This window comes from Sceloporus occidentalis, unplaced genomic scaffold, assembly GCF_023333645.1.
Source record: "Sceloporus occidentalis isolate IW3139 unplaced genomic scaffold, rSceOcc1.0.p SCAF_22, whole genome shotgun sequence".
Lineage (NCBI taxonomy): Eukaryota > Metazoa > Chordata > Lepidosauria > Squamata > Phrynosomatidae > Sceloporus > Sceloporus occidentalis.
In genome coordinates this window covers 12,063,854-12,135,038 of record NW_028317002.1, presented here as the reverse complement: position 1 = coordinate 12,135,038, position 71,185 = coordinate 12,063,854, and the positions used below count along the sequence as shown (strand labels likewise).

Below are 71,185 nucleotides of genomic sequence, written 5' to 3'. Positions count from 1 at the left end.
GATTTACAATGAGGCATAAAGCACACAGCAGAGGTAGGGTATAGCCTTGCTTGAAGTGTATTAAAGTCTTGTAGGTCTGTGTTAAAGTGCAACTAAGCAGAAACCTGTGTAATGAGCCAGCAATTCAAACCTAATATTTAACAGATGCATTGTAGGGCTGCAAAAAGGCAGTTAACATACTTAACTAATCAGACCCAGAACAAAAGACTAGTGTCAATAACATAGAAAACGCTGCGCTTAAAAAAATTACATTTTGTCACATTAGGATATTGTTACCACAAAAGGTATTTTTTTACAAAGCTTTAAAAATTTATATTATAGCTGTTAGATATAGACTTGATATTACAATGTAAATAAATATCATATTTTGCTTTCATACTGTGTTAATGTTTATCTTGCAGTCTTGCAGTACACTTGCCTGAATAAGTAGGTACTTTATAATTATAAAAAAAAAAATTGTTGCCTGTGCAAATAAGTTGAAGGCCTATTGGACTTTGCAGCCTGGCATTTATATTGGCTGAACTTGCCTCTGGATCACATGTCAGGAGCACAGTTGCCTTCTTTTAAATAACACAGAGTGTTTTCCTCTCATAATCATTCCTGTTGGAGAAAGTGTAGTTACAATAAAACATTAATCGGAAGGTGACCATTTGTGGACATAAAAACTCATTTCATTTTTTTGTGCTCTTTTTTTCTTGATTCATATTTTACTGGTTTTCCCAACAAAATCATAAAAACAAAACAATACCCAAATCACAAGGAAAACAAAACAAATGAAGATACGCAAACATAACTCAAGTCCCTCACCTATCTGGGTCAACACCGAACAGTCCCATGTTCCTTGGTGTTTTCAGTTTTTGCTTAAATACATTTGACCAACAGGAGACCTGTCAAAGCTTTATAATACAGTGTGGAAAGTTTACATTGGCAGATAAAATCAGATAGCCCAATTAAAGCTTTGTATGGCTTCCATGATAGTAGATCTGTATCTCCTCCACCCAACTCTCACTTATAATGTTCATATGATGGTCAAAATGGCTCTTCTCATACATCTTATCCCAATGTTTTGTATACGTCTCTGGTAACCAAAGGATGCTGCTTAGAAGAGCTATGTTCTTAACGGCAAGAAGCCCTTCATAGTAACGTCTGCTGCAGCACCAGTGGAACAAACAAGGAGGGTTATGGTGGAATGGCTTTTGTTGAAAAAATTTATGATCGCACAGACAGGAGGAAGCACCACGGACACGGTGCCACACTCCTAAATTGCTGCTCTTTGCACAGCCTCAACCCTTTTTCAGATTATTATTTTCGCTTGCATAGTCTTTCCCTGGTTACTGCGCACAAAAGGCCCAATCCCATCTGCACAGAGCTAAACGGTTTCCTCTGACATCTGTCCATACACGGCAGTCACTGAAAGCTGGTTAACAATGACCCTAGGTCAGCTCTGTACAAACACATGGAGTTGGTGGCCTGTCTACTATTGTCTCACAATTAACTCTAGGGCTTGTAGGGCCGGAAGGGACGTGTGCCATAGCAGAGCCAGACAATCCAGCAGGTAAGAGCAAAAGTTGGGCTCAAGTAATGTTCGGTGCTGTTCATTGTGCATTTATACTGAAGAAATATTCTTCTTCAGAGTGGAAAAATTCATTAGGGAAAATAATAACAGAACTATAGAATTGTACAAGGTTATCTACAGCGATGTGAAAACATATTTGCCCCTTCCCGATTTCTTCTATTTTTGCTTATTTGCCACGTTTAAACATTTCAGATAATCCAACTTATATTAATATAAGACAAAGACAACAAGAGTAAACACATAATACAGTTTTTAAATGATCATTTCATTTATTGAAGGTAAAGACTTAATCGAAAACTATATGACCTGTGTGAAAAAGTAATTGCCCCCTAAACCTTGGCGGCAACATTGAAAGGTTTGCGATAACTGGCAATGAGTCTTTTATACGGCTGTGGAGAAATGTTGTTTGAATTCAGCCCCACTGGAGGGTTTTTGAGCATGAGCTGCCTTTTTTAAGTTCACACCTCAGCATCATGACCAGATTCAAGTCTGGACAAGGTCACTCCAAAACCTTCATTTTGTGTACTTTGGATCATTGTCCTGCTGCATAACCTAACTGTATTTGAGCTTTAGGTCACAAACTGATGGCCATACATTCTTTCTGGTAGAGATGGTTCCATCAATCATTTCAAGTTGGCCACGTCGTGAAGCTGTGTTAGCTTTATGCCAGATATAACAGGACCTATGTTCTCCAAAAAGTTCGAAGTTTGACTCATCAGTCTACAGAATATCCTAAAAGTTTTGGGGGGTCATGAAGATGTGTTTTGGCAAATGTGAGACGAGCCATTGTGTTGTTTTTGGTCAGTAGTGGTTTTTGCCTTGCAATTCTCACATGGATTTTTGCACAGTCATTTTCCTATTGTGGAATTGACCTTAACTGAGCCAAGTGAGACCTGCAGTTCTTTACATGTTAGTCTGGGTTCTGTTGTAACTTCCTGGATAAGTCTTCGATTCCATCTTAAAGGAAATTTGGTTGGCCGGCCACTCCCTGGAAAAGTTCACCACTGTTACAAGTTTTCTCCATTTGTAGATATTGGCTCTTGCCATGGTCCACAGGGCCTTATAAATGGGATGGTAACCCTTTGCAGACTGATAGATGTCAATGACTGTCTCTTATTTATTCTTGAATATCTTTACATTGTGGCATTGTGTACTACTTTTTCTTTCTAATTCTTTTTGATACATGTTAGCCTACTTCACCTTGGTTCTATTTAATTGATGTTTAGTGCCTGGGTGTGTCTAGTGATATTGAACCCAGTTACCAAAACTGCATTTTGCGTTTGCGTGGCTTTTCCGTGTCTAATATTTAAATTAGTTTGATTATCGGAAACACTTAAGTGTGACAAATATGCAAAAATAGAAGAAACCATTGCACAGCGTTACGTAATATGATATATAAAACAATAAATAATAATCAGGAAGGGGGCAAATAATTTTTCCACAGCGCTGTATATATATGACTTAAGCTTCATGCCCAACCATGTGCAAAGCTTGAAAATTGGTCTCCCCAGCAACCAATTACATTTTCCTACATTAGAATTTAATGTAAATTAAAATTAGAGCGTTTAAAAAAATTCTACCCACCAAAAGTAAAAAAGAAAATTAAAAAAGTGCTTTGTATTTAAATGTTTAAAAATGTTTGAATTTCAAATCTATTCAGATCAAAGCAAAAAATACAGAACGCCATCAAACTATTGAGTCTAACATTTTAATTTATTTTTTTTTCCTTTGGGTTTCTTTGCAAATTTTATAAGATAAGTAAAAGGCAGGGATCTACCATAACTATTTAAGTTGTTTGAATTTCAGGCATCTTCTTAAAGATGGCATCAGGCATACAGATGGTAAAGTAATTGTTTTCAAGAGCTGTAAATGCAAACATAGGGGCATCATTGAATAAATGTCACCATAAGAAAGCTGTGGTATACTTTCCTTATGGACAAAATCTGGATTAGCTTTCTCTCTGAATTGAATAAGGGTTGCGTATATGAAAGCAGAGTAAACGCATTTGGTTGTAACAATGAGGAATGTGCAGTACAGAGAACAGAAGTTACAAGGAGATTATTTCCATTCTAGCTGAGAAACGCCTTGGCTAAGGGAAGTATCCGCAACAATGAGCTTCTTTCTTTTAACATGACACAAATGGACACCGAAAAAAACAAGATGCTGATGTTTTAGAGTCGCCATTCATTGCTGCACAACTAGGAGGAGAAGAGATTATTACTCTTTTTCATCCCATCTCCCAGCAATAACCCTTTGTTTTAAAAATGTAACTTGAATTAGAATAATAAAAAAAAGAGCTTTGCTCGCAGTATTGTCCATTACATTGCTGTGGTGTCTTAAAATCTAAGTGCAGATCCATAAAATTAGCATCTCTGTGACAGTCCTTCATGGGTTTTTTTGGGTGTTTTTTTTTGTAGAAACTCCCTACAATTTCTCCACCCTCTTTCCCTTAATGATACTTTATGGCTATGCAAATACTCTGAAGGATAAGAAGATAAAAGAGAACTTCTAAAAAGGCTACTTTTCTGTAGGAGAGAATTGATCTGTCTAACAGGGAGCCAAGCATTTGTATACCATCAGGAAACCAGCTATCTTGACTAACACTTGATCAATTGTGTGGAAGTTGCAGGGTCTGTTTTTTTTTTTTTTAAATTCTGGTGTCATTCGAACCAAATGTGACAATGTCACTTCCTGATTCTGTATAGATGGATGTGGAAGTGGTTGATCTAGGTGATGCTAATTTAGGTTACATGAATTTTAAAGGTGCTGCCATGAATTTTTTTAAACTATGCAGTAGCAATGGGTGCACAAATCCAGTAGCAATCTTTGTATCTCGTAACACAAGCATCTCTATTTACAATAAGCTACTTCTCTTCATGCAGGGATACACAGAATTCATCGTCTTCAAGGACAGTAGTTGCAGTAAGCTATTTCTCATTTGCTTATCCCTGGAAATCATTCATAATGCAAAATGAAGTCGGTGTGTTGAAATGTTGCTACTCACCTGTAAATTTACAGTTTAGTGAGGTCTTCTTGTAATTATCAAGGTTGCAATAAGGTTCCATAACATTTAATCCACCAGTGACCACTGTAACTTTTACACTCATCTGGCGTATCTGTCACAAACTGCAACTATTCTCCTCTTAGTATTGTGGCTATTTTGTGTTGACTGGATATCTATAATCTAACTCTATTCCCGGTCTTTCACTTCCTTTTGCTTATCTTTTTTTTCTTTTCTTATTCTACATCATTATTTTATTCCTTTTACTATTGCCTTAGCAAAAATCTTAATATCCTAATCCTCATGTGGTTCTTACCTGCCTGCATAGACTTACACTGCTGAGTTTAGATTGGTGCTATTTTGCTTCTTTGCCATGTTTATACCACAATTTGCTGCTGCGGGATAGGAAACTGATAATGGTAGGCCTCTTACGCAAGAGCCATTGGCTTGGTTTAAATTGTGATGTTTTACAGAAGGCTGACCAATATCCAATGCACGAATAACCCAAAAAAAAAGAAAATAAGTTGGAAGTTGCAGATTTGGCTAACAAACTGCAGAAACTACATAACATTTATACAGAGATGTCTACAGTGTAGTCAGGCATCTGTCAAGAAAGAAAGTGTAACAAAACATGAGTTTGATGATGTACAGTATTTTGCCTCCCACGCACAGCATAGAAATGAGATGTTTTTAGGTTCATTCAGAGGCAAAGTTAAGAGGTTACGAGGAAGTCACGAGAGGTTACAGACTTTTCACCCTGGAGTTTTCTTCTTGTTTCTCTTTGTAATTCTGAATTTCTTAAGTTAATATCAGACCACTGCCATGCTGACTTGTCCTGTAAGTTAATGCCTAACACATGGAAAGCGGCAGGAGGCCCCTGCATCTGAGGGGGCTACGAAAAAGACAAAGTAAGTGAAAGCAGGGCTGACAATAGCCAGTGCAAATTAACATGGGGAGCTTGGGGGTAGAGAAGGGTGTTTGTTTACTGATTTCAAAGGCATCTATTTCAGATGCACAGCACTGATGCAATGTTCAGTTTATTCTCCATGTAGTGCACCAGCATGGGGCTTGTCCACAAGTACAGAGGCTTCTGCAGCAGTATTTGGATAAACTGGAACAGTATATATGTAACGCCATTTGAAAGACAGCACAAATCTGGAACGACACGGATTTGTTACACAAAAAGGGTAGCTTCGCCTACGTTGCACAGAAATTCTTTCATCTCTAATTGCAAATTTGGTGTCAAATGATACCTGTGCTCTATGGTAGTCATACGTGGCTTTCCTGTGTTTGGCTGGACTTCAATTAATTATCCTCCTGTTCTATTGTATCATCGAAGATTCTTACATAGAGAGACAGATCTAAAGATTAGGCAAAAAAAGGCAAATCAAATTATAAGAGCTGCCAAAGCACACAAGAGAGAATTGCACAGTCAGTAAAAAAGGGAGATAAAACATTTTTTAGATATATAAATGAGGAAAGAAAATAAAAACAAAGAGTAGTTAGATTAAAAACGAAAGGAAGGTACGTATAAGAGGATAAATGTCTAGCTGACTGCCTCGATTAATATTTCTGTTCAGTTTTTACAGATGAAAATGAAGGAAAGGGACCTTAGGAAAAAAAGACTCATTTAAAACATGTGAGTTTATCGAGGCAGAGGTTCTACTTCAGTTGTCTAAGGTAAAGACAAATATGTCGACAGGGACTGATGGGATACACCCCAAGCTTTGGTAGTGTACTAGCAAAACGGTTAACAGATTTATTTAACAAATCATTGAACAGGAGTTAACTTATCAATAAACTGAAATCTGAGTTTAGATCCCAATATTGTTGAATGGATTAGGCAGTGGCTTAGTGACAGACAACAGAGGAGTATGTTCGGAGAAAGGTCTTGTTACCAGTGGGGTAACTCAGGGATCTGTACTTCGGCCAATTCTCTTTAATATTTTTGTTAGTGATATTGCAGATGGTCTTGATGGTAAGGTATGTATGTCTTTTTGCTGAGGACACAAAGATTTGCAATAGGATTGATGTTCCTGGAGGGATAAGCCAAATGGCAAATTGTTTAGGTAAACTGGAAAAAATGGGCAGAGCTGAGGCAACTGACATTTAACGTGGATAAAAGCACAGTAATGCATCTGGGGCATAGAAACCCAAGGACAGAGTATAGAATATTTGATACTGTCCTAACCTCAATGTGTGAGAAAAGGGAATTAGGGGTAATTATTTCTGAGGATTTAAACGTAGGTAGACAACGCAACAGAGCAGCATGAAAATGCGAGCAGAATGATTGGTTGTATAGGGGGCAGTATTAGCAGTAGAAAGAGGGAAGTGCCGTTGTACAGATCACTGGTGAGACCTCACTTGGAGTATTGTGTACAGTACTGGAGACCGTATCTCCAGAAAGATATAGATATGTTGGAGAAAGTTCAGAGGAGGGTTAAAACCTACCAGGAAAGGTTAAAGGATAGAAAGATGTGACAGAAACATTAAATACTTAAAGGGAGTCAATGTGATAAGCAAGAGAGTTTATTTAAAATAAGAAATACTACCACAACAAGAGGACATAGTCTTAAGCTAGAGGGGCAAAGGTTTAAAAGTAACATCAGGAAATATGACTTTACTGAAAGGGTAGTGGATGTCCCAGGATTAATTTAAGGGCACGTCATGGCTGTCCATTGGCCCCCTTCAACAGCAACTACAGTCCTGAGGTGGAGGTTTGTGCATCCGCTGGTGCAGACATCTTGCAACACTCCCTCCCTTGGGTCCTGAGTCAGGAAAGGACATCCTGGTGCCCAGCCAAAGGTAAAAAAAAATGGTATTAGGGGTAATGTGCTGTCAACAACAGAGAAAATTAACTTGGGCGTAATTATTTCTGAGGATTACGTAGGAAATGCAAGAAAGTATCATTAGTAGTAGAAATGAGATAGTTATTGCACTTCACAGATCTCAATATGTATAGCTTGGATGAGAGAAAGATAGGGGATGTGACAAACAATTAAATACTTAAACAGATTTAACAATGTATGATAAAGTATATTTCAAGCAGGGAGAGCAAGTGGTCGTAGTCTAGAACTGGAGAGTCAGAGGCTTGTATGTAAGGATGTTTTCACTTTACTGAGTGTGTGGTAGATGTGGTGGCAGAAATGTTAGGTGCTAATACAGCGAGGACATTTAAACACTCATGGTATAGGCATAGAGCGGTCCTAAATATTAGACAAGATCAAGGTCCAAATAAGGTTTGAGGTTTTTACAGAAAAAATAATGGACAAACTAGGTGAGCCAAAAAATCTGTTCTCCAATTACATGTTTCCTGTAACGCAACTTGCTTCTGCTCTGTGATGCCTTTCCCTTTGGTTCTATTTGTTGTGCTCTGCCCACAAACTCTGGAGACTTACGGCAATATGCCAAACCCTAATAATACGGCTTTATTTATTGTTTATCGGAGCAGCTTTGAGTGGAGATTATACCTGACTAAATGTTAGTACTACCAAACACAGATATTTAGGGAGTAGAGATGGGAGAGAGAGAGCGTATATGAACGGTGTTAGAGTGAGTGTGCATGTGTGTTAGCGTATGGTGATAGAGATAACGGGACATATTTCACTGCACCCCCTACCTGCTGCACAGTATACTGCAGAGACAAGGACACTTGGATGCTCCTGCAGGCTGTCAATGATACAAGTGGCAACACTTTCATATGACAAGGGAAGCCAAAAGTGTGCTAGTAAGTGGAAAAACAGCTGGATAAAGGTATATAAGGCTTAGGGAATATTTCTCCTGCTTTTATTTTAGCTAGTTTTATTTTTACATGCAATACATTAACAGAATGTTTATTCTATTACATGCAAGTTTGCAGAAAGCAATTGTAGAAAAGGTAAGTAAAAATGTTGTGCTGCTCAAAGCAGGGTGCACCCAACCAATGCCCCTTGTTGCTGGGAAGTCACAGTGGGGAAAATGTCAAACTCTTGCATTTTTTCTTATGGTAGTTATGGGCTTACCTGGGAACTTCTGGGCTCTGGGTACCCAGAGCATGCCCTTGCGGGACACAGCCAGAACTGCCCACTGATGTCAGTGGGCGGTCCTGCTGATGTTGGGGGAGTAACTGCTGACATCTCGGGAAGCACCCCCATGTAAGGGGGAAATTGGTGGTTCACAGGTATGGTTAGGGGATGTTACCACCCATGGGGCCCTGCTCCCCACAAGGGACAACCCAGGCTGCAAATAACTTTATAAGAATACTCATCCAGAGAGTGAGAACAGGAAGCTATTGTTTGCACATAAAGTAACTTTCTGTCTCACATACATGGGGTTCTTTCCTGATGGGTTTGTGAAAAAAGAGAAGGGTTTCCGCACATTACAATCTATCTGCATTACTGGTCACTTACAGAAAAGTGAACATGTGTGCTTTTTAGGGTTTGCTTTCTGTATGTTTTTATTTATATTTGTGTCACCTGGGCTAGAATCACAGCAAAAGCTTTTTTTTTGTAATGGCCACAAGAATGAAACTTGGCATACCTAAACTTACATCCCTGGAGAACAGACCACATCTGAAACAGTGATTTTTGGGGGAGGCACATGTGGTTAAGAGCTTCCATTTAAGGGTAAAGTACTGTGCCAAACTCTCAAAAAACACTGGAAGATCTACAGTGTACAACTGAGTGCCCAGTCTTCGACTTCTGGAATACCCCCTCATTGAGAGGAGGTACAGCCTCTCTTTTTTTCCTTCTTGGTCAAAAGGCCAGCACGGGGGCCACATCATCAACCCCCAGGAAGGGAGCAACTGATGCCGTCAAGGGGATATGTCAACCAAAAGGGCAGAAACCACTGCTGGCACCAAAAAAGCCTTTGGGGATTTTCAATATATCCACAAGGTGGTTTGATTAGAGTGACTTTTAATAAAAAGAATCAGAAGAAAAATCAGATGCGATTAGTGGAAACGAGGTAATGGCACATTTAATGCAATTACTCACCCCAGCTCTTGGCTGGCATTTTATAGATGTATCCTTTACTTGCCAGCCAAAAGGTCAGGGCCACTGGGAAATATATAAAATAAGTGAATGTAAGTGTCTGAAGTGCCAAGCAGTTCTATTTCCGGGTAAAGCCCCACCAAAGCATCAGAATAAAGTAGCCCCCGAATATAGGACCCTCTATGAGTGTCTGAAACACATTGAACTGATGACTTCACATTTTTTTTATGTTGGTCCAATAAATAGTATCAACTTCAACTAAATACACTATTTTCTCATGGACCGTTGCAGATTTAATCTGTAAAAATATAAATTTTTCTTATCAATATATTATATATGAAGACATAGAGGATCCTTAATTTGTGTCCTATTGTTTTATCCCTACATGTGCATAAGCACAGACAACATTCCAAAAAAGATATGTTCCCAACCCCTTTAGGATCTCACAGTATGCACTGTGCATGGTATATTTAGGACATTAAATGCAGTTGTGAAGAACTGAGAGAAAGCTGTATAACCACTCAACAATATGAACTAGGGAAGTAATAAAAAGTTAAAGTAACAGACAAGTTTACACTCTCAATGTTTCCATGTCGCTGACATTTCTCTTGATTTTCATTGTCAATGCATGTGTATTAGAAGCACACCATATGTGTCTAGTGTGATAGTTAGCCACCTTTTGCCACATCAGGTTCGTTGAGGTCAAATAGTTACAACTTACTTTCAGATTTTTGTGGCTAAGAAGGAAAGGTTTGAAAACTGCCTAAAATATACATATCTTTGTTTCTGTCTTACGGGAGACGGTAGTTTGCATCTTGATAATTTTAATTAAGAAGGTAATTCCTAATGCTCTTCTTAATTTAGTTACCGTTTGCATATTTATAGATATCTGTTGCTATTCCAGTGTGTCAAGGGTCTTCCTTACATCCAGTTTCCATACCTGGCCGAGAAGTGTATTTAGAGTGCATGAAGCAGGTATATAATGTGAGAATGGACCCACTTTGCCATAGGTAAACTGTTGAGCAGGCCCGCACCTTAACTATTGTTTCCGCAAATCAAATTGGTACATTATTTAGTACTTGCTTTCTCCTGTTTACCAATAAAACAACGCTGTTTAATCTATAATAATAATAATAGATTAGTGCTCTATAAATATATAAATAAGATGCAATGTTTACTTAAATCTAGCGCATAACGTTAAGTAGTCATTTGGTAAAATGCTTGTGATCTGTACATGTTGCCTGTGGTTTTTTTAAATTAACATTCTCAAAATGAGAGTCTTCAACTGGGATGAGTTGTAAGGTGTTAATTCAAACTGAATGTATAGAAAATGCTCAGTGGAAGGTGGGGCCTAGATATCCAAATGTCGTTAGGTGAGCGGTTTAACCATTGTCATTAGATGCTTAATCCAGAGAAAATGTCTTCTTAATTCACTAGTGATATACTTTATTGTCTTGGGATGTGAGGAGATGAAAAAAAACAGAGACATCATTCTTGCATTAGAATCAGCGATTTTCTTTGCTCTGGGTATATTTGTTGGTAAATTACAGCTAAGAATTGCTCATGGTTTTGAGCTGCCGTAAAAAGATTTGAAGGGGAACGTGCTTACTATTAGTATCACATTAAAAATATTTTTGTTGTTTTCTAATTTAACACATTGCTAGTTTTCACATAATATAATGTTCTGTCATGCGTAGAAATTTAAGTCATACCTGGGAATATGTTGTACTTTACACAGAGCAATAGGGTGAAGCACTGCTTCCCTCAATCTCCCATCCACCAAAGTCTAACTGGAGCAAACCTCTTAAGGATACATGGTGCCAGATCCAGCTTGCTATGGAAGCTGTACTGGCTAGGTACAGTCATCAATAGTTTAAGCCCTTCGAACCCGTTAGGACCTACCGGTACGGCCTTGGAAGCTGTGCTAAGACATTCATACCAGCATGTCCTGACTTTGTTGCAGCAACTCTATTGACAGCCTGGACTATCCCATTGGCAGAAGCCAGGATGACTGGCTTTCTGCTGACTGAGTGTGTATAACTGCACTCAGTGCAAGCACTGGTACACCGTTATACAAGGAATGCCTGGTCACGAGATCAGGCATTCCCTTCCGGTAGGGGTCACTGCGCCTCCTGCTGGCTAATCGGATGTAAACACAAAGACATGGCATGGATGGCCTTTAAGGGAGGTCTCCCCCAAGGACTTTTTTTGCATGCTGGGGGGGCTTTGCAGTTTCAGACACTGTCCACAGTGACATAGAAAGAGTGGCACCTAATGTGTTGTTTTAAGGACGATATGCAGTATGCCAGGAACTGCCTCATCCTGAGTAAGGAACATGCCATTGCCCGAGACTGTTGCAGGCTGAACCTCAGCTTGCTCGAAGACTACCATTATTTTATTGTATGAAGTGAATATTATCCATTGTGTATTTTGCATGGCTTTTGCTTTCGTGTGACGCTATCACTGAATTTATTTGGTTAGGCTGCTGGCGTTCGTGTTTTGTGCTGCATCGCAGTCTACTTTGTATGTAAAGTATGCTTGGTTCTTAAATAAACTCAATCAAGCACTGCTATGCGCACAGATCAAAGGAAGGAGAGGATCTCTCATGAAAATTCGACAAAAATGAAATAAAACAATAGTTTATTGGGAGTCCAGTTATATCACCATAACATGAACAATGAGCCATACGCATATATTTAAATGCCCCTTACCACCATAAGAAAAGCCACTACCCCCAAATCCAGGGCCGGCCCAAGGCAAAATGCCGCCTGGGGTGAATTTTAAAATGCGCCCCCCCCCCTTATCTACCCTTCCTCTCCCTCCATCCCTGCCGCCCCCCCCCCCCCCCTTGTACTTACCTTTCAGCAGTCCTGCGGCGAGCCTCCCTGTTCGGTCTTGGTGCCGGCTTGTAATGCTGAGCGCCGGAAATGAGGTAATCTTCCGGCACTCAGCATTACAAGCCAGCACCGAGACCGAACAGGGAGAGAGAGAGGGGCGCGGAGCGGGTACTGACAGCTTGGTAAGCGAAAACCTCTCGGCGCCCCTTTCTCTCTAAAAAAAAAAAACGTTTTGGGGCAGCAAAGTGCCACCTGGAGCAGTTGCCCCACTCGGCTCCATTGTCGGGCCGGCCCTGCCCAAACCCCTTAGTAAAAAAAAAAAAGTGATCCTCTCGATCACAAAAAAAATATATACGTTTGTGGAGTATGACTGTAATTGGGAGATGTTGCTGAACATAGAATTGGGTCATTGTTCAACTGCGTCACCTACACTATATTAGAAATTTGAAGGAAAATTTAAAAAAAAAAATTATTTTACTATAGGTGTACCATGAAAGGCCGTTTTTTTTTTGCTCCTAAAACAATTAAAAGTGCAAAAAAAATTAAAAAAAAATTATATATATTAATATATATATATATATTATACTATATTATATATATATAGTGTAGGTCGACTAAACATAAAAAGGGGAATTTAGTAAAAATGGCAATTACAGCAGATTTTCCCGGATCTATAAAATCCCCTGACCTTATGGTATCCTTCACACGGAAGTGCCTGCACTAATGAATAATGACAGAACACCATTGTTACTTTACACCGCTGGCATGCTCACCGAACGCCTTACTGCGGGAATTTCGCATTTCACCAGACTAACACGGGGTGAATGCTAAGCGATATTTATATAAACATTGTTTCTCCATCCCATTATAAAGCTTGCGTCCTATGTAATAGGACGCTCCTCCCTCTTGCATGCTGGTAGTTGTAGTTATCATGTTAACAAAAGAGTGGCCGAAACGCCACGGAAACTACAACTCCCGGCTTGCCCTGCTGACCCAGGCCATCTCATTGGCTCAATGCTGACCTAGCTTTGTGTTTGCAATCAAGTCTGGTTGCGTCGTGCGAGGGTTGGCTGAAAGGTGAGCAGAATTAAGGTTTATTTCTTTTTGTTAATATTTGGAGTGCAGTATAGAGGGATTGTCGGTCGTTCGCTTTCAATTTGTGATTTAAAACATACATCTGGGATCACGAATGCAAGCCTGTAACACGATGCACGATATAAACATCCTCCTCCTCCTCCTAAAATATGGTGCTCACTCCATACTGTATACTACTTACGCCTTGTAATGTCTCTCTAATAAGGTCCGGTGTAAACACCCAAATAGCGTACACTATCATTGGCCAGTAGTTTTCGTTGCAATGAAATATCACATAGGCTCCGCTAGCATTGTAAATATCCCCGGCCTGTGATAAGATACGTTCATGCACAGTGACAAATACGATTGTTTGTCCGAGTAAAGACCCTGTAAGTTAGATAAGCCTGGAATAAATACTAAAGATATAATTGAGAAATGTTGTGTATATTCCTGTGTTGAGCAGAATGCAAATATTCACGATAAGTCATAACAACACCTCTCCTAATGGAATGTGGGACTATGTCACTTTGGTTGCTATGTGTGTATCCAGACTATGGTGGGAGCTCCACCTTGGTTAATGAGCTAAAATGCGCTAAATGGTATTTAGAGGCGTTTAGGGAGCTATTTTGGCTGGGGAACTATAGGAAAGGCTGAACTTGATGGACGCATGTCTTTTTTCAGCCTATATAACTATGTAGCCATGTATGTGGTTCAGCAAAGATGCCTAATATCTTAAATAAAATCCCAGAATACACAGTCGCGTTGTATGTTTGATGGGGAAACTTCTCTTTGGGGAAGTAATGGGTGAGCAGGACATTATGGCTAACATCATTTTTTTGCGATTGCAAACTATTTCAATGTAAGAAACAATTTTTAAATATATTTTTTATTAAACAAGATATACATTTCAAGTATTTTATCATAACTTTCATGCCATGCCATCGTCATGTATTTTGTTAACCACATTAAGTGTTTGTCTTTCTTGTTTGTCAATATATGTCAATACTGTAGGGGGGAATTAACGTTGGTGATGGCCTGTCTTGAGTGATTTGCAACTGTTTTCTTACTGAAACCGTATTATTTGTTAACTCAATGCCCGAGGTGCAGTGGATACACTAGATTTCAATGCATTTAAATCATGGTTACTGACACTAGTGGTAACTTAATCAATATGGGAAGATACTTCTATTAATCTAGGGTTGAAAAGCATGTTTTCTGCAAATGTTTTGTTCTCCTCTTGTGGACTGTATCACATTTTACAACGTGTCTTTCCAGGAATACTTTTGTGGTAGGTGTTGCAGATTTGTCTTGGATTTGTTATCTGGAAACATGGAAATGCCATCATACTACACCAAACTCCTTGGGGAGTTGAATGAGCAGCGGAAGAGAGATTTCTTCTGCGACTGTAGCATCATTGTAGAAGGAAGAATCTTCAAGGCTCACAGGAATGTGTTGTTCGCAAACAGTGGTTATTTTCGAGCCATGCTTGTCCACTACATACAAGACAGTGGAAGGCACAGTACGGCTTCTTTGGATATTGTCACCTCTGAGGCATTCTCCACCATACTGGACTTCCTGTACTCTGGAAAACTCAACTTGTGTGGTGAGAATGTAATTGAGGTTATGAGTGCAGCCAGCTACCTGCAGATGACAGATGTGGTTAACTTCTGCAAGGCCTATATTCGCTCCTCCCTGGACATCTGTAGGAAGATAGAAAGGGAGTGTTCTTTTGGACAAGCAGACAGTGGGAGTGATGGCTTAGGCAATGGAAGAGCAACAGTTCATGGGGGCTTGCAAGAGAAAGGAGGAGATGGAGTCTGTCAGAAGGAACCACCTTGTGGGGATTGTAGTAGCTGTAACTCGGTAGAACTGATAGATAAGGATAACCCCAGTATAGGGTCTCCTGAGGAAAAGAGCTCCAGCAAGGTGATTGAACCCAAAGAAGAGTTTGACTCCGATGTGGTGGAGGTAACAGAAGGTTTTCAGCCTTATCAGATGTCAACAGGAATAGAGCAAGGAGAGGAAAGTTTGCATGGATCTTCTGGAATGGACATCGCATGTAATAACTACCACATGAAGCAGTTTCTAGAAGCTCTCCTGCGTAACAGTTCGGCACAGAAGAAGGATGAACAAATGCATCACTTCCCACGTGATTTTGAGTCTCGTCCAGAGGATTCAGGTGTTCCGATGAGTTCTATGATCGACATCCAGGGTGACTGGTATGGGGAGGATACAGGTATTATTACTCATAGAATTATACCGTAGTGTGGTAAACTGTTCAACTGAACTAAATTTCATGATGGCTAAATCAATTACATGACCAAACTGTTATGGAAAAGATGTTTTTGCTGTGATAATGTCCAATAAGATGAATAACCACTAGCTAGAAATGTCAATTTAAACCTGTATGAATAAGGTTGATGCCAACAGTGAAATGTTAGTAGCCGTTGCTACATGGCAGCCATGTGTGGCTAAATGAAATAAATGTATGTATAACTTAATAGCTGCTAAGGGACATAAATTAGTATAAAATTGCAAAATTTAGGCTCAAGCTAATTTAGGAACCATTGTGGTCAATATATTTTGTTTACATTCCAGGCGATGTTCTGGTTGTTCCCATTAAACTGCACAAGTGCCCGTTCTGTCCATACACAGCCAAGCAAAAGGGCATTCTGAAGCGCCACATCCGTTCACACACCGGAGAAAGACCATACCCGTGTGAAATTTGTGGCAAGAGGTTTACTCGACAAGAACACCTTCGCAGTCATGCACTAACTGTAAGTATATATACAGGTTCCTGATCTAATATGGCTACCAATATTTTGCTCCTAAAGACGCTCACCAACATTGTAAAGTGTGTTTCTGTCGTCACCCCCCCCTTTACCTCGCTGCACAGTAAGTAGGTCATAGGTGCATTATGCAGTACCTATACATATTGTCTGTAAGAAAAATAAAATTTTTCATAGGCCAATATTGCTAGTGCTAGCTTTAGTGTAGACTAGCCTGAGTTTTTTTGTTGTTCCTGTCAAGTTTGTTTCACTCCTTGCTTTTTGTAGGTTCATCGCTCCAACCGCCCAATTATCTGTAAGGGATGCCGTCGAACCTTCACCAGCAGTCTGTCTCCCGGTCTGAGACGTTTTGGCTTGTGTGACAGCTGCACCTGTGTCACTACAACGCATGATGAGTCCCATCACAGAGGTCCTAATGAATCTGCAAATGAGAGCTTGGACAAGGATGAAGTAGATGGTGACTGGCCCATCTACATTGAATCTGGAGATGAGAATGAGGCAGCTGAAGAAGAGGCAGAAGATAAGGAACAAATACATAGAGAGGTCCTGATGTGATCCAAGCAATGAACGTATCATCACTTCTCTATTCCAGATATTTAAGTAGGATTGCTCTTGAAAATTAACCTCCGTCCCTTGGTCGACCCATGTTCTTCTCAAAGGTATGCAGGTTTCTTGCCTGATAGACAATGTACATTGGCACTGGCTGGTAGTGGGCCTCTAACTTTTTAATCAAACCTTACTTTGCACTGAATACCATAGTCACAAATATGTGACTGGTTTTACCATCATTTTGAAAATCCTCCAGTGTTTTGAAGGGACTGCAGTGCTAAACAGCACCCTGGAACCAAAAAGTCGAGGACGAGTCTTCTGTACTCCACCACTCACACGGCAATGCATTGGTTCTGGATTGCTAGACATCGATAATGTTGTGTTTATGAAGACTCTGGTCTACACTGACATGATTTGGTAAAGTGGAAATATGATGTGTTTTGTAATCTTTTCTTTTATAGAGAGTTTTCCCCAGTCTATTTTATTGCATTGAAATAAGTCAAATCCTAAAGACAATTAAAAGTCACAGTAGGGTGTCAAAGATGTGTCTGTGTCCCAGAGTGACATATAATGATATATATGAACCTCTGTGTCGTATACTTTATCATAGTTAAAAACAAAACTATGTTCTTTAAGGGTGAACAAACAGAGGGTTACACCGATAGTCTGTTGTAAATATAACCCTGTTAATCTGCAAATAACTTTTGGCAATGCAAGTAAAATGGCACAATGTGTTAGCCTTAGGGCAGCTTCTTGCTGTGACTACCAATAGGTCGTGCGGTCCTATGTATTAAAGAAGATCCTAGCAGATTGCGCCTTCGATCTGGATCTTAGCGTCTTGCATTCTAATGTGCTAAGCTCTGACGAAGATGTGGTCTGGCTGATTTTGTTCCCGAGACACAAAACGAGAGGCACGCTCTTTCATAGTTACCATAGGACTTTGCGTCAGTATGAAAACAATTTGCGCAGGAAATGCCAAAGGCTGGACTCATATCGCATTTCTTCTGGAAGAAATCCCACGATGTCCTCCACATTTGTGGGTGTTACTTTTACTAGCTGTTCTAATAACTATCATCAAAAACTGGGTCGGACTACAACTTCGCCACCTTCAGTGCTGCACCCCGGTAAAAGTTGGCGCTCTAAGGAAGGTGCCTTATGGGGGATTTGTCTCTGGACATGGTACTACAGGGGCTCTCCTAATTTGATCATTCTCTTCCTCTTTTCAATGACTGGAGATATTCATGCACCATGTACTTGAGCTAAACGACACGCAGTTCAATTGTGTCATTTCCTCCTTTGTATTGGTATGTAAACAAAGTTGTCATACCTGTGACTTAATGTGTAATAATGGCCTTGGTGCTATGCTGTGGAATTTTAGGCTCATTTTAAGATCACTTTTTCCTATATTGATTAAGCTATACCCTGATTCAATACTGTAAAATAATTCACTTTTTAATCTTTCTTCTTTGTTTTAACCAGTAGAGTTGTTACATAGATATATATATATATTTTTTTTTTTTTAAATCTGATAGACGTTCCATTCCGGCATTTTTCAGAATAACTGTGCAATGTTTAATCTGTTTTCAATTTTAAAATTCCTGCAGTCATTTAAATTCCTATGTTTATGCTTTTGTGCTTGTTATTATTGTGCCTAGCCAGGGGGTAATATGGTTATTATTAAATGTAAATAGGGTGGTAGTAGCTGAGTGTTTGTTTTTTTTATTGGTATCGGCACTACAATGCATGTTTAAAATGGCACTACAATATTAATTAAAGATGGTGGCGTTTCCCTTAAGTAGGTGGACTAAATGCCAATGTTCTATTAAACACTAAATATTTTCCAACATTCACTTCTATTGGTTATTTTGATAACATTGGAGACACATGGGATAGACGTTTCACAGAATTTGTACATTTATGTATATTTAGATGCAAAGATATATGATCTATGCCTGTTTATTTAATGAAACTTTTTTTTTTGTGAACGAGCCAGACAAGCATCCAGCAACAATAGAGCCGCTACTGCTATATGAGAAAGGTAAATGACCCCTGGCTGTTTCAATCGGGTCGGGGGGGGGGGGATATAAGGAGGTCCATATAGAGTCACCAGATAACAAGACTTTAGGCATTATTTACAAGAGGTGTGAATTGTGTCTTCCAGATGTGTTTTGGGGAATCAGGCTGGACTTGTGTTCTGAAAGTTAAAAGCCCTCCTATGTTCAAGTATTCACAAAACATTTCAAGGCAGAGGTTCACGCTAACTACCACTAAAACAGAAGACATCTTCTCCACCCCCAGTGTTACTCTATCGGCCAAAGGAAGCCATCCTACAGTTTTCTGCCAACAACTCTTACAAGCTGAAGGCTATAGACGGGTTGATGCCCAATAAAGCAGACTAAGCAGTCGACAAAAGTCCCCCCCCCCCCCCCCCGCAAATGTCTTTTAGGAGTCTTGAACCCCTTAACATTATCTTGTGTTATTAAATTAGAAATAATTTAATGAAATTTAATTCTGTATGAAATTTTACAGAACACAAACTTTTTATTGTTAGGTGACTTTGGGTTGGTTAACATTATTTTATATATTATTCAAGCACCACTACAGAGGGTTATTTGGGTTTATTGAAATGTACGGTTTGAAAAAGGAGACAAATCCACTTTTACGCTACATGTGCTACAGCTCCTTATGTTTTGCCTGCATTGATTGTGAGGAACAGGACTCCATCAGAGGGGGGGGGGTGGGAGGTAAGTACTAAAACAGTGTTTCTTATAGAACATGCTATATCAAGGATCTCTAACTTTCAATGAGAAGTAATTATGACCGATGGAAAGAGGGACACTCTATTTTAATATTTAATTAAACACTTTCTGTTAAATAATGTAATACATTCTAATTAAATAGGAGAATTATTATGTTTTATTTATACAGTGACAAAAATGAAGGAGTTCTTACCATACATATAATTCAAAGGGTATGACAGCTAGAATTGGGGGCCCTGCTCGCAAGCTAAAATTTAGTCCCCTGCATACAATCCTCAAGGTATAATCAGTGAAATAATAAAAATTCTCTGATTTTATGGAGGACTTGGCTCAGAGCTATTCACTATTGAAGACCAATTAGGGACCTATAGCTCAGATCAATCATTTGTCTCTTGCAACACACTCTACAGAGGTTTCTTCTTTGATTCTGTAAAAGGAATTAATTAGCATTGTATATTTTTTATCACAATGCTAGTTCTAAAGAGTTATGTTGACACTTCCAGTGTGTCCCTTACATGGAGATGATTGTCTACATCTCTCTGCAGACTTGGATCATCACTGCATTGGCTGCACGGGGGACACGGAACTGAGCGGGGCCCAGTAGCGGCAAGCAGTGGTAATTGTGAGCGCATCTGTAAAGTTCTATCGCAGTGTTGCACGGATCTAGTACAAGCAGGGATCCACCAGCACCGCTTCACTTCCCGGGGTGGCTGTGGGAGGCAGGAACAGGCACTTACGGCGAATGCGCATGACATCTCCACTCCGTCTGGCATCTGCTGCTATGAAAGACGCGTACACCGTGTGCATTTACCAGGAACGCACCATTCCAAACACCCTACTAGGGTTACTATGTTTCCCAGATAAGCAAGGATGCATGTAGAAAATGTACATCGCGGCCCTGCACTGAAATCCGCGTTGCCCCCGGATAACGCATCCTAATATGTGTATCCGTATTTAAATAAACCCTTTGCTTACGCTGAAAAAAGAAGCCCATTCCAATAATCCCCGGGTGGCACAACCACCCTGCTAGTCTCCCGCTTAAGCGCTGTCTCTTTAAGACAGTGTCTGCCCTCGGGCGTCGCCACGTGACCGGTTCTTTGTCCGCCACTATCGGACGGCATAGAAAACAAGAGAGGAGGTGAGGATTTGCAGAACAGTGAAGGACACCCGGGAAAGGGCGTGTCTTCCGGTAAGCAAACTGGGAAGGTGGGAGGTTAACATTGAGCTCCTGTGCTAAAGTATTGTAATGAGTGGCATTTAGAGTCAGCCAATCAGACGACTCGGAAGACAGCTCATTCTCCGCAGCTATACAGCGTTTAAGTCGGCCGATCTCTTCCCCTGCATTAGACGCGGTTTTTGCCCAGCGTCATGTCCATCAATGAGCCTATGAGTATGTAAAGGCGATCGCGATTGTAGTGAGTGATGTAATGTAACGCCATTGGTAGAGGAATGAGAAAAGCTGAAACAAAGGAGATTCACTGTAAACCATCTGTAGCCCATGTTCTGCCTTGGACCTCTCACACGATACACATTCTAAGCTTTGAAATCATACATTGTGCAGCGCTGCGGAATATGACGGCGCTATATATAATAATAATATGGGTAGATACTGTGTTCCATGGATGTTTAATCCATTCTCCAAATGTAAAGAAGGGACATCATTTGGACTCTGGGTGAAATATGGCAATCTAACCATATATGCCATCGAACAAACAACAATGTGTCATAAAGTGTCTAGCTTTCTGTAACTTGCTTTGACTATTGGAAAGTAATTAGAAGCAAACAAGTTATATAGAAAATAAACCAGGTTTTGTACAATACAATCCACACTTTGACATATTCTTTCATATATCTTCATGTCCAGCATGTCACCTAATCAGTGATGTATTCAGATTATGGTGATGATGATGATTATCATTATCTATTATTTATATGGCACCAACATTTTACACAACACAATACATATAGTACAGGGATATGACAAGACTAGAACAGACAGACTAAGACAACCCGATCCATCAGGGATAGAGAGCTAGATGCAACTGATGCTCTTTTTCTGTGTCCCCTCCATAGGATGGATTTCTCCTCTCATCATACTCGTCTCCTGAAGCAGCTGGATGAGCAAAGGCGGAGGGACTTATTTTGTGACTGTCACATTCTGGTTGAGGGACAGATGTTTAAGGCTCATTGCAATGTACTGTTTGCCAGCAGTGGCTACTTCAAGATGCTTCTGTCACAGAGCTGCAGGGAGATGGGGCAGCCCATCACAGCCACATTTGATGCCTTCTCTGCTGATACATTCATTGCCATTCTGGATTTTGTCTACTCGGGCAAACTACCCCTCACAGGGCAGAATGTTATTGAGGTCATGGCTGCAGCCAGCTACCTGCAGATGACCGATGTGATCAGCGTATGCAAAGTGTTTATCAAATCCTCACTAGATATCAGTGAAAAAGATGGTGATGGCCTTGTTCATTTGTCAGGGCTCCAGCTTGGTCATTGTGGCCTTTATAATGCTGGTTGTGAAATGGACAAGTGTCCATCTAGTTATTCAGATAAGGATGATTCAGGGTGCCTAGAGGTTTCAAATAAATGGAACCAATTTGCCTTCTATCCTAGGAGCAATAACTTATCTTCTACATTAGATGACAAGTCAACATGCCAAAGAGCATCAGATAGACGTAATGATATGCCTCAGCTGCCCAGCTCAGCTTGCCCAGATGAGAGACCCAGGGGTTGCAGGGTTCCAGAACTCATTAACAGTGCATTCAGTGCTGATGTAGAAGTAAACAAGAGTGAATACCCAGCTACAGAGGAAGCTTTTGTGAACTGCTGGACAGTATCACAAAAGAGTGAGAGGAGAAGGTTAACTCAGAAAATCAGGGCTTCCAAAGCAGACCAGCTGTATGCCACAATGCCAACCATCATGGGCATCAGAGGAGGCTGGGGAGAAGGTGAGATTGGGCTCTGAATGCCTTACTAAATATTATGCATTTATGATGTCAAATATAATTGTTTCTGCCATACTGATTATTACAACTTTCTCCATTTGTTTTATACACAACTTTATATGCATACAAATGCTGTATCTACAGATATTTTGCCCAGCATGAGATTCAAGTGTCCATTTTGCACATACATGGTCAAAAGGAAAGCAGACCTAAAACGCCACCTACGATGTCACACAGGGGAACGGCCCTATCCCTGCCAGGCCTGTGGCAAAAGATTCACAAGACAGGAGCATGTGCGCAGTCACTTCCGGAGTGTGAGTAATTTTGTATGTGTAAACTAGAGACAAGACATTCTGCCATGTAGGCTTGAACAATGTACCTTTACTATGTCCTGCCTTAAGAATTAGTACAAACTGGCATCTACATGTGAAAAAGGTGAGATGCAGGTAGGGTAAAGTCTTTAACATGTAATGGCGATAATAATGTTTTCACTTTAATTTGTAAATGTTGTCCTTTAGATCCATGAGGCTGGTAAACCAATCTGTAGGAGATGTAAAAGACACGTCACAGAAGAATCTGGCCAAGTGGTTCAGGAGGGTACTAGACGTTACAGACTGTGCAATGAATGCATGGCTGAAATTGGAAAGAGCAGTTTTCCAATGGAGTTGGATGATGATGATCCAACCATCATATTGTCAGGAGATGAAGACAGTGAGCCTCTCTGGAGCTTCCATGAAGGAACACAATCATCCGAACCAGAGATTATAGAGGATACATCTTCTGACCTCATCATACATGAAGTGGATGACAGTGATGATGAAATCAAACCCATTGACTGTTAAAATTGGGGATGAGAACAGATTAGCACAAACAGAATTCGGTTGCATAACAAATAAGATATATTTATGTGTATTAATTTTGATAGTCAACTAATATACACATAAGCATGATGTGTATATGGGATGCATGAAGAAGCGCATTTAGAAGTATTACCCGAGAGAATAAAGTACACTGTGTTGGCATTGTAAATAACTTTTTTTCTGATGCAAAATGTTGTGATTAATGTTGAAATATACTGAATTTGATTTTGTCGTAATGTTCATGGTGGACACAACTAGTCATTTAAGGCTTACATTACCTGTCAAATATTGAGGGCAAATGCAGTCTGAGCTGCGTGCGGTGGCGCTTCCAAAAAGAGTTATATTGAAGCATATATGAAACACTGGGCAGGCTTAGTAGGTAATTTGCACTACTGAGTTCCAGCATTGACCACTTTTCATTTTTATTAAACTGCATAAAACATATACAATATTTATCTCTGGATCTCATGACTGCAAACTGCCAATTGTTACAACCATCCTATACAACTAGAGCATTCATACAAAAAGTGGACAGGCTGGATAATCTGAAAACCAGTTGTTCGCTGATTGTTAACTATATAAGGTTTACTGCACTCAACACCAAAGGGGAGTTACAGTCAGGAGAGGACTGACAGCTTTCGACAAATACAAGTTAATTGCACATGGTTGGGATGTTCCTCACTATTCCATCATTCTGTCAAAAGTAGAAAATGTATATGAAATCTAAAATGTTAGCAAATTCATATTAAACAAAGCCAAGAGAGAAAGGGGTCTGTAGCTGAGATCATTTGACCTTTGTTTTTGGTACCCTTCTCAAGTCTTTCCGGAACTGCTTTCTAAGCCTTGCCATAAAAAAATAGCTGTTGGGTGGCTTGCTCTCATTTTCTGCCTCATTTTTGTAAAATCATTTTAGCAGAGTTGTATAGCTCTCTTCGTGGATAAAAGTTCTTTGATTTTCCCACCCAGGAATGCCCGTATCAGGTGTAGCAATCAATGGACCCTTTGTTGGAGAAAGACATTGGCTGTTATTTTATGTAGATCAAAATAGTAAGGTCATTTGCTATCAAAGCAAACTAACTCATGGGTAACGTGCATTCACAGAGAACAACTAATGAGCAATGGGGCAAAATATCTACTTCATGGTATGTGGCTGCTTGACGCCGGTCCCCCATGACACCCCTTCCCCAGCTGGGTACCTTAGTGTCACCTCCCATTACCCACCCATAGTAGTTAGCCTGGAGTTGCTCCCTATGGTGTAAATCTAAAGATGAGGCCTCAGTGTGGTAGCCAGCTAGGTTTATCCTTTTCTGGATAATCTATCTGGGTTTTTAATTGGTTAAAAATGTTTGACACCTCCTTATTGGCAAAAAAGGATAAGGAAGAAACTGCTCCAGGCTTGGTCTGTAACTGTGAACATCCAGATCACCTGTTTCAATGTCATATTAAAGAACTCACAGAGCTCATTTACACTCACTGGCTACTTTATTAGGTACACCTTGCTAGTATCGGTTTGGACCCCTTCGTGGTATCATTTCTACAAGGTACTGGAAACATTCCTCAGAGATTTTGGTCCATATGGACATGATGGCATCACGCGGTTGCTGCAGATTTGTGGGCTGCACATCCATGATGCGAATCTCCCGTTCCACCACATCCCAAAGGTGCTCTATTGGATTGAGATCCGGTGACTGTGGAGGCCATTGAAGTACAGTGAACTCCTTGTCATGTTAAAGAAACCAGTTTGAGATGATGTGAGCCTTGTGACATGGTGCATTATCTTGTTGGAAGTAACCATCAGAAGATGGGTACACTGTGGTCATTAAGGGATGGACATGGTTAGCAACAATACTGGGGTAGGCTGTTGCATTTAAACAATGCTCATTTGGTACTAAGGAGCCGAAAGTGTCCCAAGAAAATGTCCCCCACACCATTACACGACCACCAACAGCCTGAATTGTTGATACAAGGCCGGATGAATGCATGCTTTCATGTTGTTTACGCTGACCCTGCCATCTGAATGTCACAGCTCAAATCAAGACTCATCAGACCAGGCAACGTTCTTCAAGTCTTCAGTTGTCCATTTTGGTGAGTCTGTGTGAATTGTAGCCTCAGTTTCCTGTTCTTAGCTGACAGGAGAGGAACCCGGTGTGGTGTTCTGCTGCTGTAGCCCATCTGCTTGAAGGTTCGACGTGTTGTGCGTTCAGAGATGGTTTTCTGCATAACCCTGGTTGTAACGAGTGGTTATCTGAGTTACTGTTGCTCTTCTGTCATCTCAAACCAGTCTGCCCATTCTCCTCTGACCTCTGACATCAACAAGGCATTTTTGCCCACACAACTGCTGCTCACTGGATATTTTCTCTTTTTCGGGCCATTCTCTGTAAACCGTAGAGATGGTTGTGCATGAAAATCCCAGCAGATCAGCAGTTTTTTTAAATACTCAGACCAGCCTGTCTGTCTGTCAACAACAACCATGCCACGTTCAAAGTCACTTAAATCCCCTTTCTTCCCTGTTCTGATGCTCAGTTTGAACTTCAACAAGTTGTCTTGACTACGTCCACATGCCTAAATGCATTGAGTTCCTGCCATGTGATTGACTGATTAGCTATTTGTGTTAACAAGCGATTCAACAAGTGTACCTAATAATATGGTCAGTGAGTGTATATGAGCGTTACTTTATAAGGGGTAATTTTGATGGGTCTTTCCCACAGAACCTACACACCTGTTGGAGGAGTTCAAAGGTAAACCAGCTGCCCAGGTCTGAAGAGATTATATGGAGAAACCCATATAAAAACGTAACAAAAGCATCCACCATGGTCTCGGCTGTGACAACGGACAGGGCAGCAGCTTCCGGAAAGGCAGTAGCTAAATCTACATCCATAAGAAGATACCACTTCCCGGTTCAGATGTCCACTGCTACTTTCGGGAAGTGCTCTCCGACTAGGACTAGGAGTAGGGGTTGTAACATTGCTTGGGTCTTTTACTTTGTCTACCCAATGACAGAAGTCACAGGTGTGTTAGTGGTGATTGACAATCTTTGAAATTACTTTCTTAGCCAGACTTCGGACATGCTGACTTCAGAAGAGGTGAAACCAGAGTATAGTAGCAAAAAAAAGATATTTTGTTATTTTTGAGACTTTTTTTTCTTTTGAAGCCCAGAGGTCAGTGGCTCCGCTGTGAAGAAAAAAAACAAACAAAAAAAAAAGTGTCTAGTGCCATAAGGGCGCAGTGGACACAGGACCCTTTTCTTGTTTTCTTCGGGGGTCACACTCTGTCAGGGCCTGGGTAATCAGGTTGGGTAGGAGCCTCATTGCAGGGGATACCTGGGGTTCTGCCTGCACACAGCAATGCATGGTAACTGAAGGATAAGACAGGCACAAAGGAATACACCACAGGCAGAATTCCAGGTAATGCAATGTATTGTATATTATGGCAGGACAAGCAAATACAGGCTAAACAGTCTCTTAGCAAGAAACCGGATGTATGGCAGGAAGCCCACTGGAGGGGCGCACGGCTGAAGGCAGGAAGCCCGCTTGGCAGGAAACCAGGAACCCGCCAGGGTAAAATGGTCCACAAACTTTAATGGAAAGGCTCTGACTGAAGGGCTGGGCAGGTTTAAATAGGCAGGATTAATCCAGGTAACAGGGCTATGCTGGATGTAATGATTAGGGCTGGGTGCTCCAGAGTGAGAAGGGTTACACCCAGGTAAGTAGAGGCATCTGGTCAGTTCGTTAGCCTACAGGGTACTGGCTGACAGGGTGGGATCCTGACACACTCTAGAAGGGATTTGCGACCCCTTACTTTCTTCACCAGCCATAAAGCCTGCAGGAGGGCAGGATCTTCTTGGTCCCACCCCGCAAGGGTTGGGACCACTGAAACAACCGATAGAGAAAGATGGCCACTCAGAAGAGCTTCTTAACTCCCCTCTTCGCCAGAAAAACCAGACCTTTTTAGGGGACCCAGCTCCACCTTGGTATTTCTGGTATCTTCCATATAAATACTATGCCTTCTGAAAAGATGTATTGAAAATATAAAAAATACAACAAAAAACTCATCTACAATGTGCTTCCTTAAGGAAGCCCCGGCTCTTAGGACGGTGTGATAAAAACATTTTCAGCATACACCACACACCTAGGCTGGGGCTAGTTTATGCAAAAATAAAAAGCGCATGGAGGGGTCCGAAGTGCAAAAAGTTCTTACCAGCATGTGCGGAAAAGTGAATGAAGGGAGTGGCATAGTGGGGCAGCAGATGAAGAACAATGGGATAAGAAAATTTGTCCGGCGGGTGAGTTTAGGATATCTTAGAACAGTGAAGGCAGGGTCAGAAGATTATCACAAGGGAATGGATTAGTATTTTAGTGAAGAAAGGTTGAATTTTCATGTTACTTATTTCCTCAACTAGTATATGATTGAATTATTCTTTAGGCAAGACCGTGCTTCCATACTTGATGCTACCATCTGGATCCCACTGCAGGATACTGCCTTGCGACCAAGACCCTGATGACATTATTGCTGTGATTAAAGAATCAGAGATGCTACAGTCTAATCACAAGAAAAAGCTCAGTATTCAATTTGCCTCTCTCAGGGATCGCTTCATAAGGGATCCTTACTCTGATCGAGACAAGGGGAGGGTGAGACTTTTGTTTTAAAAAAAAAAAAGCTTGTGTGCTCAAATCTAACAGAAGAGCAACTGTAGCCTTAACCCCTTAAGGACAATGGGCTTTGCTGGTTGGGGCTGCGTAAATGCACACCAGTCAGGCTGTGGAGTGGGGAACCCTTGGGAGACATAAACATATTTTGGCAGGATTGTCCCATTTAAATCACGTATAGAAGCTCTCCTGCAAACTCCCTGTTTAATGCACAGACCCCAGTTTCAATATGTGATTTAAAAAAAAACCCTAAGTATTTTAAGTAACTTTTCATGCACAAATGACCACACATAGGTGATGCTTTATGGGAAATATAATGAATCTGTTCCTACATAGACTTTTATTAGTCTGATCTTCTGGCTGAATGATTAAGACTGAGCCATTCTGCTGTAAAGCAATCAGGGCATTTGCAAAAACTGTTATGGAAACATATTTTGATACAAGTAGTAAACAAGACAAAAAAAATCCAACTCTGTAACCCAGCAGTCCCCTCCAGGGTACAATAATTTGAAAGAACTTTATTAATGCCGACAATTTGTTGTTTCAGGTGCAACCCAGGCAGATGAATTGTGAATTCATGGAATGGGACACTATATACTTAACGGGCGAACATACACATCACGTGATGAAGCTGTCCTCATGCACTTGTTCATATGCGTTCTTAGTGTTAATGCCTCTGCTGTGTACACGCCGCGCTGCACACTTTGTGCCCGTTTAGATACAGATGTTTCCATATTAAATACATAGTAATTCTCTACATTTATAAAGCTGAGAACACTGCCGCCCCCCCACCCGACTGTGACCCTATACGGGCGAACTGTATACGCGCTTCCTGCTGAATGACCCTCTACCACTCCCCCGGGTGTCCCTCACACACCCGCCCCTTCCCATTCCCACCTCACCCCCACCTCAGGCGCGGCCCCTTTAAGACAGTCTCAGCCCTCGGGCGTCGTCACGTGACCGACCCTTTTGTCCGGACACTCGGGCGGCGGAAGCAGCAACGGTGAAAAAGTGGGTGAGAAACTCATAGAATAGCGGGTGGACACCCTTTGAAGGGCGACGTTTCCGGTGAGTGACCCGAATATCTACAAAACAGGATGTTAACTGGAGGCATAATGCACCCGGTTAAGAAGTGACCCGTGAAGGGGCGAAACTTTAGTACCGTGCACGGGAGTGGGTAATAAGGATGCGCAATTTAGGGTAGCTATGAAGAAATATTGCACAGGTACCTGCAGCCTCCGGGTCACCACCTGGTTTAAAGATACCCGCATACGATCAAAAATGTGCAAACTAGACTATAATAAATACCGCTCCGGGACTGCAAGGTTTGCTTTGCGGTTAAAGACGGGTGCGAGCTCTCGGTATAGGTATGGGGTGTGATAGACAGCGGCTACGGCCAATCGGTTGTTCCCGGAGGTAAGTGTCCCGCCTCCAAGTAAATGACACATTGCGGAACTAATAAACGGAAGATGAACGGATATATCCTGCACCGGAGTGGAGAGCAGCCAATGACAGGGATTATTGATAATCTGCTCCCACCTTCTAAAGTGACTGACGTTGATTTCGACAAATTAGAATGCGTCTAGCGGTGCTTGCTTTGTTGTTCCATCATTTAGCTTTTTAATACTATTTTTTTTATTCCTGCCTCACTGGTGGGTAGAACTGTGGGTTACATCTTATTATGGACAGCTGCACATCACAATGGCTGCCCCCCAACCCTCAGAATTTAAGAGAAGTTGTCTCACATCAGCCTAAAATGTTTACATGTGGATGAATTACACAAATACCAAACATAAGTGTGTGAATTACACATATCTTTAATATCAAAATAGCATTTCATGTACTTAAAATTAGGATACTAGGGAGTGTATAATAAGACTATATTAATCGTTAATGGGACATGCATGTGGGTATGATGAACACAAGACCATGGACGACTAAGGCAGAGATCTGTCTAATTCTACGTTTCTGCTCACATGAACTGATCCCTGTGTATTTGCTGCATCAATGTTTGAGAAGTGTAAGGTTTGGACTGCTTCTTGGACGCTGTCCACAGTATAAAACTTTGTGTCACGTAATAACCATGGCTCTGTTTGCAGCCTCAGCATATCTGAGAACCCTTACCTTCTACTGGCAGAGAAAGGACAATGTGGCCCAAGTTCAAGGTGATAGATTAGTTGTATATAAAAATACAGTACCGTTTTTTCATTTTATGTATACAGACTGCAGTTTTGTCCACAGTGTAAACAAATCTAGGGTTCCATTACCTAAACCGAATGATATCTGGAAGTCCAATGAGGGGAGAAAAAGTTCCTGAGCATAAAATAGTGCTAAAACTTTGTTTTAATTCATTTTGCTCTAGTAATATCCCCTTTTTGCAGTCCTAGAGGCTACCATTTTTACCAGTCATGTGATACTTTTTTCAATGCTCAAACATAAAACTGAGCTGATCCTTTAAAGACGTCCTTCTTGAACAAAGAAATCCTTTTCTCCGTAGGCTTTCATTAGTTAGAGTGTCAGGCTGGATGATTGAGGCTAAGTCATTCTATTGTTTACCACGTGGCTGCATTATAAAATGCAATGGCCTGAAAACAATATAAAACATCTAATGTGATATAGGGTTGCTTACCAATATTGGCAAGATTACGACTATTTGTCACGCACCTTTTCATTCTAACATAGAATCTATGACATGTCACATAGTGAAATATAGAGTGTGAACTTATATTACATGTTTAAAAACATATATGGCTTTAATATATATATATATATATATACACCAAAATTGCACATCACACCTTTGGAAAAATTGTACAAGAGTTGAAGAACATCTGAAACTAAGATACTGAAGTATAGTCCATAACTTCACTCTTCTCTGTGTACTTTGTTCTAGTGTCCCTACATAAAATGGATTTCTCGTCTCATCATACTCGCCTCCTGCAGCAGTTGGATGAGCAAAGAAGGAGGGATTTGTTTTGTGACTGTCACATCCTAGTGGAGGGGAAGGTGTTTAAGGCTCATCGCAATGTACTGTTTGCCAGCAGTGGCTACTTCAAGATGCTTCTATCACAGAGCTGCAGGGAGATGGGGCAGCCTATCACAGCCACATTTGATGTATTCTCTGCTGACACCTTCACAGCCATCCTTGACTATGTCTACTCTGGCAAACTACCCCTCTCTGGACAGAATGTGATTGAGGTCATGTCAGCAGCCAGCTACCTGCAGATGACTGATGTGATCAATGTATGCAAGATGTTCATCAAGTCCTCACTTGACATCAATGAGAAGGACCGAGATGGTTTCTTCAGTCTTTCTGACAAAGATGCTGGCAGTAATGGATCAGGACTCTATGCAGCAGGATGGAGGACTGAAAACAGCCCAACCCACACACATGAGACACCAGAGCATGGTGGTTTTATAGCTGGGTACAATTATCCCCCTCCCATTACTTCCAGGTTGCAACGTCCTTTGACTAAGCATCCCCGCAAACCAGAACATGTCCGCAAACACAGGAGGCGCCTGATGCCTGAGCCTTTGACACCTGCTTCTGTTACAGCTGTTCCACTAGGGGATTTGGTGGGAGGATCTGCAGAGTGCCTGGTGCAGGAGGACGATTCAGCAGATTGTATAAAACAGGAGGAAGAACCATCACAGCCATCTAGGTTGTTCTCCAAAGTAGATGATGAGGACGAAGATGCCACAACTCGTAGCTGGCCAGACTCGCCACGCCATACGGAATCTGGGGGTCAGGATGTAACACCACAGGCCTCTAAAGCAGATGAACTGTACAAGACAATGCCAACAATCCTGGGGGTTATGACTGGATGGAGTGAAGGTGAGTAAGGGTGATGGGGACTTTTACACAATGTACAGAGCTACAGAATATGATGGCACCATATAAAACAATAAATAATAAGTACTTGACTTGATTTAAACTTTCAACAAAAGATACATTTGGTGGATAGGAAAGTGCATCGTAATATACGAAAGCCAAATTAAAATTGCTAGCCAACGGGGAGCTCATGTAGGTAAATTCATTCTAGCTGTACCGTGAGAAGGTTAATCCACTTTCATAAATCAGCTGGTTTTTGTGGCATTGCTAATGAAGTCTGACTATGGGCTTTCCTTAGTCAGAGGGGTACATTTGTTAAAATAAGATCTCTGGTTTAGCTTCTTGGCTTCACTATACATTATGAAGGGACAAACCCAGTGGGTTTCTGCTGCAGCAAGAGCCCTCTATAGTGTATAGTTAAATCCCAGATTTCTCCAAAGTCCCCTCACCCATTGTCTTATACGTTATACAGGACTACATTGCCACTGAAAACTAAACTAAAGTGATATCATTAAAGTATTAATTAAGTACAACAAAGCCTATCGCTCTGTAATGAAAAGCTGACCTTTATTAAGATACCTTGCCCTGCAGATTGTCTCTAAGGAGCTCTTTTGTTGACTTCACTTTTTTGGAGTCTTCTTAAGTGTTTCGGCTGCCAATTTAAGATATAATATTGCTCTGAAGCTGGTTGTGGCCAATCTCACTTAATACAGCAACCTTCCGGTAATAGACTTTACTGAATATTTGCATTTCTTTCTTCTGTGCAACTGTTGCCCTATCGTTATTCTGTAGAGCGGCAGACACTTAGTAGCATTGCTTATTTACCAAGACAAAAGGCAACTTGTATCACTGCCTTGTCACTCTCATGCTCTTGTAGAATTGGCATCTTTATTCGTGTGAGCATAGCCCTTTCACCGCTATACAATTTTGAATATCGTATGATAAAACAAATCCTCTTTAATAGGCCGTTTTCCCCTGTCCCCAGGGCATGTGTTTGGCCATATTCACCACCAACCAGGCCCAGCTCTGGCTTTGGCAAGACTCCAGACACACATGCAGAATATGCTCCCAGTTATTTCAATAAATGTTAAAAAAAAAAATATATATATATATATTGTCCGTGGATTTTTTGTTGTAATGGTTTACAGTCCAGAGATTGAATGATTTTTTTTTTTAACAGCTACTTGTTTTATATATAATTTTTTTTCTACAGATGATTTAAGTCCAGTGAGGTTTAAATGCCCTTTCTGCACTCACACTGTCAAAAGAAAAGCGGATCTGAAACGCCATCTGCGCTGTCATACTGGAGAGCGTCCGTACCCCTGCGAGGCATGCGGAAAGAGATTCACGCGGCTGGAGCACCTACGAAACCACTTCCAAACTGTATGTACAAAAGGCATTTTATTTAAAAAAATTATATATATATATATATATATATATATAACCAGTGCACGAAAAATCCTTAAAGGTGAATTCCCACTATTTTGTTTTCTGTAGGCATCATATTTATATTGTAAGAGCTAGTAAAGGTATGTTAAGTAATTTGTTACCTGAAGCAGAAGAGCAGGAAACCCAAAGTTTTGCGTGGGTGTAGCTTAGTTCCTGTTTGATTTACCTGCATTCATTAAATACATTACCTTTCCTTGCCAAGCTAGCCTTCGGGGCGGTACTAGATTGAACTGATATCAGACGTGCCAGAGTAATGTTGCAAATAACGATGCACTTTGCTATTTTGCAACATTACGTGGCTTGCGGAAGAACATTTGAAGGTGTTTGCACGGTAAGTATTACATTGCACGCTGTAACACGTGTGATGTAATCAGTGCCATCCTCCAATCTCCAAGAGGCTTCTAAGCTGCACAAAACTAGCTTCACAAAATACCAGCGTGACAAGGGTGAAGTTTGAAACATGGAAATAAAGATTTGTTACTATTTTACAACAATTATATAATACATATATAGGGAGTTCTACTTTCTGCCCTTAAAAGTATAAAGCGGTTATTTTGAAGGGGACTTCAGTAATGATTATATATCTAGTTGTTGTAATTTAGCAATAATTATTTACTTTCACTGTTATCAAGCTTTTTGGTGCTGAAAAAGCTGTTTGCAGTCATGATCTGCTAGACAATTTAAATACACTTCGTGTTGTCTGGGTGACTCTCAGTATGTGTAAATGTTTGGGTTTGTGAAAATCTTCCTGTATGGGCACTATGCAAATATCCAACTGCATCTACTAAACTAAAATAGGAAATAGTTGAGTAAATCTGGGTTTTTTTTGGTTTTCATTTATTGGGGCAATACTGTGTTCTGTTAATGGACACATGCAGTTGTTAGTTACCTGAAAGTGTCTACAGTATACAAGTCCATCTCCACAATACTCAGTTTTGCAAAGGTACTTAACATTAAGGGCTGATTTTACCATGAAGCATAAAGGCCAAATAAATTAACAAAATGGAAATTTGTAGATTAAGTAATGTTATATGGTTTTAAACTCATTTAACGTTTGATAACCTTCATTTCTCTGTAGATTCATGAAGCAGGTAAGCTCATCTGCCGCAGATGTAAGCTGCCAGTGACGGAGATGACTGGCCGTGTGATTCAAGATGGAACAAGGCGATACCGCCTCTGCCACCCATGTCTCAGCGAGGCCGGCTTGGACAACGTGAGCTTCGATTTTGGAGATGATCAGCCATTGATTCTTCCCCCTGAACATGAGAGGGGGCAGGGCTGGCATTTCAAGGATGATGGGAGGGAGGAGAATGGGAGTGATAGACCAGAGTCAGACCTAATGATCCATGAGGTAGACGATAGCGAAGAGGAAGAAACAAAACCACAAATAAAATGACAATACGTGGGGCTGGAACCAAACTACATCGTCCACTAATACTTCCAGCATGGTTTGTTCCTGACCCCACTGGCAAAAAAGTCAACAAGATTACCTATAAGTTCCTAGTGTTTTTTTTAACTGTGTCAATATTGAGCTGCTTCCTCGGCTGTTGGTGTTTATTACTTCCTTTTAAGCACGGCTGTATTCTTATGAACACGTGCCAGCTGTTTCCATCATAGGAGCAAAAGGTCTTACACAGGACTGCCACTTCCATTCTGTTCTAGCCTGTACCCATTCTAAAAGGATAGACACACACTTTTGGACAGCATGGCAAATTCACAACTATGGAGCAGAGCTCCCATGATGTGCGGTTTCCTTCTACCTGAATAAGCTATGGTTGCAGTATACATCAATAGCAACCAGCCACAGCGAGTGTTAGCAGTTTGAACCATACTGCAATGAAGGATAGACTTTAATACTCATTTGACATTTCACAAAGAGGACTTTCCCATTCCTCCACACGTGATTTTTATTTGTGCAAGACTGCCAAGTGCAGTGTGTATATAACGTTTGCATATTTCAGCACCGTATATATTCATTGATTGTGTATCATGTTTGATTAGCAGTATTGTATCTACCAGGAAGCATTTAGATTTGCATCTAATTTCAGTCTGGGAATAAAAACCAGTTACGCTTGTTAATTAAAAAAAATATTCTCCTGTTTATTTATCAGTGCTAGCAGCATACGTAGAGCTCATTTAAACACAAGTACAGAATAAATTAATTAGTGCCTACTAAAAATGTTATAACTGCTGTTCTTGAATGCAGTCAAAATAATAAAAAAAAATAAAAAAAAATAAAAAAATGAATCATCTCCTATCCGATGATCATGGTATTTATTCCAATAATGAAGGAGTTGGCCAGGGAGCTTGCTGTTTTAACTTCTTGAATTCATTGTGCCTTATAAAAGGACATCCATGGCCAAATTATCTGGAAAAGTGGCTTGGATTAAAAGTGGTGAATTCCAAGAAACCTCACTGATTTACATATACATTAGCCACTCAACTAAAGCACACTGGGGTTTGCCCTTTATTATAAAGCGAAGACGGGTAAGATATGCACTCCTACGAAGCGCTGATGCTTGTATCACCATGCAACGTTGAGGACTCATATGTCAATGATTACAAAAACCTCTGGCTTCTGATCTTCATGGATCTGCATGGCTGAGTATGTGATAGCTTTTACTTCTGTTCCCTGGGGGGAAAAAAGATAAGCTATAGATACTGGCTATTGAAAAAAAGGATATATACCCTGTCCATATCACATCATAGTATTGCAAAGTGTTGCTTCAGGTAGGAGATTTTTTTTTTTAGCACTCTATCAATAGTTTACAGACATAAGCTAAAACATTACACTAATTCATAGATCAGAAAATACTGTAATGTATAGACTAAGTGATTTACTTCTTATGGTGCATGTTAATCAAATATTCTGCACACAATGTAGCTTGGATATTTTGGACAATTATACTAAACACACCACATCTCCTTTCAGACAATTTCGAGGTTAGTTGGCCTATCAAACAGTTTCTGAGACAGGAGTAGGATTTACCTGAGGGTGTTTGGATAAGCTGAACTCTTCTCCCCATCTGCGGAAAACAGAAGTCATGAGCACAAAAGCAATGTGACGCTCAAGAAATATAAGTCCTTAGCGAAGCCACAGACATTGATATAAACCAGTTATTATTAGACATGAATACAGGACAATGATACAGCTGCCATGATGTCAGACATGATGTCATCTGTCTATCACCCATTCATACAGAAGAAGGCCTTTGGGAATTCTATAGTTTTCAAACCTAAAACGCACTGTTGAGAGTAATCTGGAGCGTTTGCAGAAGAGTTGTGGTTTCAACTCCGTTACTTTACTATTCATTATGAAGGTCCACTACTGGCAGGATTCTTCAGCAGGAATGGCTGAACTGGAATCAGCTACAAGAAACCTAGTATGCTCATTGATTTTTCTATGCATTATAAAGGAGCAGAAAGACTCCCTGCAGCAGAAGCTCATTGGGTTTGGACCTTCAATGTATAGTGAAGCCAAGATGTTGAAACAAACTCTCCCTACAGCATGTAGACCCCCAAAGGATCCTCAGGATCTTCATCATTATCCCTTCCTAATTACATATATTCGTCCTGTTCTCAAATTGGTGGATGTTGATTGGTTCAGGTAACCATTGTAAGGGTCAAGCTATTCCCAGTACAGGAAATTTAAATTAGAGAGCTGGCTGTGCTAAATCTCAGCTTCCATTATGTGAATTTTTAAAAGTAATAAGCTTCAGAACAGTTCACACTTATTCACAAACAAAAACAGATTTTTAATTAAGGAACTAAGTCTGAGGTTCTTAATCTAGTGTGAGTAGCCATTCAGCTATGAATTGTTTTATGCAAACTCATCCTGCCTAAGCCTACAATTGTGGCCATTAAAAAAGTGGAAGCATGGGTCATAAGATTTTTCACAAGGGAGGTGTGACACTAAAAAGGTTAAGAACCACTGAACACAATTATGTTAAAAGCTGTGACAGTTCTCCTTCACAGAGACTCATTGGGGTCAAGGAAAATGGCCAAGTTGTCCCTTCATAATAGCTAATGCCAAAATATGGCATTTTTATTTCTCACAGGGTGGCAAATCTGTGGTTTTGTATTTCTATAACTATGTTTGTAACTGTTTTTTTTGTTGTTTTTTTTAAACTCACTAAAATGAAAGCCGCACAGAGCTGCTCTTACCCAATCGAGCGAATCTTGAACCTCATGCGATCTATGTACAGCACCTTCACCTCCTATTAAAGAGAACTTTGGTTATTCATTAATTTTTTTGATGATTAGAAGCCACATTATTAAACAGGCCATGCAAGAGTACTCACACGAGGTATGAAAAACTGGTCAGCGCTGAATTTATACAGCCAATCATCCAGGAAATGGTAAAGGAGCGAGATCATATCGTCTCCTGAGTACAAAAGTAATTCAGTACTTTAAAATAGCATTGGTACATTGGCATTGGAACCAAGGTACACACTGTAGACCAAACCCCCACATGGCTTCATAGAGCTGATCATAAATTTAGATACACTTATTTTTGCTAATATCCAAGTACAGAATTGTGTGTATTTAAATAACAGCAATATTAACTATAAAAGTAGAATGTCCTCTGGTTTGCTTTGACTCCAATTGCAGACATGACTAATAAGCTTCTTGTTGTCAGACTTACCCTCTGTTTCCACCTCCACTGTATCCAAGGGTTCAACCGTCTCTATATCGGTCATGTACCCAAACATCGCCATAGCACATTGTTCAAAAGCTTCTTCCAAAGTCTCCCCCCATGCATGTAACCTGTGCAGAAATTTGAATCGCATTAACGTCCGCTGAAATGCATAACTTAAAAACATGTGTCTGTGATAACTAATACATATTTTAACACTAGTTCTGTCCTGGAATAATGGCTTATCCCCCATCTTGAACGGTACTACTATGACATTAACACTCTCTAGTATGCTGAGCAAATGAAGCCTAGAAAGTCATTTTATTCTTTCCTCTGAATCTTTTCTTTCCAAATGTTTTCCCAAAAAACAATTGATTACTTGATGAAATAATTATTCAACTTTGCTACCAACCTACCATATACATCAATAAAAGATGTTTCTAAAAGACAAAATGGTTAAAACAAAATGCTCCCATGTCACCCAGATCACAGGGTCACGCTTGTAGCTGACTGCTCTGTAACTGGAGCAGTCAGCCTCCAGCTGGATGTGATCACTGCTACAGCTATATATCACATGCATGGATATGGTCAAACAGCATCATGAGCTGGAGAGAGATAGAGGACAGTAAGAAATACACAAGGCCCAGGTTTAGAAGAAGAAAAAAAAATAAATATATATATATTTACATTTTACATGACCTTATGGGCCCTATGTTTTATGTATTGTAGGTAGTAGGGAATTAGGGTTTGGTAGGGGTTAAAAAGGTTAAGTAAAAATATGATTGTTGAACATTTATATACCAATGAAACTGAATAACTTTTTTTTTAAATAAAACAAAATGATGTCTTAAATATATGAATATAGTTATAAAATATTAAAAAGGGCAAAAACTGGGTACAATAAATGAGATACGTGAAATAAGAGCTGAAGAAAGATATCACAAACATGAACGTTGCTTTGGTTCAATGGTGTAAAACAGCTCTGGTCCTTAAGGGGGTTAAATAATACATGCCTTTCCCGAGTTCCAGCTTAAAAAAGAAATATCAGACAGTCAATTAAAGTGGGTGACAAACCTTTGTAATTATTGTGAAAACTTAGAAACACAAGAAGATCAAGAAATGTATTGGAATATACATACTGAACATCCGCTGTGTGATCCAGATCTAAAATGAGAGAGAAAAAAAAAGTTTTGGGGGGAGATTCTGAAGTTGGAAAGTTGTTTGGCTACTATGCAGATACTAAGTCACAACAACACTATGGGTCACTAACAACAAAGCCTTAACTACAGGAATTCTGTATGCCTTTGTGGGGCCAAAACTATACGCATATGGGTAACTGGTGAATTTTACAATAAAACTGTTGTAAACTTAAGACGTCTCGTTACTTTAGCTCCAGAAAAGGGGAATTGGCAGATACGTAAAACTAGCATCAGCATTGCGTAACGCTGCGCAACATCCGTAGGCCATAGACCTAAACTATACGCCATTCACTTTACGTTACCCCAAAATACACATAAGCCGTTAAGGGCAAATAAATGACTCTCCCTCGGAGTATCGTGATAACCCGGCTGACTCGTCACCTACACTCATGTTTCTTATTCACTGCCGGGTACTTTTTTTTCACTGCAGCTTGCTCCGCAGACAAGTCATAATACCGTTCATCCATTGCACAGAGCGCACAGTACCAAGTGCTTTAACCAAAGTTTTCCGGGTGCCGGCTCCTGTCATGTGACCGGATTTCCGGGTAAAGATAACTGCATCCATATTGGTGCTCCCTAGGAATGCCAGCGTAAGCCGATCGTTCCGGAATAACGAGGCGCGGTTGTTCTAGTAAATGTACCCACTCGTGATTATATACACGAGGCGAACAATACTTATATTAGTTTCATTATAGGGCACCATGAACGCCTTATTGTTTTAGTTGGGCTCCTGATGTCTGTTTATTGTAGTTTAGCGCAACCAACGGTAGGAACACTACGTAAATGCCTTAGTAGATAACGTTGGCGTACATACTATAGTTCTTTTGTAGCTACAGAAGAGTATTTTTCTCTAAGTTTGGGAGTTTTCTGCAATGAATTCTCAGTGCTCTGAAATGACACACCAAGATTAAACTGTTTTAGTCCTAGGTCAATCAATATTAAATCCAGCTGTTATACGCGCGCAAGCTGAAGACAAACGTCTAGTTTGTAGGGATGTAATTCGGCGCTGATCCAGAATAATCATTCATCCCTTGGGCAGCTGGGCCTTGAGAAGTCCTTTTGGATAAGGGTTGGGGACACTTAGATCTGGTTGTGAGCCAGCGAGTTGGGTTTATCCCTGGCTCGTTTCACAGCTAGGATCGACTGGCTTGTATTTGCTCAATTATAAGACGACCCCCCAAAATGTGAATATTAATTTAGGGGAAAAAAGGAAAAATGCTTTACTAGTAAATATTAATTAACTGTTCAACTATTTATTTAATAAAAACTATGAGAAAAATGCATTTTTTGTTTTTATTTCCTTTTATTTACCAACTGGCCCCCAGTTCTGTACATCCGCCCCACGGTTTGCCACTACTGCCTTATACCCCCTATATGCTACTCTGCCCCCCAGAATAGCCTTATACCCCCAATTATGCACATCTGCCCCCCTTATATGCCTTATACACGCCTATATCACTCTGCCTCCCTGATATTCCTTTTAACCCCCTACTTGCCACTGCCTCCCTGATATTCTTTTTAACCCCCTATATGCCACTCTGCCTCCCTGATAGTCCTTTTAATCCCCACCCTTACCCTCCCCCGACTTACCAGTGCTTCCCTAGACTTCTCCCCGTGCTTCAGATTTCTTGGTGTGTAGTAGGGCAGCCGGCGGAGGTCTGTGCGATGCGTGCAGACAACCTCCGCTGCTGGCACTTCCGCCGGGGCTTCGCAATGTCTAGATTGTAAGCTCTTTTGAGCAGGGCCTTCCACACCTGTTGTTTCTGTTTATCATCTTGTTATGTTTTATATACTAATTGCTATGTCCTGTTTGCCCTTTGTACAGAGCAGAATCTGATGGCACTATATAAAACAATAAATAATAATAATTGAAAAAGTTCTGTTAAAATCTGCTATATTTTGATGTAGGAAATCAAAATGAACTTGAGTTGTCAAAAACTACTTTTTGATTTTTTCTCCCTGTCACCTGAGAGAAAAGTCACCCGGGCTGAAAAAATTAGAAAAAAAAAACCCAATGTTATAAGGCAATAAGTACAAGTAGTGTATTTCTATTGCAGAACTTTTTTTTCAAATCAGGGTATCCTGCGCCTATGTCCTACTTGGGACATCTTTGAAGCCGACCGATTCCATTTACACCCATCAAACCGTATGTTTGTGAAAACTAGACACCCCAGGGTGCTGGTATTTTAACTTATTCCACCACCAGCCTTTGTCAACATTTGTGACAGTAATTTGTTTTATGAATGCATGGTTGGTATCACTGTTCTCAGGGGATGTTGCTGAACACATATTGGGGTGTTGTTTGACCGTAACATATACCAGGAGTGGTAAATTCATACCTGAAGTACGAGTGTGAGAAAAAAACGGCTACATTACAAAGTCCAAGGGTTGCCATAGCGGTGCCTTCTTTGGCCCCTGCTCAGCATGGGAGTGGCGTACACAGGTCAGTAAGCGCAGTATTCACTCTGGACGCCCTCATTTCTGCATTCCTTTTTATTTATTCACCTCTCACTTAAATTGCACCAGCCCAAAGCTGGTGGCGGAACAGTCACTTTTTGACCAACCTGCCACGGGCCGGAGCCAGTAATGACACAATAACACTGACACCATGTTTTAGTTGTTTTGGACATGGATAGGATTTTGATTTTCAGAATCACTTGATACAGCTATATTGAAAACCCTGCAGTGGAACCGGGTCCTCGGCCATTTGGTGGGAGTTGTTGGCTCTTGCACTTAAGCGGGTCAACCACCTACTATTCCATGTTAAACCAGCAGTTCTGCAGATTCTGGGCGTATCTCATACACCTCATCACATCCTAAGCGGTAACTTGGCCCTCATTTACATATTTTATGCGACCAACGCTCTAAACACTGACGTTACGCCGTGCAGTTGAAAGTCGGAGCTCTAGTGTTGTGGACGGCAGCCATTTGCCTGTAGTGTTATGTTGAATGATATAGGCTTCCCCAAAATGGCTTCGGTACTAAACCGCAACACATGTTACGTATCTGGTGTTTAGAGCTCAGTGCTTGGCGAGGACTCCCCTTTCTGACGCTAGACTTTCAGATTGGTTCATGCGATCACTTTTGTTACTATTCTGATTGGCTCAGGTTGGCGCGAAGGTGCGCAGCTCCGAGGCACGGGGGAGGCGGGAAACAATAGCAATAGTGGCAGGCCTTACCACCGAGAACCAAGGGGAGGAGCGCTGAGCAGCCGAATAGACTGTGGGGAGGAGCGGAACGGAAAACGTGAGGAGACGTATTGTAGCTGGGGAGCGGAGACTTGTGGGTTCTCTAGAGACCGGGATAAAGCGGGCAGCATGGCAGACAAGGAAGGTAAGTGTGACCGTAGAGCTGTGTAATAAGTTCCTGGTGCGTGTTGCACAGTCCAAAAAAGGGTAGGTGAGTCGGAACTCCGCTGCGTCCCGGTAATAACAGGCAGGCACAAGTATATAGAGGACAGCAGTGACACAAACATCAGGGACTCCTATTCACGATGTAACCACTAGTAAGCTAGGTGATGTTTGAGCTTTTAAGCCAGACTTCCTAGTTTTATAGCGGTAAAACGTAATCATTGTAATAATTACTCACAAATTGTGCATTGTGTTCATACGTGACTTTTTTATAATTTCATGAATTAACTTCCACCAAATGTAATGAAAACTAGAACAGATTTCATTTAAATAAGTGCCAGCATTAGATGAACTTTTAATTGGATTATACAGGAATGTGTGATGGGATGCTTCCTGACTTGTTGCTGTCCCCTTCTCTTTTAAGCTGCTTTTGATGATGCAGTGGAGGAGCGTGTGATAAACGAAGAGTACAAAATATGGAAGAAGAACACACCTTTCCTTTATGACCTGGTAATGACCCATGCATTGGAGTGGCCCAGCTTGACTGCTCAGTGGCTTCCAGATGTCACTCGGTAAGTAGGTGCAATGGAATTTTAAGCCCTGGCTTCCCGGAGGCCCCCCCTTATGGGGGGGGCTACCTGCTGATGTCATGGGGCACGCCCCCATTTCTGGAGGCGGAGCGGGGCTTGTCAGGACCCCGCTCCTGTGACTCGGAGAATTCGAGTTTTACCCGGAGACTCCGAGTTTTACCCGGAGACTCCGGTCAGATTTCCCGGGACATAAGTGGTATGTCACGTAACAAATTGTATTTACAGTTCTAGAAGAACAAATTATTTAGTATTGAGTTGCGTTCAGCAGCTTGTCAGTGGCACTGCCATTCGTGGTTATTTACTTTTTTTGTGGAGGAGTTAATGAGGTCATGTGCCTCTCTCCCTGTTTTTGAGCATTGAGAAAATGCTGCTTTTTCACTAATCCAGCAACTACTTCCTGGTATCCAATCGTGTTACATGTTAGAAACATATAACTTGACAGCAGTTAAGAATCGTTCAACCCAATTTTTTCTGATGTAAAGGCTCAGACCTTAATCAGTTCTTGGTCTTGTCTTAGATTCAGGGTAACTTTATGCCTGTCCCTTGCATGTTGCATCTCACTATATTCGCTTCTACCATCTGGTGAGAGGCTTTTCTACTCGTCTACCACCCTCTCAGATAAGTAAACTGTCCTTACGTTACATCTAAGCCTCTGGCTTGCTAGATTTAGGTTATCACTTCATGTTCTAACATTTTTACTACTTTGAGATCTCCTGGACTGTTAAATCCCCTGATGTATTTAACTGTTACACCAGCAAAGAAGACAAACCTGTTCTGTGCTTTGCTGTAAGGGAAAGTATCGCGGGCCTCAGTATTTAAACATAATATAAAAATTAGTGTGCCTGTTTCTTCAATATAATATGCTAGTAACTAATTTACTCTCCTAAACTTGTTACGCTTGAATTAATGAATTACGTAGCTGTTATTTTGATCTGCTCATTCTTGTGATGTTATGTTTCTGAAAGGCCCGAAGGGAAGGATTTCAGCATTCACCGTCTGGTTCTTGGAACTCACACGTCTGATGAACAGAATCATCTTGTGATTGCTAGTGTACAGCTTCCAAATGATGATGCTCAATTTGATGCCTCTCACTATGATAGTGAGAAAGGAGGTAAGATCTGGAGAGGTTCCGTTTTCCAAAGCAGTAGATTTGCGGTCAAGCTAGCATTTTCCACAATATTGCGTTTCTGGTTCGGTACAATAAATAAACGTATGTAGTTGTGTATATATAATAACAAATCATCCTGTGCATGTCATTGGAACAGCCAACTTTTCTCAGTACTAGCATGCTTATTCTTCCTCATTAAGCTATTGCTTCCTTAGTGTTAAGTTTTTATTAGGTGGGAGTTAATTGGTTCAGGCATTCTTTTTAATGGTGGGAGGAGGGCGAGAAGACTTAACACATTGATTTCTTGTCCTCATGTTATATCTGCCACTTTTCTGTTTCTTGCTGTTATAGGGCATCAGTATTAACATAGTGGTATATACTTGCTGTAAACTATTTCCTAAATCTACCTAGTTTGGCTTCATTGATATATTGCCAAAAGAGCACATTTTAATATGCTATTCAATATAGATGTTTTCAGTAACTAAAGAAAATGAATTTGGGATATCCGATGCAGCTAGTTTGATTTCTCGCAAAACTTTTGTTTTGTATAAGTAACAATGTTCTATATGTTATGGTCCCGCTGTTGCTGATTAATTTGCCCCTTATTTTGTAATCTGTATTTATGCACTCTGTAGATGATTTTTATGATGATGATTTTATGTTTTATGATCCTTTCAGAATTTGGTGGGTTTGGCTCTGTAAGTGGTAAAATTGAGATTGAGATCAAAATAAACCATGAAGGAGAAGTGAACAGAGCTAGGTACATGCCTCAGAATCCATGTATTATTGCCACCAAAACTCCTTCCAGTGATGTCCTTGTGTTTGACTACACTAAACATCCATCAAAACCAGGTAAGCAACTAAACACCTAGCCTACTTTGTTTCTTCTTAAAATAATAAAAGTAATCATTGCTATAATAAAGTCTTAAGTTATTAGTGACATGAGACATTTGCTTATTTATCTCGACCTTTGCATTTTTCAGACCCCTCGGGAGAATGTAACCCAGATCTCCGTCTTCGTGGCCACCAAAAGGAAGGTTATGGCTTATCCTGGAACCCTAACCTCAGTGGAAACCTCCTCAGTGCTTCAGATGATCATGTGAGGTTTTGATCTACTTCCCAGACATACTGAATTACTCTTTATACCTTCTTTTACACACTGCCTTACATCATAGGATTCTCATCTTTCTGTTTACAGACTATTTGTTTGTGGGACATCAGTGCGGTACCAAAAGAAGGAAAAATTGTTGATGCGAAAACCATCTTCACAGGGCACACTGCAGTAGTGGAGGATGTATCTTGGCACCTATTACACGAGTCCCTTTTTGGATCAGTTGCAGATGACCAGAAACTTATGATGTGGGTGTCTTGTGAAGCACTGTTATGTTGAGCGTTATAATGCAGCTCTTTGGAGCTTTTGAACTAGGAAGCAGGACTTATGATCTTTGTGCATGTGTTTAAAATAAAAGATCCATTTCTTTTGATGTGTCAGCCAAAAGGGCAGCACATACAACGGGTGGGCTTTACAACATTTATATTTAAATTTCCCCAACACTTTTCATACTACAATCTATAACTAATGCATAATTATCTGCAGATGGGACACACGTTCAAACAACACATCAAAGCCCAGTCACTCCGTGGACGCCCACACTGCTGAGGTGAACTGCCTTTCCTTCAACCCTTACAGCGAGTTCATCTTGGCTACAGGGTCAGCAGACAAGGTAACTGTCTCTTTATACCAAGGCCTAATTGTTTGTACAGCTTGTTGGGGAAAATGTTTTCCCAGTTCTGTTCGTACAGCATTCATTTTTTTTTATTATTTTTTTTGGCTTCTTGTTACAAAACTGCAAATACTAAACTTTCAACGAGGCTGTGTCCTGTATTGCACACCTTTTGTATCAGACATAGGGAAAACCTTATTCTGGTGTATACTGTCGGGGGTAGATCAAGATTGGGTGGAACCTGTGGCAACACTTTTCAAACAGAGTGCATTGGTAGGATAACTACATGCCTTCTACAAATTTTTATTTTTTCCCCCACATAACATCAAAAGTCATGTGGGGACTAGAAATCCCTAGCCAGTTGTGTCTCCAGGAGTGATTGTTGAAGGGAGCAACAAACAAAGCATGTTTTTGTTACCATCAGTTTGACTGTCCGGTTGTATCGTCTGATAATTACTTGGTTACATGATAAATAGTTATCCTTTAACTGTGTCATAGTAGCAGACAGATTGCTTCTTTCTTTATGCTGCTAAGCTGATGTATATGAATTCTCAAAGGTGTACTGCATCTACATACGTATGCAGCCACTTGTCAGGCACACCATTCAGTCTCTGTGCAAACATGAATCCAAGTTGCTACATGCTCAGAGTATCTCTTCTCTTGTGGCTGGAGGTTCCTCACGCAGTAACTGAGCATTCAACAGATTATGAAAAACTTCTTACTGCCTGATCCAGTCACATGACACAAAATAAAAATGTCCCTCTGCCGTTACCAATTGTATTCTAGCAATGAAGTCTGCCAGTCTGTAAATACTCATGCTGCAGGTGTTGGACCCCATGCTCCAACAGGTCCCCCAAATCACCCAGCTCAACAAGCATTGTGTTTCTGCTGCTTCATGCAGGCGAATATATAAATGCCCACCATGTGCCTAGGCAAATGCCCCTTTTACACCATCGTTAATCCATCCTTCTAAAACAAGGTGTTATCCTCATTGAGCTGTTAATGTACCCTGGTGTGGCGGATCTAATACTCGACCAGAGTATCTCCACCAAAGGCTCTCTTTTGCACAGAGTGTTCAGTGATATATAGCTCCCCTTCCAAACAATAGCCAAAACTTGATGAAGGGTTAAACCAAGACTCCTTTATTGAGTTACAGTGCACACATTTATACACAGATCCTCGGCAGGGGGCCGTCAAGTGAAACAATGCAGATCCCCCAGGCACCTCCATGAGCCATAACTAGACCAAGAACCGCTGATTAACCCCCAAACACGGGGCTCAACCTAGTATCCCCAAAAATATGTAGTTATATAGCAGTAAACCCCACATATATGGTATCCAGCTGGTAAAATAGCATCCTATTTCCTTGAGTGGTGTAGAATCACCACCTGGTCAAAGATTTGAACGGCTGCGGCTGAGTTCTAAGCTGATGAACCGTTCCATGCAGAAGATAGGCTGCGGAACGCATAACCTGCACAGATAGGCGACCAGGTGGTCGGATTTCAGGGAGCATGGCCTGGTACTGTCCGCTAGGAGAAGATAAGAGCCACAGTATGTGACTCACTCTTTTTCTGTAGTTAGGACTGTCTCGTAACACCTGGTAATTAGCCTTTTTTAAGCGTAAAGTTGGTTCCATGTCAACCCCGTAATTCTTGTACTGGTGAAATGTATTTGGTTTGTTAGGAGATGTGGATTTACTGAAATTGTATGTAACACTTCACTGCTTTCTACATACTGTGTGTGGGGTGTGGGGGGGGGGGGACGTTTTCTTTATTTTGAAAATACTTGCGCATAGTTCCCTCAATAATCATGATGTTCTTATTCAGACAGTTGCGTTATGGGACCTTCGTAACCTGAAACTGAAGTTACATTCGTTTGAGTCTCACAAGGATGAAATTTTCCAGGTATGAGTTGCCATTGCAAATGATTTGTCTCGCATGTGGCATTAAAGGATATAAAGCTGGACCCATTCATTTTTACGCTTTCCTTTTCAGGTCCAGTGGTCTCCGCACAATGAAACCATACTGGCATCCAGTGGAACAGACCGTAGGCTGAATGTTTGGGACTTAAGGTAATATGCCCCCTTTTTTTTTTGTCGTCATTGCAGAATTTCATTTGTAATTTTAATTTGTAAGAAGCTATCAAAAAGCGCATTTCCCTGACACACAGTTGCATGTTCAGTTATACATATGTTTTACAAAATAATATAACATACTCCCCCCTCCCCCCTTAGTAAAATTGGTGAGGAACAGTCGCCTGAAGATGCAGAAGATGGACCGCCAGAGCTTCTGGTAAGTACCACAGTATGGCCCATGGTTTGTTTTTGTTTTTTGGTTTTTTTTTTATGAATTACCAATTTTATTTAAATATACCTTTTCATTACCGTGCATTTTTATACTCAGAAAAACTTGATCAATTAATGTTCAATTAAGGCATCTGGAAATATGCTGTGATAAGAACTGGGCGATGTTTGAGGAGCATTTTGTTAATAAGAGTTGTAAGATCGGTTTTCCAAGTTCCCTCCCTTACTATGTCTTTACTTTGTCAGTTCATTCATGGTGGCCACACAGCAAAAATCTCAGACTTCTCATGGAACCCAAATGAGCCGTGGGTCATCTGCTCCGTATCTGAGGATAACATCATGCAAGTCTGGCAAATGGTGAGTAATGAATCCTGAGACCTGCTGCAGTTCATGGTTATCCCTTACCTTACATTGAATCAAGCAAAATCTATGTATGCTAGGGCAGCAGTTTAGTGATCGTTGTAATAAAATGTCCTTTGAGCTGAGCTTTAGGGCCTTGACATTAAAATTAGAAAAAAAACATGCTAGTGAAGTATTGGACTCCAGTATCACGGGAGATCTGCTCCAATATAAATTAAAATGACAACTATTAAAAACTAGAACAAAAAAATGCCTTTTGATTACTTGTGTGTAGCTCAACCCTTCTGCATCTTTAGCCAAGAGAATAGAAGGTACGATTATCTTTAGATTAGCTTTTTTTTTTCTTTTTTTTTTTTATTTAAGGCAAGGTCCACCAGATTATTTACATATAAGTCAAAATACACATGGCTACCTCACCTTTACCCAATTTGTATCCCTCTTACTACAGGCTGAGAACATTTACAATGATGAAGATACAGAGGGCAGTGTGGATCCAGAGGGACAGGGCTCATAATTTTGGCTCCTTCATGTGTATCTGACCTTCATCTATGCTTCAGATTGTGTCTGCTGCATCAAGCACTTGGAGATGGGCCTTGTCTTTTTCACATCGGGCAAGCTTTGGTTTCTTGTCCTCTGCCCTCCCCCAATTATTTTGCTTTTTACTGGTCTTTTAGTAAGAAATTCCCTCATGATTTTTTTTTATTTTAAATATAAATATTTTATAAGAAAATCAACTTTTTGTCAGCTGATGCACAATTTTTAAGAAAGCAACGATGGGGAGGAATGGCCACCTTCCGTCTGATCCGCAGACTTGATATCCAAGTGCTTTCCTTTTATACGCCATCTATAGAACAGTCACTGCTTCGTGCGAGCATTGCTTATCCTCTCAACCAGAACAACCCAACACAGCACAACTTGTGTACATGATACATGGACATTGTTCTTTTGTGAGTCTTAATTCTCAGATCGGACCCCCCTGTATTTGTTGTGCTTTACAAGCCTACGGAGTTGGGGGTGGGACGTGTCCCTGGTTAGTGTGCAGATTTGACTCTACATAGCATAACATTAAATAAACAGATTGGTTCTTGTTTTTATATATCTTATGAGTAGATGTTTACTGACTGTAGAAATAGGGAGGTGTGGTGCGGGATGGTTTTAAAGTATTTTTAATGTGTTACTCTTGATTATTTTAGTGAGCAAGGGTTTACGTCAAATCAGCCCTCCTCACGCGTTAACATCTCTCGTGTTCCACTGTCATAACCTTTAATGGACATTCTGTGAATCCAACCGGTGCATGAATGCTGCGGACTGGCACATAGCCTGCGTTTATGCTATTATGAAACCACAATTGTCCCTTACATATGTAGGCTTGTCTCGATGTTTACATATCTGAGGCTCCATGTGTGGCTGTGCCTATGACTGGGCTGCATAATTCTTAGGTGGAAAGTGCAGTCATTCCTTTTTTGCCACAGACCTGAAGAGCTGCCCATATAATTCAAGACATCCCCTGTATAGGGAAAAAAAATGAGAAATTTAAAGTGATTTACAGGAAATTAGGCTACATGGACTATAGTTCATAAGTTTGTGGACAAGAAGTTCTTTGTACATAGAGGAGCCACTGCCAATTACTAATATGCATTCTGCTGTTTAGGAGCCTTTTTTCACCTTCCTAAAATTATACAGTCTCCTCCAGTACAAAGGCAGGCTCGGTCCCAGGACTTGAGTTCCTCAGTCGAGATTTCTAGATTTATTCTATATTCTCTAAGCACCCAAGTGATTGAGGTGTAGCTTAGGTAACTTAATTGTTTAACTTAATTCTGCCCAAACCTGAATTTGGTAGTAAATTATTTGTAAAGCTTTGTAAGGCTGCCTTCGCGTTGCTGCCTCCCAGCATCTCTTTTCTTGCTGCGCCCAGGAACACAGCGGAGTCACAGGAAGTGATGTAAAATCGCATGACTCCGCTGTGTTCCTGGGCGCAGCAAGAAAAGAGATGCTGGGAGGCAGCAACGCGAAGGCAGCCTTGCAGGATTACCAGGACGTGTCGTACAGTGTCTGATCGTCCGCAAGGTTTTTGGCGGGACCCGCATACCAATGCAGTCCTCTATGCCTATGCCTCAATCTCATGATCACTTCCGTGATAAATGGATGCATGGCGTTCTGCATGCTCCATGTAAAGAGAGTGCTGCTGATTGGTCTCGGACAAGTCAGTGAAATAAAAAGAAAAGTAATGCAGCTATGGGAACTGCCATTAACCCTACTGGAGCTGTCGGTATTGTGCAAGATATTCATACATGGATATTGAGTAATGCTGATACCAATTGGCAGCCTCAACGTAAAAAAAAATAATCATGAAACGGTGGTTTCTGTTGCAGGAGAATGCTTTGTGCTTGAGACAGTCTTTGGGGACTGTTGTTAACCCTCCCAGTGCTGGAAGTCTCATGCGAGACTCCATCGAGTTCTCATTAAGTGTTTTCTTCTGATCTGTCAAACACCAATCAGGATCCTCAAAATGTAAAAATAATAAAAGTTATAGTTATCACTGTGGTAACTTGTCTGACACCTCCTGCTTAAAATCCATAAAGTCAGAAGGAGCGTGAGGCCTGACTTTCACTGTATTCATACTGAAAATGGAGATCTAGATTTTCTTACTTCTGCTTCTTGGGCTTGCATCAGGGCACTTGTGTTTGGAAGGGGTGCAGCCACAAGTCAAAAATGGCTACCATAATGAGAATGCAATACAAAATACTTATGCAATAGGATTTATAGTAATGATATAATACAGCCACCAAAAAAATCACCCACCACATGACAGCACATTCAAAAGGATTTAAACTAATGCAAAAATTCAAAGAATAATCTGTTATGTTTAACCCTTCTTTTCTCATATTTTTAAGGAAGAAAAGTGCAGTGGCAGCAGCACATGGGTTCCATCTGAAAAGCCACCAAACACCTTGCACCCATCCTGCTTAATAAATATACAGGGGCAAGAAAAACTAAGTGAACACTTTGGAATTACCAGCATTTATGTGTTCATTTGTCTTAAGATATGATGTGATTTTGAGCTAAGTTAAAATAATGAACAAACACAATCAGTTTTAACTAATAACACACAACTTATTGTTCTTGCCTATATTGAATACATCTGTCAACCATTGGCTCATATTGGAAAAAGTATGTAAACTCTGAGGCTAATCACTTCAAAAAAAGCTAATTGGAGTAAGGAGTTAGCAAACCTGGAGTCCAATCAATGAAACAGGATTGAAGGTCTGTCTTAGAGATACTTTGACATTAAAAAAAACACCCAAACACACTGAGTTTGCTATCCTCAAGAAGCATCTGATGTGAACCATGCCTCAGAAGACCTAAAATGAAGAATTGTTTATTTGCATAAAGCTGGAAAGGGTTACAAAGTAATCTCAAAGAGTTTACATATTCATCAGTCCAAAATTAGACTAATTGTTCATAAATGGAGATGATTTAGTATTGTGGCTACTGCCCCTAGAAGTGGGAGCCCAGCCAAGATGACTCCAAGGGCACAACACAGAATGCTCAATGAAGTAAAAACAAACCCTTAGAGTAACGGTAAAAAGCTTGAAGGAATCATTGGAACATCTATGTTTATGAGTATAATATGCAAAACTTTAAACAGGTATTGAGTCTGTGGCAGGACATCATGGAGGAAGCCACTGCTCTCCAATGTAACATCGCTGTTCACCTGAAGTTTGCCAAAGAGCACCTTGACATTCTACAGCACTACTGGGAAAATGTTTTGTAGCCTGAATGAAACTAATGATGAAACTAAGGTTGAATTGTTCAGGAGGAATAAACAGCACCACGTATGGTGGGAAAAAGGACACAGCACAGCCAGATGAAAACATCATCCCAATGGTGAAGTATGGTGAAGGGAGCATCATGATTTATCCCCCCCCTTTCCCAATCTCTTCTTTCTCATTATCACCCCTCTTTTCTATATATCTCCCATTTCTCTCTACTCATGTCTTCCTCTTTATCTCTCTATTTTCTCCCTAACGCTAACCTTTCTCCCCTTTTCTTTGATTTCCCTTCTTATGATTTCCCCTCTTGTTTTTTCTCTCCCCTTTTTCCTCATTTCTCCCCATCTCTCGTTTTTCTCATTATCTCCCCTTCTTTCTATTCCTCCCCTTTATTATGTCTTATACATTTTCTCTTTATCACCTTTCTATCTATCCCTCCCCTTTCTCCCTCTCTCTTTCTCATCTCTTGCCTTTCTGAAGTCCTGTGGTGGGAGCGTGAGGCCTCTGCTTTAGTGCTCCACTGCGGTGTGCATGGCTTCAGTACTCAATTATTAGGGGGACAGACAGGGCGATCTGTCACAAAGACCGGGATCGCCGAACAGTGTGTTGTCTGCCTGGCGCTCGCGTTCGGCACATCGCGGATCGGGTTGACAGATTACTGGGGGGGGCTGGAGAAGACCCAGCAGTCATGGTGCACATTGGCACCAATGACAAAGTGAGAGGTAGGCGGAGTGTCCTTAAAAATGATTTCAGGGACTTAGGTAGCAAGCTTAAGGCAAGGACCTCCAAGGTAGTATTTTCTGAAATATTACCTGTACCACGTGCCACACCAGAGAGGCAGCGGGAGATTAGGGAGCTAAACAAGTGGCTCAGAAGCTGGTGTAGGAAGGAGGGGTTTGGGTTCATGGAGAACTGGGCCGACTTCTCTGTCGGATACAGGCTCTACGGTAGGGACGGGCTGCACCTCAATGGGGAGGGTGCAGCTGTGCTCGGGGAGAAGATGGCCAGAAGGGTGGAGGAGTGTTTAAACTAGGTAAAGGGGGGGAGGGAAACTACAATATAGAAGGGGAAGATAGTGTAGATAGAAAGCTGGGGCTTATAAATGTACCTGGGGGTGGAGCGGAGGGAGGGGTTAGAATAGTCAATAGGGATAGGCTTCATAGGGAAAAAAACCATACACCTCTAAATTGTATGCTTACTAATGCCAGAAGTATGACCAATAAAACTGACGAACTGGAGTTAATAATGTCTGAAGAAAACTATGACATAGTGGGTATAACAGAGACATGGTTGGATGATAGCTATGACTGGGCGGTTAACATACAGGGTTATAGTCTATTCAGGAAGGATCGAAAAAAACGAAAAGGGGGAGGAGTTTGCCTTTATGTAAAGTCCAGCCTAAAGGCCACACTGCGGGAGAATATATGTGAGGGAAATGATAATGTGGAGTCATTATGGGTAGAAATATATGGAAAGAAAAATAATAAAATACTGATCGGGTTTGCTATAAGCCACCAAATATAATGGAAGCAGCAGAAGATCAATTATTAAAGCAAATAAACAAGGCAGCAAATCACAATGAGGTGGTTATTATGGGGGACTTTAACTATCCCGACATAAACTGGGAAACAGAGACCTGTGAATCTCATAAAGGAAACCGGTTTCTGACTATAAGTAAGGATAATTATCTGTCCCAAATGGTACAGGACCCGACCAGAGGGGGCGCCCTACTGGACTTAATATTAACCAACAGACCTGACAGAGTAACTAATGTGCAGGTCAGGGGGCATCTAGGAAATAGTGATCACAATATGATACATTATAACTTGTCCTTCAATAAGGGAACTCTTAGAGGAGCCACAAGAACCATGAACTTTAGGAAGGCAAAGTTTGATCAACTAAGAGAAGCCCTTAACACTGTAAATTGGGAAAATGTCCTCAAAAACAAGAGTACAGACACTCAATGGGAGATTTTTAAGGATATCTTAAATTCTCACTGTGAAAGGTACATACCGTATGGGAATAAAAGAGTCAGGAACAAGAGAAAACCAATGTGGATAAATAAAAATGTAAAGGGGGTAATAAATGGCAAAAAAAAGGCATTTAAGCTACTAAAACAGGAAGGCAGTGAGGAAGCACTAAAAAGCTATCGGGGAAAAAATAAAATATGTAAAAATCAGATAAAAGCAGCAAAAGTGGAGACAGAAAGACTCATTGCCAAATAGAGTAAGACAAACCCCAAAATGTTCTTTAACTATATAAATAGTAAAAAGGTTAAAAATGAAAGCGTTGGCCCCTTAAAAAGTAATGAGGGAGAAGTTATAGACGGGGATCAGGAAAAAGCTAATCTATTAAATATATTCTTCTCTGCTGTATTCACAGAGGAAAATGAAATGCCAGGTAATATACAGCAGGATGAGATAACTGCCCCAGTACATGTCGCCTGTCTAACCCAGGAAGAAGTGCAGTGCCGCCTAAAAAAAATCAAAATAGACAAATCACCAGGTCCAGATGGCATTCACCCCCGCGTTCTAAGGGAGTTAAGTAATGTAATAGACAGACCCCTATTTCTAATATTCAAGGACTCTATAGTGACAGGGTCTGTTCCCCAGGACTGGCGCATAGCAAATGTTGTGCCAATATTCAAAAAGGGGACAAAAAGTGACCCGGGGAATTATAGGCCTGTTAGTTTAACTTCTGTTGTGTGTAAACTGTTTGAGGGTTTCCTAAGAGATGCTATTTTGGAGTATCTCAATGAAAATAAGTGTATGACTCCATATCAGCATGGGTTTACAAGGGATCGGTCCTGTCAAACTAACCTGATCAGCTTTTATGAGGAGGTGAGCTCAAGACTGGATCGGGGTGAATCGCTGGATGTCGTATATCTTGATTTTTCCAAAGCATTTGATACGGTGCCACATAAAAGGCTGGTACATAAAATGAGAATGCTTGGGCTGGGGGAGAATGTGTGTGTGTGGGTAAGTAACTGGCTCAGTGATAGGAAACAGAGGGTGGTTATTAATGGTACATACTCTGAGTGGGTTACTGTTGCTAGTGGGGTACCACAGGGGTCAGTTTTTGGTCCTATTCTTTTTAATATATTTATTAATGACCTTGTAGAGGGATTGTATAGTAAAGTATCAATCTTTGCAGACGATACTAAGCTCTGTAACGTGGTTAACACAATAGAGGACAGTGCACGATTACAAATGGATCTGCACAGGTTGGAGGCTTGGGCTGGGATGTGGCAGATGAGGTTCAACACAGATAAATGTAAGGTTATGCACATGGGGAAGAAAAATCCAGGCTGGGAATATGTATTAAATGGGAAAACACTGGGGACGACTGACATGGAAAAGGACTTAGGAGTTTTAGTTAACAGTAAATTTACCTGTAGCGACCAGTGTCAGGCAGCTGCTGCTAAGGCAAATAAAATCATGGGGTGCATCAAAAGGGGCATAGATGCCCACAACAAGGAAATAATTCTACCACTGTACAAGTCACTAGTCAGACCACACATGGAATACTGTGTACAGTACTGGGCACCAGTGTACAAGAAAGATATAGTGGAGCTGGAGAGGGTTCAAAGACGGGCAACCAGAGTAATAAGGGGAATGGGAGGACTACAGTACCCAGAAAGATTATCAGAATTAGGGTTATTTAGTTTGGAAAAAAGACGGTTTAGGGGGGATTTAATAACTATGTATAAATATATAAGGGGACAGTACAGAGATCACTCCCAGGACCTATTTATACCCAGGACTGTATCTATAACAAGGGGACATCCTCTACGGTTGGAGGAAAGAAGGTTTCTACACCAGCATAGACGGGGGTTCTTTACAGTAAGAGCGGTGAGATTATGGAACTCTCTGCCAGAGGAAGTGGTAATGGTAAACTCAATAAAAGAGTTCAAAAGGAGCCTGGACGTGTTTCTTGAAAGCAATAATATTACAAGTTATGGATATTAGATTAATAGGGACAGAACGTTGATCCAGGGATTTATTCTGATTGCCATATTTGGCGTCGGGAAGGAATTTTCCCCCTGGTATGGGGCAATTGGCATCTGCTTCATAAGGGTTTTTTTGCCTTCCTCTGGATCAACACAGTAGGGACACAATATGTATATAGGTTGAACTTGATGGACTTTGGTCTTTTTTCAACCTTATGAACTATGTTACTATGTTATGAACTATGTTAGTAGTGAGCACCAAGATATGACATCATATGCCGGTGCTCAGGATCAATAGTTGGCAAGCTTCGAGGGAGAGCAGTGAAACAATGAGAGCCGACTTCCGGCTCCCATTTTTTTAGGCTGGTGAGAGGGAGATCCATGATCTCACCAACTGCCCAGTTCCTCCAGTCGCAGACAGTCTACCCTGCCAGGTCTTTCCAGTGGCAGTGCAGTCCAGTCCACCTCTGAAAGGAGCTGGCAGGGTAGTGAACACAGGTCAGTCAACTTGGCTGTGTGCCACAACAGAGGCCTTATTGTGCCAATTGTGGCATGTGTTCCATAGGTTTGCCAGCGCTACTCTAGGCACAAGGGAGAGACCTCTTCCCCTTACTAAACCAATGTTTACATTATTATTTTTTTCACAATTATTACAAGTAATGGTTTCTTCAGTATAGTATTAATAGGCTGGGTACAAGGGAGAACTTTGATCTCCCCAACCACCCCCTTAATAAGCAAGTAGTGCACTTATACTGATCCTCCACTCCTCCAACAGGACACTATATTAAGACCAAGAAACTATGCTGGCAGCTGTCATCCACTCAGTCTCCTATTTCTCTCATCATATAATACTACAGACCTTTATCTGAACCTGGTGTTTTGAAACCCAGCTCTAGACCCAGTATCTTCCATCTTCTAATTACAAATAGATCCATCTAGTGGTACCCAGAATCTAATTAAACATCACTTTCGCAATGTTGTTTACAACTTACTTGTAAATTGCAAGCTCTTGTGCTAAACTTTTCCGTAGTTCCTCTATCTCTTTGTTATGATGCTGTTGTAACTGGACTGAAATCTTCATTTCTCGCTTTGTATCCTCCAGTTCCTGCAACTGTTCCTAAAACATTGACAGGAGAAATGTTAGCATTATCACACATACCCAGTCATACTACTGTTACAGAAATGCAACCATTCTATAGAATTAAAGTGCCTGCTCATTAAATGCCACATAAATTCCAGTTCATTTGGAATAGTCCTACATGTAAAACTTAAAGAGACCATTTACTGTTCCTGGCTGTGTGAATACTATACGTATTCTCCAAAAGCAAAATAAATAAATCTACATACCTGAGGTTGAATCTGCAATCCCATTAAATCAATCTGCTCATGTCTGAAGAGACTCCAGCAGCATTTCCTGATCCAGCACTGAAGCTGGTGGTAAGTATATCATGTGCATTAAGGTTGTGTTTGGATGGACACATCTCCTGAATAAAAAATAGCTAGGGGTGGGGAAGGGGCAAATGCATATGGATTGATTCTGTAGACTCTCAGGAAAGTCTAGCCCCATAGACTTCTCCAAAAGATTTTTAAGCAGTACTCTAGATCTTCTATGTTTCCAAATACATCTTTTATCAAATAGTTGCAAAGCCATCATCAGTATCATTACCAATGATGATACGCATCACATATAGCAGCCTAGGTAGTTCTACAAAACCCAGATATTTTAGCTTGTATATATGCCACCATTCCAAAGCCCCTTTAATCTCTCCATGTTCTCTCAGTGTTTCAAGTATGAATAGTGGTCAGTGTTTTAAAGATTATAATACCCAGATATACTAAAAAGTTTGTCCTCCAGTCATTTGGGAAATGTTGCTTAAGATCATCTGCCAGCTGTGAGTGATAACCGCAGTCTTTGTGGTAGGATACTTTGCTATATGCCTCAAACTCTTCATGTAGAGGCAGTAAGAACGTTTCAGGGGTCTGTAAGAGTAAATACCAGCTCTTATACCTATATATGACTTTCCTTTACATAAAACAACTCAATCAAGTGTTCCCTTTTCCCGAATCATATGTTACCTCTGTTGTTTTCTGTACTTTATGTATGATCTGTTATCCCACCGTTACAGAGGACCTGTGCAGGACGAACCCTAGTGGTAATTGAGAGCAATACTTACCCGTTTCCTCAATTTGGTTATCTAAAACTTAAGTGAATAGAAAATTGTGGTATACCATGAAATTATTTTCATGTCATCAAGGCTATTACCGGTACATATAGGGTGCCACCGTTTAGGAGCTGTGAGAATGATTTGTAGGCTCCTGCATGAGAAAATACTGGAGTCTCTTCCTTAGTATGTTATTTGAGCTGTACCAAACCCCTGCTTGCCAGGCAAACACTTCCAATCACTGTCCAGGCCTGTGATATTATCCCACCCTATTAATAGATGTTTCTCACTGGATCCTTGGGAATGGGTACTTGTGCCAGCAGTAGAGGAGGGCAAATACAGGGGAGTTATCTCAGATTACACTCTTTATGCTGCATGCAGGATATCTCACATATTCAACAGTGCATTTCAAGGAACACAGAAACATTTCACTGTAGCTAAGAACCATTTGGCCCTCTAATCTTGCCATGGATATATCTATAGTAAAATCTGGTAATATTTGGTTCTTAATGTTGCCTTAGGTTCGGGATATTACAATTAAAAAGTGCTTCTGCTGCAATGATCAGTAACAAATTTTGCATATACAGTATACCAACCCATATATATATAAAACAGAGCTAACCATAAACTATAACTTTTGTATGATGAATATATATCAATGATTGTCATGTCTAGTCTTTAGATGACGACCTTAAAATGTTTGCCTGGTATAAGCGTATTAAATAGTTCTAAAAGTTAAAATAATGTATAAGTAAACAGAAGGTAATCTGTTTACAGATCACTGTGTATTCTAAATTGATTTAAACTATGCCTTAAATTGACACCAGGTTAAAGAACCTAGTTTGGGTAGCACTTGTAAAACCCAAGTAATCCAGCTACACACTCACAGAAAACAAACTTGGAAAGGATGAATGATCTGACCTAGGTTCAGAGAACAGGTTATTAAAAGATATGGATCATGGCCATTTCTGATAATAGAAAATAAGGCTAGTATTTACAGGAGCTTAAATGAAAAAATCATATATATAAAAAAAGTTCAAATATATATATGTTTAAATGATGTTGGGCATTGGTGTTATTAAATAAATTGCTTATTTTCTTAGAGCAGGATGTTACTATTAATATATTTTCTTGTGCCCCCATATCAGTCAGTGACCATAACATAAATATTTGTGCCACCTTTAGACCAAATGTTCTCATGCAAACCAAATATTGTTGCAAAATAGCAAAAACTATAAAACTATAACTATAAAAAAAAGCCGCAGAATAGCTTCACTGACTGTTATGTGTCTAAGGGCTTAGTCTTAGGGCTTAGTCATATGACTATACCCAGCAAACTATTATTAATATTATTTAACCCCTTCGTGACAAAGGCTGATTCTATTTTTTGTACCCTTCGTGACAATGGCTGTTTTATCGTTTCTGCGGTGTTTGTGTTTAGCTGTAATTTTCTCTTAACCCATTTACTAAACCCACACAAGTTATTTATTGTTTTTTTCAGGACAAGAAGGGCTTTCTCCAGACACCATACATTATACATTATATATGATGTAATTTTCTATAATAAAAATAATAAAATATGACGAAAAATTGAAAAAAAAAAAAAATTTTCTCACTTTTATTTGAAAAATCTTTTATTCATCATAAAAAACTACTGAAAAAACCTGCTAAATAGATTCTACTATTTGTCCCGAGTTTAGAAATACCCAATGTTTTTATGTTTTTTTGCTTTCTTCTACACGTTATGGGGCAATAAGTACAAGTAGAATTTTGCTATTTCATTTTTCTCTGAATCTGGTAATTCTGTCTCCATGTGGTATTTGGGGCATCTTTGAAGCCAGCAAATTAAATTTACCCCACCAAACCATATATTTTTGAAAACTAGACACCCCAGGGTATTTTAGATGCTGATAGTTTAACCCTTTCCATGCACTAATCCTACCACCAACCCTTGTCAAAGTTTGTGATAGTAATTGTTTTTGCTGTTTTTTAAACATACTTCAGGTGTAAAATTACAGCTCCTGGTATGTTGTTGCTGTCACACAACACCCCGATATGTGTTCAGCAACATCTCCTGAGTACATTGATACCCCACATGCATGGGTTTGTCAGATTGTTTGGGGGCAAAAGGGCCAAATTTGGAACATGCCTCCTCAGCCGTATACCGCTGCATGGCAACAATTGCAGCAAAAATAGTGGGGAAGGAAAGGGTTAATGGCTCTAATAAAAAAAATTAAAAAAACCCTAAAAAAAAAGTACAAAAAAATAAAAAAGTAAAAAAAAATGTAAAAAAAAGAACCCCAAAAACAATTGCCACTATGCAAGATCACTGTTTATGCAGTGATCAATGGCAATGAAGGGGTTAATATTAAATGGGTGGCTCTTATAAGAGCCTTTGGATCAATATATATATATATTATTGAGAATACCTGAAAACACACTGATCTGTCTCTCTCCCTCACTAGAAGCAAGTGAAGGAGGGAGGCAGATCCAATACTGATCAAAGGCAATGTTTAGAAAACATTGCCTTTGATTTAGCAAATCATGATCACTCTTATGAGTGATCTGACCACTAGGGGTGTTATTCACTGGATGTCCATGACATCCAGCAACACCCCCCCCCGATGATGACAGCAGGCTCCGCCCCCGGCTTGATGGGCGCCGCCATCTTGAAACACCGCATGTGTTTCGAAGACGCCGGCACCGGGAAGGTAAGTTGAGCATTTAGGAAGCGATCGCGAGTCGCTTCCTTTGCTAAACAGGTGTTGCAAAGATGCCTCGATACTGAGGCATCTTAGCAACACCAGCTAAGCAAAGGAAGCGACTCGCGATCGCTTCCTAAACCCGTTTTTCGGCGGCGGGCGCCGCCATGTTTGAAAGACGTGCAGTTTTTTTATTTGCTCCTAGGAGCGATCGGGGGGGGCCGGGAATGTTTTTTTTGGTGTTGCTCAATGCCTCGATGTCGAGGCATTAGAGCAACACCGTTTGAGTGAAAAAATCGATCACGGATCGATTTTTTCACCCGTTTAAAGACGTGCCGGTCCTGGCACGTCAATTGTCATAATCGTCACGATTTTCGGTGACGTGCCCGGACCGGCAATTGTCATCAAGGGGTTAAAGAAGTAAACATGAAAGTGATAAACTAATGAAACAATTCAAAATGAAACAATACATCAAAAAAATGAAAATCTCTATAAACCATGTTTAAAAGACAAATAAATTAATTAAGCCATTACTATTAAACAATATACTAATACATAAACATTTCAATTATCATGAACTCTATAAGGTATTTTATCATGCAAGCAAGTAGTTAAATGAAGATATAAGCATAAAACAATCAAGACACTGAGGAAGATGAAAATTATAATACGCAGCAACAAGTAAAAAAAATAAATTCATTAGTTTTATGTTAATATCTCATATGTACATGAATTAATCTAACATAGGAAGATCATAAACTACTAAAGAACCTCCCATTATGAATACATTAATAAATTAAATTAATTTAACTTAAATTAATGTAAAACATCAACTCAATAATGAATTCCATCAGGACAACAAGTGGCTAAAGTAAAACTCCAAATTACAAAGATCCACCTGAACTACTTCTCAATGCAAAAGAATTGCGATCTCCAAAAGAACATTTAAAGAATGATGAGCTACCTGTGAAACCATAGTATGACCCTCAATATCTAAAATGTAGTCTCTAGTACATGATCTGGCTTGCCGACAAGTACTACCAACACACTGTATATTACAAGATTTACAAGTAATTAAATAATCACATTAATACTCGTGTAACTGATATAATGCTTCATACCATAACTTTTTTTGTTTAAAAAAAAAACTGAAGTATTCAATGCGTTCATATATTTGTAGGACTTTCACAAGTCCCATTCAACCATATATGCGTACCCGATATAGTAATGCCTCATCTTCTTTTTTCCTCTTCAAGAGAGCAATTTGTTCCTGAAGACAGTTCTTCTCCACCCGCAGACGGTTGGCTGCAGCCTCAAGTGGCCTGATCTCCTCCTGCAGCTTCTGCAGCTCTTCCTGGGCTGCCTGCAGTGCTTTAGCCCCTCTTTCAGTACGTTCCAAAAGCTGCATTAATCTTGGCTCATAATGCTCTTCCAGGGAACTGTGCTGCTCTTCAATTAGGCTTTGCAGCTCCACTGATAGACGCCTCCGGTCCTGAAACTCACATGGGGTGTATCTTGGGTGGGGAGCTCTAAGGCGTTGATGTTGACTCTCCCGCTGCTGAGCAAACGTATTACGGAGTTGGTTGAGCTCCTCTGTCAGACGAGCAGCTAATGTCTCCAAGCTCTCTTGCTCGGCTTCTTTTTGTGTCAGCTCTTGTTTTTGCCTTTCAAGTTGGTACTGAGAGGCAACACATTCCCTGGTCACCCTAAACAATCTTCGCCGTACTAGACGTATTTCTTCTTTCAGAGTATCCCTCTCCAGCTCCACCCTAGCTCTCTCGCCAAATGCCCGTACTATCTCTTCATGTGCCTGCCTCACGGCTTCCAGGGAAGGTTCCCGAAGAACTGATAATTCACGAACTAGCTCCTCACGTTCCCGCTCTAAGTCTTCCACTGCTGCAATACAAAACTGGAATCTCACCCCGACATCTTGCAAGGAAAGGGGTTCCGGAGATACATCAGAGGATGCTCTTGGCGATCCTTCAGTCTCCCTGAAAAGAAAAAATATCAAATATAAAAAACTGAATTCTTTATTCAAAGACAATTACAATATAATGTGTTAGATCACAACCTCCACAGTATCAGAACTGCTCAATCAGTTTTTTTGGAGTATTCATGGTGTTGCAGACACCACAGATACCACATCAGCATAAAATAGAGGCCTGCTATAAATACAGTATCTCACAAAAGCGAGTACACCCCTCACATTTTTGTAAATATTTTATTATATCTTTTCATGTGACAACACTGAAGAACACTCTGCTACAATGTAAAGTAGTGAGTGTACAGCCTGTATAACAGTGTAAATTTGCTGTCCCCTCAAAACAACTCAACACACAGTCATTAATGTCTAAACTTTGCCAACAAAAGTGAGTGGAAATGTCCAAATTGGGCCCAATTAGCCATTTCCCCTCCCCGGTGTCATGTGACTCATTAGTGTTACAAGGTCTCAGGTGTGAATGGGGAGCAGGTGTGTTACATTTGGTGTTTTCGCTCTCACACTCTCTCATACTGGTCACTGGAAGTTCAACAAACAGATTGCTGAAGACAAGCAGACTAAGGACATGGATTACTGAAACCATATCCTGTGGTCCAATGAGACCAAGATAAACTTATTTGGTTCAGATATCGTAAAGCGTGTATGGCGGCAACCAGGTGAGGAGTACAAAGACAAGTGTGTCTTGCCTACAGTCAAGCATGGTGGTGGGAGTGTCATGGTCTGGGCCTGCATAAGTGCTGCCGGCACTTGGGAGCTACAGTTCATTGAGGGAACCAAGAAAACCAACATGTACTGTGACATACTGAAGCAGAGCAGGATAACCTCCCTTCGGAGACTGGGCCGCAGGGCAGTATTCCAACATGATAACGACCCCAAACACACTACCAAGATGACCACTGTCTTGCTAAAGAAGCTGAGGGTAAATTAGATGGACTGGCCAAGCATGTCTCCATACATAAACACTATTGAGCATCTTTGGGGCATCCTCAAACGGAAGGTGCAGGAAAAGGTCTCTAACATCCACCAGCTCCGTGATGTCGTCATGGAGGAGTGGAAGAGGACTCCATTGGCAACCTGTGAAGCTCTGGTGAACTCCATGCCCAAGAGGGTTAAGGCAGTGCTGACAAATAATGGTGGCCAAACAAAATATTGACACTTTGGGCCCAATTTGGACAAGAGGAAACTCACTTAGGTGTACTCACTTTTGTTGCCAAGGTTTAGACATTAATGGCTGTGTGTTGAGTTATTGTGAAGGGACAGCAAATTTACACTGTTATACAGGCTGTACTCTCACTACTTTACATTGTAGCAGAGTGTCATTTCTTCAGTGTTGTCACATGAAAAGATATAATAAAATATTTACAAAAATGTGAGGGAGTGTACTCACTTTTGCGAGATACTGTGTCTTTTAATGGATTCCCAAAATAATAAATATAGCCCTGAAAAATAACTAAATTAATTAAATTCATCCTTACACATAATTATTTTACTTTTAACCAAGATTTCAGTTAATGGGAACTGCAATGGACACAAAGATGGTACCATGATATACTAATCTCTTTATGGCTTATTTAGGACAGAGATTCCTTGACTTACACTGCCACAAACCTTTCAAATATTACTGCTACGTCGATGATTATATGGCTGAAGCAGAAAAAAACTCAAAGAATTGTATAACTCATTTAACACATACCATAAATTAAATTTAAACTGGAGTTTTCTACTGAATTTGTACACTTCTTGGACACAACAATAAAAATCACCAGCGGAGAACTTTATTCATCTGTATATAGAAAACCCAAAGACAAATCCAGCTACCTCCATAGCTCCAGCTTTTATTCACCCTACTCTAAGCCATCAAGTGCCACCGCATTTGCTCCAACACGGACGACTGTAATAAATAGCTGGAAGCACTATCGGAGTCACTCAAGCAAGGGCTACAAAACCAGTATAATAACAAGGGAAATTCAATCTGCACTGAGAGCACCCCAAGAACACTTGTTACAATACAATACGCAGCATACCACTACACATGTCCCACTTGTGGCTACACTAGAGGGAATCCGCAAAATTATAAGGGTTTACAACCACTACTAACAGGGGATACAGGGTTAAAAGAAATATTCTCTAAACTACCTATCATGGTTTTCATACAACCACCCAACCATAAATGGGTTCGTAGAAAACTGCAGAGTGAACAAAACATTATTGAGATTGGTAGCAAATACATCAAGCTGTAAACTATGCAAACCCATATGTAATGACAAACACTGCCTTTCACAACAACAAAACATACAATATCAAGGGATCATACACATGTACATCTGCTAATGTTGTGTACATGATCCAGTGCCGTAAACGTGAAGCAGGATGTTACATTGGAGAAACCGGTCAGAAACTGAACCTAAGCATGAACCTACATAGACACTCCATTAACACACACAACGACAACAATAACTGCACCCCAGTCGGCCAACACTTCACCCAGAGTGACCAAAGAAGGATAAAAGTACTTTGAAAACTTGCAAGCCAGGAAACTATTTGAAATAAAGATGATTAACCATTTCAACACTAAAGACACCGAATTAAACTAGGACATATGATTTCTACCGCATAACCAGAACTTCATAGGGCATATTCTGTGATTTTACTCTAATTTATGAATTATCCTTATGTTACAGACCGAACTTGGTTTATTTACCTAAAGAGATATATATGGGGTTTTTTTTAACAATGCCACCACTACCCTCCTTCCTTCTACCCCCCAAAATTTTTATCACACTGGCTAAACAAATTCACAACCACCTTAAACTGGTGTGACTTATACCCATACCTGGGAACTCTACGGGTTTGACACGGGGAGCCAGAGTCCTGAAGTTCCCAGGTATGCTTATACCTTATGAGTCTTTATCATGCTCTTTAACCCCCATACTGCTGCCCATGTCTCACTTAGATGCCTGTGATTAATATTGCTTTTGACTTGTCAAAGGGAGGTTTATACTCTCGAAAGCGCATTCTTAAAATGGATTATTAGTCCAATAAAAAGGTATTATTTTATATTTCAATACTCATTTATCTTTCTTACATTTATTTTAACTATATATATATATATATCATTTTTTATATATATTTTACATTTTTCTTAGAAAATCTGCATTCGTTATTTCATTTTGTACACAGCTCACTATTAGGATATCAGCTCACTGTATAGAGTTGTATAGAGATCAACTTTTGGGTCTTTTATGACCCCAGGGATCTCTATTAGCACAGGGGAACCCATGTGATTTCACTGGTGGCATCACCTGTTAGGGTTCCCCAGCACAACAATCAGGGTGTTCACCTATAGGGTTCCTTTGGGGGTTCCCCCCTACAGCTAACAGTAAAATCCTATGGGCTCTGCCATATCCTGGACACTGACTGATCACACATTGTGTGAACAGTCAGTGAAATACTTTGGCAAAAGACCCAATTGAGGTCTCGACAGACCCCACAAATCCCTTTAATACCTGGCAACTTCTGAATTCTAGGAGGTATGCTTGTGAAAGGACATATACTTAAAGTGTTACAACTGCCATTTTAATACTACCACACCCTGTGGATATAATTATCATTGGAAGAAAGTACTTGATCCTGCAGATATGTTACATCTACTCCCAACTGTGCTACTTGATATAGAAGCTTATCTTGACACAGCCTGCTAATAGCAATGTCTATGATACACAGAGACAAAATAGGTGGGGAGATCACACACATGTAAAAGGAGCCAAGATGTTGATAAAACTATAAGAAGTTTAATAATCACATAACACCTTAACAATTTAACCCCCACAGTTGGATGCTTTGTGGTTTGCTAGGAACCACCTGATCCTGAGTAGTGAAAAGGTCACTGTCCAAGACTACTCCATCAACAATAGTCTTGAAGTGGAGAACTGATCCCAAACCATCACTCTCCGGATCACCGCAGCACTTGGACTTTGGTCATATCCCTTTCCTTAACACTCCCCAGGTGTCATTCCTGCTGCAATACCCCTTTTTGCTCCCCTGAAACGGTTATTTATTTTTTTGCTGCTGTTGCTTCCTTTTACATATATCTTGTTAATGTATAATTGATTGACGTCTCAGGTGTACACCTATTGACCATACACGCATGCCATACCTGCAAATACTTGGTTAAGCAGTCGACGTACTGTACGTGATCTGCACTGTGTCCCAGTCTCCCCTATATATGATATGCATGTTCTGTCTTGGGAAAAACCCTAGTGTAACTCTGCTCACTGGGCTAGTTACAAGAGAGATGTGAGATCTCCCCAACTGGTCTATTTGCACTATAGAAGACTGTGCCAAACCAGCATAACCTCCATCCTGCAGAGTGAAACCCAATAAATTCACAGCTTTGCTTGTTAACTTTATACATCCAACGATATGTTAACACGGAAGGTTAAAAACATTCTTTATCTAAAATTATAACTGAGCTACTCATGGTGCTAGTTAACTGATACTAAATAGAAAGGTAACCTGAGGATACCTCACAGGAGCTGATAGCAGGCCTGCAAATGGGAAATTAGAAAGGTTTCTTTCTAAATTGAGTTCAATAAAGCACAAAGGGGGGCACCCTGGAGCACGAGTTGCAGAAAACTTTAACCTCATGAAATGGGGGGTTTCTGTTGGACCCATTGGGGTCTCATGGAGGGAGGTTCTCCTTGCATGTGTATCCCGAGCCAAGGAGAAAGGCAAATATACATCTCAGTAATATCCACAGTGAATATAGGCTACAAATATAGGAGCCCATAATAACGGAAGCCTCAGTTAAAATATTGTGCGCTTCTAAGAGGTATGAAAGCATAATTGTAGACACATCATCATGGTCAATCCATCAAATTATGGGTGATGATCAAGGTAATTCCCCTCTGTATAGCATTGTTTTCTGCCATTAAAAGGGTATTTACCTCTGCTGATAGATTATGTTCACAACAAGAATATGATAACATTTTTGAAGCATTTTAGCACACACCCATCAGAGCACTTTGCCTTTTATACTATGGCAGAGTATGCCCCTTTCCTTTCTAACAACGAGATGGTCTGTGAGAAGAAGTCATCCTGCTCTGTTTTGAAGTTACCCTCTTAAAGTCTTTGTGTTTCTCTGAAATAAAGTGTCTTTCTTACCTCTCCCCCTGGCAGTTCTCGCCTTCCTCTTCTGCACTGGACATTTCATCGGTACAAACTGTCTCTTCTGTTATTAATAAACTGTGTGAAAGAGGCTACGGGAGAGGTGCCCTGCCCACCCATAAATGCACGCTTGCTGGGAGAGTCTTGCAGGCTGTCACTGTATCCCCCAAGCACAAGAACTCCTAAGCCCCTACAGCTGGGCACGCCTGAGATGACTCTGCAGCTGCCTTCCCTGGCATAGTAATGCAGTACATAGGGGTTAATTCATACCCTGCCAGACAGACGGGGATTGGCTATTGCACGGTGCCTGTCAGCTGCACCCAGTGCTAAATCAGGACCAGAGAGATGTCTGGAAATGAGATAATGCAAACACTGAGGATGGTGCCGGAAAGACTGTACACAGCATGTCCATGCAGCATATATAGGTGTGTGATGAATTGTGTGGTTGGCAGTGAAATTATACACACACTGCACATCCATATACTGAAAACATATACCGTTATGCACTGTACTCATGCGCAGCACATGCTACATACTCACATTACATTTCCACTGATACCAACAGAGTACACATACTCAGCCACAGCACTACAGCTTGTATGTATATAGGCCTATGGCTACATGTTTGGCAGATGGCATCTGAACGCTGGGAAATTACATTATATCCCGGCACTCAGACTCAATCAGACAAGATTTATGTAGCTAGATGACACTGTGGTACCACAGCCTCAAGTGTACACCTGCATGGTACAAAGTTTGCCACTGTGAGTCGTGAGAGCAGGACATTGGAGGAATTATCTTGGGTTTTAGGACATTGGTCATAAATCAGCATACCTGGGAACTCTCTGGGTTTTGCCCAGAGATTCCAGGTGAAGTGCCTCTTCACCAGGTCTCCAGGTCACTAAGGAGAAACTCCGGGTCACAGGAGCAGCGTTGCGGCAAGCCCCACTCCTCGCCCTCTTCCCCATTAAAAATAGCGTGTGTCCCGCGAAGTCGGAGGTACCACCGACTTATGTCAGCGACGCAGTTATACTTTTGTTCTTTATCCTGCCAGTAGTGTATTCTTGCCAAGGTCTGGGTGGCAGGCCTAGGGGCACAGTATCCCCTATGCTGCATAACATATTGCTCCATGGGCTGGTGAGGAGTCCCCGTGAACCAGCCCAGTTACCCCATGGAGGTCTGTGCCTAGCACAGCTTCTATAGCATCTTTGGAAGCTAGTCTGATTCTTAGTCCAAGTCTGATGCCTTTTAAAGTTCTGCCTTTTTGAGTGGCTGGTTGTGACTTCATAACAACTCATTTATAGACCTTTTTTGGCATGACTGATGCAATAAAGTTTAAGGGACAAAGGGCAGTTTATTCATGGGTTTGTTTCATTATGCCTACAACAGTCATCATCCCATATGTTTACATCACACTTTAGCGTATAAATAGGACTTTGTGGTAATTAAGGTAATTAAATAGGTTGCAAGCTTTGTAAACCAGTAAGCCAACACCATGAACATTTTGCCTGACCGTTCTCCTGACGATCAGCCTTTTCCATAGTTTGATAACTTTAAAGCATTTTAAAGGCATAATATTATTTTATAAACTAATCCCAGGACCCCGGAAGAGCAACAACTGTCATGATGGTCAGGCTGTAATAGAGTACATAAATTATCCAGGTGCTGAAAATGTTTACCCCAAAGTTGTCCAGGTTCACCTGCAACAGTCCTGGTGCAAAAAGAGCAAGAGGCCCTCATGGGTTTGTGCAAGCTTAGTAGAGGTATTCCAATATGCTAGTGCTTCAGAGGAGGTTTGTCCTTGGGACTCACCCCAACAAATAAGAGAAGACTATATTTTCATTCAAGATAACATAGACCAGGAAAATCAATACGAGGCCATGCGATTTCATGTTGGTCTACGTCCGCTACCAAAATGGCCCCTGGATTGTTATGCGAAGCTCTTCTCTAGAATGATCTTTATTTTTTAGATTGTGAGGCAGATGCTAACTTTTGGGAGCTCTAGCTAAGGATCTGTGTCTACTTGGGCTGCAGAATATTCCTGAGCTCTTGCCAGAGTTGGCATTACTTGGAATATGGTACCAAGAGCTGATGGAGAAAGAGCTGTGTAGAGCGTTTATGCATTTGCACTAAGGGGCAGTGTCTGGACCCATAGGGTGAGGCAATCACGTCTGGGCTCCATGGGTGTCTCCAGTAAGGTCAGAGACCAGGGAGGGATAGCCCTATCCCAGTAGCAGTTACAGGTGTAGGAATGTTGGCTCCAGTAAGGTGTAGATGACCAGATAAAGAATGGAGAAGACTGCAGCTGGAAGAAGCATTAGCATGTATGTAAAGGGACACTTTTAATATAAGTAAGGATTGTTTGATTATTTTCTTAAGAGTAAAAAAAAGTTTAGTGTTTAAGAGTGAGCCATTCTAATGTTTACTACAAGGCAGTATGCAATCAGGGTATCTACTGGATTAGATCTAGAACACATACAGATGACAAATATGCCGCTCTAAAAACATGATTTGAAAATTAGAAAGCAACAGGGTTTTCTTTTCTTTAAAACTTGTTTTTAATTTGATAGTAATTTATTATAAAAGCTTAAGGCTATGCAGAACAATATGGATAATAAGAGTGGGGAATAATTGCGGTAAAGCCGTGTTTAAATATTTGACGAATGAGGTCCCGTGGCTTTGGACAGAAGCTCGCTGCTAATTATTTGGGAACAATGGACGTGAAGGTACGGGTGTACAGCATGTAAGGTGCCTACTGTTAATAAGCACACAAACCTCAGGCTACCAGTACGGTCTCACACAAATGACTCAATACTTAAGGAATGCAATTAATTTATAAAAGGCGGCAGTGTGTATAATTGTGAGCAGAAAG

General features: G+C 40.6%; 6 protein-coding genes across 6 annotated transcripts; 4 read left to right on the top strand and 2 right to left on the bottom strand.

The window, feature by feature from the left end:
* Nucleotides 1-14,787: 14,787 nt before the first annotated feature.
* LOC149301058 (zinc finger and BTB domain-containing protein 8B-like) lies at nt 14,788-16,802 on the top strand. The gene is made up of 3 exons (XM_089484686.1): nt 14,788-15,694; nt 16,057-16,235; nt 16,515-16,802. The coding sequence occupies exons 1-3, from the start codon at nt 14,788-14,790 to the stop codon at nt 16,800-16,802; spliced, it is 1,374 nt and encodes a 457-aa protein (XP_089340812.1).
* A 4,827-nt stretch (nt 16,803-21,629) lies between these two features.
* On the top strand, nt 21,630-23,348 carry LOC149301057 (zinc finger and BTB domain-containing protein 8A.2-like). Its single transcript, XM_089484683.1, has 3 exons — nt 21,630-22,509; nt 22,651-22,820; nt 23,025-23,348. Exons 1-3 carry the CDS (start codon nt 21,630-21,632, stop codon nt 23,346-23,348), a joined length of 1,374 nt encoding a protein of 457 aa, XP_089340809.1.
* Nucleotides 23,349-30,919: 7,571 nt separating this feature from the next.
* LOC149301056 (zinc finger and BTB domain-containing protein 8A-like) lies at nt 30,920-34,689 on the top strand. Its single transcript, XM_089484597.1, has 3 exons — nt 30,920-31,847; nt 33,058-33,227; nt 34,372-34,689. Exons 1-3 carry the CDS (start codon nt 30,920-30,922, stop codon nt 34,687-34,689), a joined length of 1,416 nt encoding a protein of 471 aa, XP_089340723.1.
* A 1,149-nt stretch (nt 34,690-35,838) lies between these two features.
* On the bottom strand, nt 35,839-39,595 carry LOC149301055 (tRNA-splicing ligase-activating factor archease-like). The gene is made up of 7 exons (XM_089484577.1): nt 39,514-39,595; nt 39,069-39,093; nt 37,939-38,060; nt 37,595-37,677; nt 37,458-37,510; nt 36,283-36,319; nt 35,839-35,925 (listed from the first exon to the last, which is right to left on the bottom strand). The coding sequence occupies exons 1-7, from the start codon at nt 39,593-39,595 to the stop codon at nt 35,839-35,841; spliced, it is 489 nt and encodes a 162-aa protein (XP_089340703.1).
* Nucleotides 39,596-42,445: 2,850 nt separating this feature from the next.
* Nucleotides 42,446-49,076, top strand: LOC149301054 (histone-binding protein RBBP4-B). The gene is made up of 12 exons (XM_089484521.1): nt 42,446-42,461; nt 42,903-43,050; nt 44,034-44,179; nt 44,855-45,028; nt 45,160-45,275; nt 45,375-45,535; nt 45,774-45,900; nt 47,727-47,804; nt 47,895-47,971; nt 48,134-48,191; nt 48,449-48,559; nt 49,011-49,076. The coding sequence occupies exons 1-12, from the start codon at nt 42,446-42,448 to the stop codon at nt 49,074-49,076; spliced, it is 1,278 nt and encodes a 425-aa protein (XP_089340647.1).
* A 938-nt stretch (nt 49,077-50,014) lies between these two features.
* Nucleotides 50,015-68,354, bottom strand: LOC149301053 (syncoilin-like). Its single transcript, XM_089484596.1, has 5 exons — nt 68,311-68,354; nt 64,744-64,791; nt 62,365-63,139; nt 57,277-57,401; nt 50,015-50,069 (listed from the first exon to the last, which is right to left on the bottom strand). Exons 1-5 carry the CDS (start codon nt 68,352-68,354, stop codon nt 50,015-50,017), a joined length of 1,047 nt encoding a protein of 348 aa, XP_089340722.1.
* Between the last annotated feature and the right edge of the window lie 2,831 nt (nt 68,355-71,185).

Excerpts from the sequence above, each read along its gene's own strand:
- LOC149301054 (XM_089484521.1), top strand. Across the intron at positions 45,029-45,159 it reads TAAACATCCATCAAAACCAG|ACCCCTCGGGAGAATGTAAC; the intron begins GTAAGCAACTAA and ends TGCATTTTTCAG. Across the intron at positions 45,276-45,374 it reads TCAGTGCTTCAGATGATCAT|ACTATTTGTTTGTGGGACAT; the intron begins GTGAGGTTTTGA and ends TTCTGTTTACAG.
- LOC149301058 (XM_089484686.1), top strand. The coding sequence starts at position 14,788 with ATGGAAATGCCATCATACTACACCAAACTCCTTGGGGAGTTGAATGAG. Across the intron at positions 15,695-16,056 it reads CTGGTATGGGGAGGATACAG|GCGATGTTCTGGTTGTTCCC; the intron begins GTATTATTACTC and ends TTTACATTCCAG. Across the intron at positions 16,236-16,514 it reads TTCGCAGTCATGCACTAACT|GTTCATCGCTCCAACCGCCC; the intron begins GTAAGTATATAT and ends TGCTTTTTGTAG.
- LOC149301057 (XM_089484683.1), top strand. The coding sequence starts at position 21,630 with ATGGATTTCTCCTCTCATCATACTCGTCTCCTGAAGCAGCTGGATGAG. Across the intron at positions 22,510-22,650 it reads CAGAGGAGGCTGGGGAGAAG|ATATTTTGCCCAGCATGAGA; the intron begins GTGAGATTGGGC and ends CTGTATCTACAG. Across the intron at positions 22,821-23,024 it reads TGCGCAGTCACTTCCGGAGT|ATCCATGAGGCTGGTAAACC; the intron begins GTGAGTAATTTT and ends GTTGTCCTTTAG.
- LOC149301056 (XM_089484597.1), top strand. The coding sequence starts at position 30,920 with ATGGATTTCTCGTCTCATCATACTCGCCTCCTGCAGCAGTTGGATGAG. Across the intron at positions 31,848-33,057 it reads TATGACTGGATGGAGTGAAG|ATGATTTAAGTCCAGTGAGG; the intron begins GTGAGTAAGGGT and ends TTTTTTCTACAG. Across the intron at positions 33,228-34,371 it reads TACGAAACCACTTCCAAACT|ATTCATGAAGCAGGTAAGCT; the intron begins GTATGTACAAAA and ends ATTTCTCTGTAG.
- LOC149301053 (XM_089484596.1), bottom strand. The coding sequence starts at position 68,354 with ATGTCCAGTGCAGAAGAGGAAGGCGAGAACTGCCAGGGGGAGAG. Across the intron at positions 64,792-68,310 it reads GAGAACTGCCAGGGGGAGAG|CCATATAATCATCGACGTAG; the intron begins GTAAGAAAGACA and ends TTTCTGCTTCAG. Across the intron at positions 50,070-57,276 it reads CAAGAGCTTGCAATTTACAA|GGGATGTCTTGAATTATATG; the intron begins GTAAGTTGTAAA and ends TTCCCTATACAG.
- LOC149301055 (XM_089484577.1), bottom strand. The coding sequence starts at position 39,595 with ATGGATGAACGGTATTATGACTTGTCTGCGGAGCAAGCTGCAGTGAAA. Across the intron at positions 37,511-37,594 it reads ACCAGTTTTTCATACCTCGT|GAGGTGAAGGTGCTGTACAT; the intron begins GTGAGTACTCTT and ends TCTCTTTAATAG. Across the intron at positions 35,926-36,282 it reads GCTTATCCAAACACCCTCAG|GGAACAGAAGTAAAAGCTAT; the intron begins GTAAATCCTACT and ends TTTTCCCCCCAG.